The sequence below is a fragment of the Triturus cristatus genome, chromosome 4_1, assembly GCF_964204655.1.
Source record: "Triturus cristatus chromosome 4_1, aTriCri1.1, whole genome shotgun sequence".
NCBI classification, from domain to species: Eukaryota; Metazoa; Chordata; class Amphibia; order Caudata; family Salamandridae; genus Triturus; species Triturus cristatus.
Window position 1 is genome coordinate 26,301,230 of NC_140585.1, and position 72,089 is coordinate 26,373,318.

Consider the following 72,089-nt stretch of genomic DNA (forward strand, 5'->3'; position numbering starts at 1 on the left):
ACCCGACCTGGGAAGTCACCTCTCCTGCCTCAACGTCCTTTGTTGTTCTTTTCCCTTGTTTCCCCGTTTCCCCTGGGGGCCCCCTCGCACAGTAGGGTACTTTCTCTCTGTGGGGGTGGGCGCTTACGGGAGGTGGGGTTCACGCAACCACCATCGTTCCTGCTGAGTCCCAGCGACGAAGGTTAGTGACTGTACTAGCATTGGTGTCACTAATCCCGTCCTTGACACCAGCTCACCACCTCCCTCAGCCAGAACCCTCCCACCAGCGCAACGGACCCCAACGAAGCAGCCCTCAACTTCACACAGTGCCTCACCAACTGTGCCGACGACCTCGCACCTCTGAAGAACCCACGCAGCAGACCCGGCAGCAAGAAAGCCTCGTGGTTCACCAACGAACTCAAAACATCCAAGAAAAACTGCCGCACCCTCGAAAAAGCCTGGCGTCATGACCAGACTACAGAAAACATGACAGCCATCAAGAACACCACCCGCATACACCACCAGCTGATCCGCACCACCAAAAGAACAACATTCAAAGAACGACTGAACAACAACACCCACAACAGCAAGGAACTCTTCAGCATCGTCAAAGAGCTCTCCAACCCCAGCGCCGAAAACAACGGCATCACACCCTCGCAAGACCTCTGCGACTCACTCGCCTCATTCTTCCATCGCAAGATCGCCGACATACACAACAGCTTTGGCGCACAGACCACGCACCCAACCACCGAACCAACGCCTCCCACCACCACCCTCTGCAACTGGACCCCGGTCAGCACCAAAGACACCACCCGCACGATGAACACCATCCACTCCGGATCCCCAACCGACCCCTGCCCCCACCACGTCTTCAACAAGGCCAACTCCATCATCGCACCCCAACTCCGGGACATCATCAACATCTCCTTCACCACCGCCACCTTCCCGGAGAGCTGGAAGCATGCTGAGCTCAGTGCCCTCCTGAAGAAACCGACAGCGGTCCCCACCGACCTCAAGAACTTCCGCCCCATCTCGCTCCTCCCTTTTCCTGCCAAAGTCATTGAGAAGACCGTCAACAAACAGCTCGCCGCCTTCCTCGAGACGAACGGATCCCTCGACCCCTCACAGTCCGGTTTCCAAGCCAACCTCAGCACCGAGACCACCCTCATCGCAGCCACCGACGACATCAGATCCCTGCTCGACAACGGGGAAACAGCTGCCCTCATCCTCATGGACCTCTCTGCAGCGTTCGACACAGTTTGCCACCGCACACTAATACAGCGCCTCAGCAACACCGGAATCCAAGAGTAGGCACTGGAGTGGATCATCTCGTTCCTCGCCGGAAGAACCCAGAGAGTCCGCCTCCCCCCGTTCAGTTCCACGGCCACCGAAGTCAGCTGCGGCGTACCTCAAGGATCCTCGCTCAGCCCCACCCTCTTCAACGTCTACATGAGCCCCCTCGCAGCCGTCGCACGCCAACACAACCTTAACATCATTTCCAACGCCGACGACACCCAGCTGATCCTCTCCCTCACCAACGACCCCGCCACCGCCAGATCCAGCCTACACGAAGGAATGAAAGACGTCGCTGAGTGGATGAAGAACAGCCGCCTGAAACTGAACTCAGACAAGACGGAAGTCCTCATCCTGAGATCATCCCTCTCAAGCCAACGGACCACGCACGAAACCTTGACTCCTCCCTCTCGATGACCAAATAAGTCAACGCCGTCTCGTCCTCCTGTTTCAACACCCTGCGCATGCTCCGAAAGATCTTTCGATGGATCCCCACCGAAACCAGGAAGACGGTCACCCAGGCACTTGTCACCAGCCGACTGGACTACGGGAACACCCTCTACGCGGGAACCACAGCCAAACTACAGAAAAGACTCCAGCGCATACAGAATGCCTCCGCACGACTCGTCCTGGACATCCCCCGCCACAACCACATCTCCGCCCACCTGAGAGACCTGCACTGGCTCCCCGTCAGCAAGAGGATCACGTTCAGACTCCTCACCCACGCACACAAGGCTCTCCATGACCTGGGCCCCAAGTACCTCAACAACCGCCTCACTTTCTACACGCCCACCCGCCAGCTGCGATCGACCAGCCTCGCCCTCGCCACCGTACCACGCATTCGTAGAGCCACCGCCGGAGGAAGATCCTTCTCCTACCTGGCGGCCAAGACATGGAACTCCCTCCCCATCCACCTACGGCTGACCCAGGACCATCTCTCCTTCAGGAAGCAACTCAAGACCAGGCTTTTGGAGCAGTAACGGACCCCTCCCCCCCAGCGCCTTGAGACCCTAGCGGGTGAGTAGCGCACTATATAAATTGATTGATTGATTGAGTATATGCACTTGCAAATGTACACGGCGCATAGGGGTTCGGGTATTGTAACCCCCACGAGGGATTCTGACCTCAAGCTTGGTGAGAGGGCAGCTCAGGTCTCGAGGCATGTAGAAACCCACCTTCTGTGTTGCTGAAGCCTGAAGTCCGTAGGAGCTCAGGATCAGCAGACCGGACAGCAGTGTTGCAGTGCCTGCTATTGCAGGGGAGTGACTCCTTCGCTCCATGGGAGATATATTCGGTTGTCCTTGATGCTCCACAGGTCCTGCACGGATCCTGTATGTTGCACGGAAACAGACGATGCTTCAGACTGAGAAGGAGATGAAGTTGGGCTCAAATGAAGTCCAGCTAAGTCCAGAGTGTCCAGACTGTCGAAGTTTTGTGGTTTCAGAATCTTGTCCATGTCAAATCTAAGGTCCTACAGCCAGGTAAACCCTTAAGTACCCGAGGATGAGGGTTAGCAAAATTCAGGGAACGCTCCCAGGGGAGAGTCTGGACAGTGGGGAGGTTACTCCCATGTCCTTTATCCAGTTTTGCGCCACTGCAGGAGCCAACGGATCCCAGGACTCGTTTGAACTGGACTATGCACGAGGACACCAAATGTGCCCCTCATGCAGACTTTCAGTCGCTGACAAGCGCACCCACCCAGCCCCAATATACTAAATCCTGTCTGGGAGGTGGTCACATCTCCCTGTGACAGGATGCCTATTGTTCTGCCTTCCCCTGCTCGAGCTTGGCTCAGCAGCAGGAGGCCAGAAATGGGTCTCTGGTCGGCAGCAACCATTTTGTGCTGTGTAGGACTAGAAGGCTGATACCAGGAACACCAGGGATCCCACAAGGCTCGCTTCTGAGTGGTGGAATCATACCTCCCACACCAGTTACCATTGTGGGGGTATGATTCAAACACGACAGGGCTTGTTTCAGCCATTTTAGAATTGGTCATCACCATAGTAAACCTATATCTTGCCTAAGTGGTGCAGGCACCAACTTACACAGGCGCTGTGGCAGACCTGTAGTTCCATTTTGCATGGCCTCTCATGGGTGGCATAATACATGCTTCAGCCCATGGGAATCCTCTGGGGTACCTATGCCCTGGGTACACGGGTACCATACACTAGGGACTGACAAGGGTACCCCAGTATCCAATCTAGAGTGTACCCAAGTACATAGCATAACAGTTTAAGGAGAAAGCAGATAGACTGGGGTCCTGATTAGCAGGATCCCAGTCAGATGTGTCAAAAACACTATCACATTTAGCAAAAAGTGGGGGTAACCATGAAAGCAGATCCTACTTTCCTACACACATGCACTTGCAAAAGTGCGCAGTGCACAGGGGTTTGGGTATTGCAGCCCCCACAAGGGATTCTGACCTCAAACTCGGTGAGAGGGCAACTCGGACCTCGAGGGAACTAGAAACGCACGTCCTGTGTTGCTGAGCCTTTCGGAGTCCGTAGGAGCTCAGGATTGGGAGACCGGTCAGCAGTGTTGAGGTACCTGCGCATGCAGGGGAGTGACTCCTTTACTCCAAGGGAGATTATCTTCAGGTGTTTCATACCCCACACCATAAACGGTGTGCGCAGTATGATTCCAACCACTGGAAGAGCCCGCCGTTAGGCTCTCAGTGTTCCCGGTATCAGCCTTCTTGACCCAGACAGCACAAAATGGTTGCTGCCGGCCAGAGACACGATTCTTTCCTCCGGCTGCTGAGCCAAGCTCGAGCAGGGGAAGCCAGAACAGTAAGTGTCCTGTCACAGGGAGGTGTGACCACCTCCCAGACAGGATTTAGTGTATTGGAATGGGGTGGGTGTGCATGCCAGCGCCACTCAGTCTGCATGAGGGGCACATGTGATGTCCCTCTGCATAGTCCAGTTCAAACCAGTCCTGGGAACCGTTGGCTCCTGCTCTGGTGTGAAACTGGACAAAGGTCATTGGAGTATCGCCCCCCCCGTCCCCCTGAATCTATTATGTCATTCTCATACGGAGTCTATCAGGGACCAGTAGGGTCTCGCTATTCATATCCATGAGACACTACATTGGTTGGTGTGTTAGTGGGAGGGAGAGAAAGAAGTGAGAGGGGAGAGAAGAAGGGAGCATGAAGAGGGCGGTCAGTGTGTCAGAGGGAGGGAGAAAAGTGAGAGGGGTAGTAGAAGCGGGCGGTCAGTGTGTCAGAGGGAGGGAGAGAAGTGAGAGGGGAGAGAAGAAGGGAGCAAGAAGAGGGCGGTCAGTGTGTGGGAGGGAGCGAGAGAAGTGAGAGGGGGAGTAGAAGCGGGCGGTCAGTGTGTCAGAGGGAGGGAGAGAAGTGAGAGGGGGAGTAGAAGCGGGCGGTCAGTGTGTCAGAGGGAGCAAGGGAGAGAAGTGAGAGGAGAGAGAAGATGGGAGCAAGAAGCAGGCAGTCAGTGTGTTAAGGGAGAGAAGTGAGAGGGGGGGAGTAGAAGCAGATGGTCAGTGTGTCAGAGGGAGGGAGAGAGAGAGATAAATGGGAGGGGGAGTAGAAGCGGGTGGTCAGTGTGTAGGAGGGAGGTAGGGAGAGAGATAAATGGAAGGGGCGGGGATAAAAGCGGGTGGTCAGTGTACCAGAGGGATGTAGGGATAGAAGTGAGAGGGGAAAGTACAAGTGGGCAGTCAGTGTGTTAAGGGAGGGAGGGAGAGAAGTGAGGGCGAAACAGGAGAAGCGGGCGGTCAGTGTGTGTGTGTCAAGGGAGGGAGGGAGAGAAGTGAGAAGGGAGAGTAAAAGCGGGCATTCCGATTGTCAGATGGAGGTAGGGAGAGAACTGAGAGGTGAGAGAAGAAGTGGAACAGTCAGTGAGTCAGATGGAGGGAGGGAGATAAGGGAGGGGAAGAACGAGTGGAGGAAAAAAAGGACAGAGAGGAGGGATAGAAGAAGAGGTGAGGGGGGAGGAGGAGCGATAAACTGAGGGAGGAAAGCCAGAAGGGGAGGAACAGAGGTGAGGAAAGAAAGTGTCAGAAGCAAGAAGAGAGATAGAGGATTGGGAAAGAGAGAGCAAGGCAAAGATTAGTCTAGCTGGAGTAGTGTGAGGGGGAAGTGAGAGCTGCAAGTAGACATGGAGAGAAGTTGGGGGGGCGCGAGAGGCCGTGTGTCTGAAGCCAATAAGTATGTAGGTGGATAAAATGAACCCCACTCGTGTGCATCCCTCCTCTCCACCTCGGCCAGCATCTTCCCCAGCTGGGCCGTAGAGCTCTTAAAGGGACCGTGACCGGTAAATGTTCTGAAAGCAGAGCGCCTAGAAGCGGCCTCAGTCAGCGCTGCTGCTGTACCTGATCTCCAATGGTCAGCAGTGTGTATTCTGTGCACTGCCTGCGGCTGCTGCTTCATAAACCTTTGACCTTTAGCAGGCACTTCCCTACCTGCCTCGGACCCTCCCTCCTGGTCACGCCCTCTGGTCACTCCCTCTCTGGCTGCGAGCCCGTGCTCTCTGTCCTCCATCTTCTCACCGTGACTCAGCAGCACAGATCAGATAAAAGGAGGAGCGAAGGGGGGGGATCAGTGTGCACCCGGAAACCAGCAGCAGAGGGAGGCAGACACCATCCGTGGGCGGCAGACACCAGCAGAGGGAGCCAGACACCAGCAGAGGACGCAGCCAGCAGCGCCGAGGCTCATCGACAGGAGCAAGCACTCAGTGAGTTTGTCTTCAGTTCACACAGTTGCTGCAGGACTGGCAGGGTTGACCTGTGCACTCCCGGGAGCAGGGTTGACCTGTGCACTCCCGGGAGCAGGGTTGACCTGTGCACTCCCGGGAGCAGGGTTGACCTGTGCACGCCCGGGAGCAGGGTTGACCTGTGCACGCCCGGGAGCAGGGTTGACCTGTGCACGCCCGGGAGCAGGGTTGACCTGTGCACGCCCGGGAGCAGGGTTAACACAAGGTAAGGAGCAGAGTTAACCTGTGCACACCTCCAGTAGGGTATCCTTTTACTAAACCAATAGTGGGGGCCCAAACCTAGATAGGCAATATTCAAGTGACCACATGGCGTGTGACATCACAGCGCATGACATCACGGCACGTGGCATCGCTTGTGGTGGCATGGCAAGAACTGTCATCCCAACTCGTGACCTCACAGGAAGTGACATCACAAGGAGACCTCAGATCTTAGGAGCTCAGACATATGTTTAGGGGGACTATCGTGAGCACATTTGAGCGTATTACAATATTTAGCAAAGGGGGGTTTTGGGTGGGAGGTGTGCCAAAACTGACGCAAAATCGGGGCCTCAATGTTTATATTTATTTTTTAAAGCATGCCACAAAGAAATTGGTAAAAGGATAAACGTGGCAGTGAGTCTGTTCTGCGTAATCGGTTGCAAAGTCTGCATTTCAAAGTATCTGATGGGGTTAAGGCACCTGCTGGAGAGATTTGTGTGCCAGTGAATCTCGGGGAATCCTGCTGTCTGATGGGAAGCTAACTCTGCTGGTGAACTTGTTTGCTGGGGAGAGCTGTGCTTTGTCTAGTCCCAGTTTTGAATCAAAGTAGCAGAGAAGGTTAATGGTTTTTCCTGCAGAGCACATTATGTAGTATGCAAGTGCAGATTTGTATTTCATTTAAGTGGGTTACTGCCTTTAAGACCCCCTTTGTTTCTTGAGGGTCATAAATTGTAATGCTTCTAATATTGCAGAGTGAACTATGAAGGACACGTGACTCCTACACCCTGTATCCCTCACTGTCTTATGCAACACAATAGAGGCGCAACTAGAGCCAAATTTCGGGGGGGGGGGGGGCTGAGCAAAAATTTCGGGGGGGGGTTGAACTTTAAGCAATAGGCAGAGTGGAGCTGCAGGGGCTCTTAAAGGGGTGAAACAACAGCGAGGCCTCATTAACATGCAAATGGTCTTTTAAAGACCTGTTAAATGCTCGGGTGCGGCTGCTTTTTTGCCCGGGAAGGTGTCTCATCCCGGGCTGCCACACACGACGGGGGGGGGGGGCTTAAGCATTTTGAGTCCAATGGGTGTTGCGCGCCTGTACACATCCTGTACATTGATTTACACACATTTGATGTACTCTCAATACATAACGTGTACGTGGGATGTAAAGCGCTGTGAGGCCCTGCCCTGCGACAAGCAGCGCAATAAAAGAGCGGTTTTTAAATTATTTGCGTAAATACTGGAACAAACCAACACCTCTGATATCTTTACAGGGCGCGCAGATCTCTCATATAGAGGAACTGAACAATGTCAAAGCCCTACGTCTCTTAAGTACCTGCGAAGTAATAACCAGCCGCGAGCCTTCATTTTCCCTCACTGCATTGGCATCGAGGTGTGAGGCTTCCGACGGCTCACAGCCAGGATATTCCAACACAAGGTGGCCTGGTAGTCCCTTCAATTCGGCCTTTGTTTTGGGCCCACCTGGAATGTAAAATAACGAAGCCCCCTCACCTGAACCCTGCTGCTGGGAACAACGTGCAGGCGCTGCTGAATGTGTCCCGGTGTCTGAGAATGAGGCCGGGACTAGTTTATCATATTTCTGTGGGACACAACTTCTTGGCTGGGTAGACGGTGTCCATGAAAAGAGGGGGTAGACTCGACTTGTGCCCTGCCCTCACTCATTTATAGCAAGGCTTCCCTGTGCACACCAACAGCAGGGCTATATAAAGAATCCTTATTTTTAATATAAATACCTGTGTGGTGTCCATTTGTAGTGTTGTCACTTGGTTACTGTATGTGTTCACAAATTCTTAACCTATAACGCTCTGAGATAAGCCTTGTCTGCTCGCGCCAAGCTACCTAGAGGGTGAGCAGGGGTTGTTTAGTAGTGTAACCCCCTTACATGTTAATGTGCACACCCACAGGATGGGTAACCAGTGCGAACTCGCAGCAGGACGTCCCTGTGCACACCCATAGCAGAACTTCGTGCACACACGCAGAAGGGTTTCCCAGTGGAAAATCGCAGCAGGACGTCCCTGTGCACACGCGCAGCAGGACGTCCCTGTGCACACGCGCAGCAGGACGTCCCTGTGCACACGCGCAGCAGGACGTCCCTGTGCACACGCGCAGCAGGACGTCCCTGTGCACACGCGCAGCAGGACGTCCCTGTGCACACGCGCAGCAGGACGTCCCTGTGCACACGCGCAGCAGGACGTCCCTGTGCACACGCGCAGCAGGACGTCCCTGTGCACACGCGCAGCAGGATGTCCCTGTGCACACCCGCAGCAGGACTTCCCCGTGCACACTGGCAGCAGGGTTTCACAGTGTAAACTCACAACAGGACTTCCCTGTGCACACTGACAGCAAAGCTTCCCTGTGCACAACTGCAGCACGGCTAACCTGTGCACATCTACAAAAGGACTTAACTGTGCACACTGACAGCAATGTGTGCCAAGTATGTGGGTGCACACCTATGTACATTTGCTGTTTGCCCTCAAGGCTACCTAGACAAGCCAACTGATTGGTACACCTGCTACTTGGTACTCCGGGGCTTGCTTGATCCCATCTGTAGCTGGGCACTCACGGCTAGCTTGAGCATGCTAACTGCTTTTCATTCTAGGGCTCACTTGGACACACCTGCACAATGGGTGCTGCTTGGCACTACTGTGCTCACTTGAACACACCTGTGCAGCTTGGCACTCCCGGGTTCACCTTGACACACTTGTGCTGCTAGGCAATTGCAGGATTACCTGGACAGGTGTGCATCTTAGCAGTCAGTGTCACGTGCACACATCTGTGCTGCTTGGCACCCCAGGGCTCACCTGGACAGATCCATGGTCCTTGACTCTCCTGGTCTCGCCTGGACACCTGTGCTGCTTGGTACTCCAGGACTCACCTGACAGGTGTGGCTCATGGTAGTCCCAGGCTCACCTTGACACCTGAGCTGCTTGGCACTCCAGGGATCACCTAGGCACATCTGAGCTGCTTGGCACTCCAGGGCTCACCTGGATACACCTGTGCTTGCTCACCTGGACACATCTGTGCAGCTTGGCACTCCCAGGCTTACCTGGACACGTCTATGCTGCTTGGCACTCCCAGGCTTACCTGGACACGTCTATGCTGCTTGGCACTCCAGGGCTGATCTGGACACATCTATGCAGCTTGGCACTCCAGGGCTGATCTGGACACACCTGTGTTTCTTGGCACTCCCAGGCTTACCTGGACACATCTGTGCTGCTTGGCACTCCCAGGCTTACCTGGACACATCTGTGCTGCTTGGCACTCCAGGGCACACCTGAACACACCTCTGCTGCTTGGCACTCCCGGCCTCACCCGGATACCTGGGCTGCTTAGCACTCCATGGCTGGCTTCTCTGGACACACCTGTGCTACCTGCACGTTCCAGGGCTCGCCTGAACCCCTGTGCTTCTTGGCACTCCAGGGCTCTTCTGGACACATGTACTGCTTGGCATTTTCGGGCTCTTCTGGACACATGGTCTTCTTGGCACTCCAGGGCTCATCTGGATACCTATTTTTCTTGCCACTCGAGGGATCATCTGGACACACCTATGCTGCTTGGCACTCCAAGGAGCCCTGTTAGAAATGGGATGTTAGAATCCGGGTTCTCTGGTCGGGGTAAGGGGTTACACTACTAAAACAACCCCTGCTCACCCTCTAGGTAGCTTGGCGCGAGCAGACCAGGCTTATCTCAGAGCGTTCTAGGTTAAGCATTTGTGAACACATACAGTAACCAAGTGACAACACTACAAATGGACACCACACAGGTATTTATATTAAAAATAAGGATTCTTTATATAGGATTATCACGACCATTAAACGATTAAAAATACACAATACGGTTGCTTAGTTGGTAAAAGATTGCTTAGTTTCTCTTAAGTTCTTAAATGCGACACTTTAAGTCAATGTACCTTAGATGCGACACGCAGGGCAACGAAAGTGTTGCAGCGATGCAGATGCGTTGAAGTTCTTGGTGCTAAAAAAATAAAGGCGGGATCTTCCAGATGCGGTGCGCTTCTCCGATGTTGCAAGAAGACTCGACTCGATGCGTCAGCTACAGCGGCGTCACCCATGATGAGATGCGACGACAGCGGCCTTAGCAGCGGCACTCCTCTCCGACGTTGTGAGACGCTTCCGCTCGATGCGATGCTACAGCGGCGACACCCCTTCTGCGAGATGCAGCGGCTCCGGCGGCACGCTTCTCCGTGGATGCGAGGCACTTTTCTGGTTGCGGTGCAATGCGACAACTACGATGGCTGCGATGGCGACACGCTTCTTCCTCGCTGCGAGACTCTTCTCTCGATGCGGTCCAATGCGACAGCCACGATGGCGACACGCTTCTTCGGCGTTGCAAGACACTTCTGGAATGATGCGAGCCTCTTCCGCTCGATGCGATGCTGCAGCGGCGACACCCTTTGCGAGATGCTCGACAGCGGCACGCTTCTCTTCCTTGCATCGCGCTTCCAGCTCCTTGACACGCAGTCCCTCAGAAGGCCCAACAACAGCAGCAGTCACTTCCAAAAGACTCTGGGGAGCGGGGGGTGAAGTCCACTGGTCCTGGCACTTCGTTCAGGGGGAAAGCTCAGTTCAAGCCCTTGTAGCTCCTTTTTAAAGCACAAGTTGAAGCAAAGTCTTTAGTAGTCTTTCTCCTCTCCTTCAGCAGCAAGGCAACCACTGCAGGCCAATCCCCCAGGTCAGGGATCCTCCTACAGCTTTCCCAGTTCCTTCTCTTCTGGCAGAGGTTCTTCTTGTTTCAGCAGGATCTAATTTCTTGGGAGCAGGGTCCCAATACTTATACCCCTAATTCCTTTGTTCCTCTGGGGTAGAGGGGCCTTTGCCCAGTCCAAACCAGTTCTTGAGCACTCTGTTGACATGACTCTGCCTTTCTATTCAGGCTGCAGGGCAGAGACATCAGCCGCTCCACAGGAGGTAGAGCCAGCATTGTGGTGGCAGAGCACAGCCCTATTCAGAGCCCAGGTGTACTCCTCCCTCCCATCTGACTGCCAATCTTCCTATTCACCACCAGGCTACCTAGCCCTGCCCCTCTGGGTTTCCCCAGCCCTGTCACTCACACAACCAGACAGGCAGATACACATCATAGCAGAGGCGGGCTGAAATGGTCAAGCAAGCAAATACCAACTTTCTAAAAGTGGTATTTGCAAACACAGAATATTAAAATAAACTTTACTAAAAGATGTATTTTATTATTCTGAGTTCAGTCATACTAAACTCGAATATCTACCATGTTCCCTGGGTCTGTTAAGATCATATAATGTAACAATTCTAACAGCCCATTCTGGCCTATGGAGAGCAGGTAGCCTTACAATAGTGAAAAACGAAAATGGCTGTAATTCACTATTCGGACATGCCACACACATCAGGGCTTGTCCTACCTTATGCTTGCAATGCACCCTGCCCTTGGGCCTACCATAGGGGTGACTAATATGAAGTTAAGGGAAGGTTTAGGGACTGGTAAGTGTGTGCACCTATCCAGTCAGCATGACAGTACCAGACTGCACGCAGGTTCTGCAATGGCAGACCGTAGACACATTTTACTAGGCCGCTTCTGTGGGTGGCACAACCAGTGCTGCAAGTCCACCAGCAGCATTGGCATTCACAAGCCCTGGCACTCCTGGTGCACTTTACTTGGGTCTGACAGTAAACCAAATAAGCCAATCGTGGAATCCAACCAGCATATACATTTTACCTAGGGAGCACTTGCACTGTGGCACTGGCTGGCAGTGGCACAGTGCTCTGAGCGGCCAACACCATAAAAACACATGAGGCACAGCGACAAAGTGGAAGGGAGACTCACGCCAAGGTGCCAGGTCTAACATGGGATTTCTGGTTGGCTAAGGCTTGTGCCAAAGCCAGGCGGATACCACCACTCTAGTCAGGGTAAGGGAGTTACACGCCAAAGATAACCCCTGCTCACCCCCTTGGTAGCTTGGCACGAGCAGTCAGGCTTATCCCGGAGGCCATGTGTAAAGCATTTGCGCAACATACTAGGCACACCACAAAAGGAACTCCACACAAGGTTATATCAAAAATAGCCTTTGTATCATCATAAAACACATTAGATGGTAATCGCACAATATACACTGTGCCAACTGGCACTGGGCAATATTTACATGGGATTATATACACCTAACAGGGCCACATGGACCTCTGTCAGAATCATCACTTTGTAAGAATAGTAAAAGTAAGGACATATGGAATAAACGTAGAACAACCAGTAATTACTGGCAAACACTGTACTCCGCATCATCCTGTAACATAGACCATATTATGCACAGTATCACATTCAGGCGTGAAATACATTCTGCGCCAACCTCACCAGCATAAACACATTATGCAATCTTCTCCGAAGTCTAAACGTATTAGACCATAACCTCCTAAGCATAACTCACGTTAGGGAGTAATCTCACTAGCATAGACCACAGTAGGGAATAAATCAATGGGCATCGCTAACATACTACCTTGTCCAGTCATCAACTAAGCCAATGGGCCTCGCAAGTAAGAAACACATTTGGCCATCCTAAGTCATATTAAACAGTCATCATTACACTAGGCGTAAAATACATAAACCTAGACACATTATGCAATAATCCCCATACATAAACCACCTTGGAGAATAAAGCAGGGTGCATGAATCGTACTACATGCATCACATTTCCTATCACCACATTAGGGCCTGGCGCCCTGTAAACCTCCTAACTGTCCCCCCCCCCCCCCCCCCCACTCCCTGGCCAACCGGCCTTCTCAAATGCCCTCTGTCAAATGTCAGGGCGGCTGCCCAGGCAGCAGAATCCATGGGCGCAATTGCGTAGACCTAACGTTGCAGCTGCCCACTACTTGCTGGGTAGCTGTGAATATCAAATGAGGCCGGGGCTCTTCAGGTGCCCTCTGAATCAATGTGCAAAAATGTTGCCGCTGCCTGCGCTTGTGCGATGCAGCTGAGGATCCGGGGAAGGGGCCCTGGCACGACTATGCCCTCGGAGCCCCACTGGGGCTCTCTCGGCAAACATGACCCCAAAGACGTGGCAGCTGCTCTCTAGCAAGCGGGGCAGCTGTAACCATATCCCTAAAAGGGGCCCGGCATCACGGTGCCCTCTGGATCCCCCTTCCCACCCCCACCACGGGGCTTGCAAACAAACTTTGCAGGTAACGTTGGAGTGGCCTGCGACGGCAGGTCTGCTCATGGAAACGAAAAGATACTGGCCATGTATCCAGCCCAGCCCTCACTCACCGGGGCTTGGATCGGGACGTCTATTTCGGCGCCGGGGCTCCCAACTGCTCACGGGAGCCCGGCTTCTCTCTGCGCCTCTTCTCTTCACCCGGGCCGCCATTGCAGAACCTGTGTGCAGTCCAGTACTGTCATGCTGACTGCGCAAGTGCACCTACTTGCCAGTCCCTAAACCTTCCCTTAACTACATATTAGTCACCCCTATGGTAGGCCCAAGGGCAGGGTGCATTGTAGGCATAAGGTAGGATCTGCCCTGATGTGTGTGGCATGTCCTGATAGTGAATTACAGCCATTTTCGTTTTTCACTATTGAAAGGCTACCTGCTCTCCATAGGCCAGAATGGGCTGCTGGAATTATTACACTCTATAATCCCAGCGGACTCAGAGCATGGTAGAAAGTCAAGTTTAGTATGCCTGAACTCAGAATAATGAAATACTTCTTTTAGTAAAGTTTATTTTAATATCCTGTGTTTGTAAATACTACTTTTAGAAAGTTAGTATTTACTTGCCTAACCATTTCAGTCCGCCTCTGCTGTGTGTGTGCTGCCTAGTTTCAGTGGGGGCCAGGGCTGGGGAATTCCAGGAGACAGGCTGGCTGCCAGGTGGTGGGTAGAGAGATTACACCAGGATGGGTGGGAGGAGAACACCTTGACTCTGAATAGGGCTGTGCTCTGCCACCACAATGCTGGCTCCGCCCCCTGTGGAGCGGCTGGTGTCTCTGCCCTGCTGCTGAAAGGAAAGCGCAGAGTCCCCACAACAAAGTGCTCCAAAACCGGACTGAGCCAGGCACAGGCCCCCTGGTCACAAAGAACCTGTGTATAAAAGAAGGTGCCCTGCTCCTAAGAAATCAGATCCTGTTTATGCCAAGAAGAACCTCTGCCCGAAGAGAAGGACCTGGAAAAGCTGCATGGAGGAGTACTGTCTCTAAGCCTGAGAGACTGGCCTGTGGTGGGTGCCTTGCTGCTGGAAGGAGAGGAAAAGACTGAGAGACTTTATTTTCAACTTGTGTTTATGAACAATCTCCAAGGGCTTGCTTGTGAACTTTCCCCCTGAACTGCGCCCCAGGAACAGTGGGCGCTACCCCTCCCTGGAAGAAAGGAAGCTGCTGCTGGTGAATGCCCCCTTCAGCGCTGACTCCAGAGACCTGAGTGTGACTAGGAACCTGTCCTGCACTCGGAGAACCTGTGCGCCCTCATCCCGCCGAGCAACGTGACCCCTGGACGACTGTGCAGCAGTGAGCACCGTAACGGCCTGCCCCGCCTGGCCGGAGCATCACAAACTGCTGCCCCCTCAAGCCGGAGCTCGCACCGCAAGAAAGGACCGTCCGGTCCAAGCATCGAGTCTCTGTGGCCCCTGAGCCGTAGAGCCCACCGCAAAGATCGCCCGCACCTGAGTTCGACTCTCCTGGACGATACCCTGTCGGCAGCACCTCGCCGCTGAATTCACCCCAAGCCGCCGCCCCGCCTTCCTCAGCATCGCGACGGACGCTGGAGTCAAGAGGCGCCCCACCACGCATCGCTGCACTCTATGAAGCGGGACCGCGACGTGGGACGCCCCCTCTACGACTACTGAAGTCGCCTCGAATCCCCAACAAGAAATAAGGTACTGTGCGCTGTTGAAAGCCCCAGCGTACGGCTGGAGCGTAATCTAACTTGTGCGCGTCTGAACTCCAAGCGTACTTGAAGCGCACGGCTGCAGAGCAGGGAACTGTGCGCTATTGGACCTCCAACGTATGGGTGCCTCACAAAGAACTGTACACATCCGCATAGGCAACCCGTACGGCCCGTACTGCCTAGAGATCCCGGCCCCGTACGCTTGCTCACGCGGGAAGCGTGAGATGTAGTAGGGATCGTCCCGAAGAGCGGTACGACACGTACGAAGAGCGCTGCGACGCGCACAGACCCCAAAGAGGTGCAGACAGCACCCAACTTGAACTAAGAAGAACTGTGGTATCTGAAGTTATAACAAGTAACTGGAACCGTGTTTAAAGTCTGAAGTCTGTATTTAAAAGCCTGCTTGAAGAATTTTATATAAAGAGCTTTATTTTTACAAATACAGTCTGGCTCCTCTGTGTGGTCGGTTGGTGACTATTGTGGGACATTGCAAGAGCTTAACCATATGTGCTCTAGAGAGGAGCCTGACTGCTTGCGCCACACTACCTAGAGGGTGAGCAGGGGTTGTCTGCTGAGAGCAATCCTTTGCCCTGACTTAGAGGAGAGGGTCCCTGCTTGTCGAGTGCATACCTGCACCAACCAGAGACTCCGAATCTAACAAGACCTCTCCATTCAACCCAGGTCTGGCTCAGCCTGCCCTGACCTTCCAATACCAGACAGCCAATACACATCAGGCAGGCAGGCACATAGCACACAGAAATGCCAACTTCTAAAAGTGGTATTTCTCATATAGTCATGACGGATCTGCGCACACCATTGCACAGCATTCATTCTCACAATTTCATACATACTAGACTTGACCACACTGCTCCTCCCCTAACAGGAATTACCACTGACACACACTTAGCAGGGAATCCACAATGCATCCCTCTGGGAGGGCAGGCCAATCTCACCAAATGTAACACAGAGCGCACACACTTCATACTGAACAGCAGTGTAAAAGCGCCTAGAGGCCTAAAACCACTAACGCTGCACCAAGAAAAGGCTGGGAGAAATGCAAAAAGTTTAGGGGTGAACCTGCAAAAAGGGCCAGGTCCAACAATCCCCTAGACAAACCTGTGCTTCTGAGAACTGCAACAATCACCTGACACGTGCTGCTTGGCACTACTTGGCTTACTGCACACGTGTGCTGCTTGGCACTTCAGGGCTCATCTGAATACCTATGTTTCTTGGCATTCCAACCCTCCGAGCACAGGTGCTGCTTGGCACTCCATAGCTCACATGGACACCTGTGCTGCTTGGCACTTCCGGGCTCACCTAGACGGGTCTTATGCTTGGCACTTCAGGGCTCACATGGACACACCTGTGCCACTGGGCACTTTTGGGCTCACCTGGACATGTGTGCTGCTTAGCATTCCAGAGCTCACTAGGACACATTGGCTGCTTGACACTCCATGGCCCACCTGTGCTGCTTGGCACTCCCGGGTTCACCTGGACACACTTGTGCTGCTAGGCACTCCCGGGCTCACCTGGACACATCCATGCTCCTTGGCACTCCATGTCTCAACTGTACACAACTGTGCTGCTTTGCACTCCATGGCTTACCTGAACACACCTGTGCTCCTTGGCACGGCAGGTCTCACCTGGACACACCTGTGCTGCATGACACTCCTGGGCTCACCGGGGTACACCTGTGGTGCTTGGCACTCCCGGGCTCACCTGGACACAACTGTGCTGCTTGACACTTCAGGGTTCACCTAGAAACACCTTTGGCACTCCCGGGGCCACCTGGACAACACCTATGCAGCTTGGCACTTCCAATCTCTCCTGGCACACATGCTCCTTGGCACTACAGGGCTCAATTGGACACACCTGTGCTGCTTGGGACTTCTGGGCTCACCTGGGCAGGTGTGATGCTTAGCACTCTAGGGCTCACCTGGATACACCTGTGCTGCTTAGCACTCCAGGTCTCACTTGGATACACCTGTGCTTTTTGACACTCCAAGGCTCACCTGGAAACACCTGTGTTGCTTGCACTCCAGGGCTCACACGCACAAGGGTGCTGCTTGGCCTCCAGGGCTCACCTGGACACACTGTGCTGCTTGGCCTCCAGGGCTCACCTGGACACACTGTGCAGCTTGGCACTTCTAGGCTCTCCTGGACACACCTGTGCTCTTTGGCACTCCAGGGTTCACCTGGACACACCTGGGCTGCTTGCACTCCAGGGCTCACCTGCACACACTTGTGCGGCTTGGCTTTCCCGGGCTCACCTGCACACACTTGTGCGGCTTGGCTTTCCAGGGCTCACCTGGACACACTTGTGCGGCTTGGCTTTCCAGGACACACCTGGACACTTGTGCGGCTTGGCTTTCCAGGGCTCACCTGGACACACTTGTGCGGCTTGGCACTCCAGGGCTCATCTGAACATGTGTGCTGGTTGGCACTTCTGGGCTTACCTGAACAGGTATAATGCTTGGTACTCCAGGGCTCACCTAGGCACCTGTCATGTTTGTAACTCTAGGGTCCACCTGGACACACCTGTGCTGCTTGGTTCTCCAGGGCTCACCTGGACACACCTGTGCTGCTTGGTTCTCCAGGGCTCACCTGGACACTCCTGTGCTGCTTGGTTCTCCAGGGCTCACCTGGACACTCCTGTACTGCTTAACACTTCCGGGCTCACCTGGACCGGTGTAATGGTTGCATCTCCAGGCCTCAGCCATTGCTAGAGCTGTCCTGATGGCTGCATTAATCAAGAGCCCACTTTAATATATTGACTGGTGTTCCCGGACGCTTCCACTGGTGATAGTGAGCTGTAGTGAAACGGGCCTTAGTGACACCGTGGTATAAACTGGTGTAGTGTTCGTACTTGAGAATATTTTAGTGTCTTCAGTGAAACCTGCCACTCTTGCAATCTCAAACTTGCCCCACGTTTCCAAAGATACACTTATAGATGATATATGAAGATTTTAGGGCAGAAAACAGCACAATCCACGTTCTGCCCAAAAAACAAGTAGCTGAGTGATATCTACCACATCTGATCAATTCTGTCTCAGTGGAGTCCGATTTTAGCAGGTGTTTAATTATCACATCAATTATGGTCTCAAATATTCGTCCCAGCTTAGCTCGAGGGCAGCAGCATAGCAACCTTGGAAACCGAAGGCCTCATGTATGGGGTTCTGGAGTAGGGCAGCGCTGTCCTACACCAAAGTGAAAGGGCAGGAAAGCTCCTTATTTATGCAATACCGTGCATTCCTGTCATTTCTCCCTGCGCTGGCACTGTTCAGAAGCCTAGCACCAACGTAGGTACCCTTGCACTATGGTGCAAGGGTGCCTGTTGTGTCAGCAGGATTGCTTTTGTGCATGAAGGGGCACCTTCCTGCACAAACAATCCTGGGAGGTGTTTTTCCTTTTTCAATGTGTGCTGAAAAATACAGCACACATGGGAAGAGGAAACTATGTGATATATATTTCTTCCCGTTACGCCTCGCCTCGGGAGGCGTAACGTTTGGCACGTCCCCAGGTTTACATCCCTCCTTTGTAAATCTGGGGCAGCATCAAAAACCATTGAGCTCAGTGGGAAAACCCACAGCAATGCCCATGAAACGCCTCTGGTGCCGAGCAAGGGGCGCAGCACTTTGAGCTGCGTTTCCTTACTCGTGATTTATGAGGCCACAAAGCAACCTTGGAAGGCTTTACGCATGAACCACTTTGCATGGTGCAAAAGTGACGCTGCACTTTCAGAAATAGGCCCCCAAATATTCAGCAGAGAATTAATTTCACAACCTCTCGCATTGGGTAATACACCTGCTTATATGGCTAGAACAAATGTGTATTTCAGCCAAAGCCAGACCTCGACACGGCTTCTGTTTTTGGTCCTGGCATTTGGTGAGGGGCAGACACTTGCCCTCTAGTGGGAAACCATGTTATTGCCACATACACCTCCTCTAGCAAGGCTCTCAGCCACACATTGCAGCACTCTTTACACACAGGGAAAGGAGTAACAAGCATTTGCAATGCAATAGGTCTCGCATTTACCAGAGTTTAAGCTATTGGTATTGTAAATGACTGCCTTTTATTTATGTTTTAAAAACAAAATTAAAAGGCATTGTCCTATTGCAATGTCAATAGCTCAAACTCACGTGAATGCGAGACCTCTTGTACATGGGGCGTCGGTGGCAGGTATTAGACGTAAGTGGTCAGGGGAAAGTCAGAGAGCGTAAGACGCATCAGTTTTCCCATTTTACTTTCTCCTCTTCTGGAGATACTGGGATTGCATCGGCTCCCTCAACACTGAAAGAGATGCCCCTTTGGATGCACTGAAGGATAAGTGAGACCGTTGTGGGGACATCTATTGCAGATGATGCCTGGGGGAAAATACTGGATAGGACACTGAAGGTCTCGGAGTGAGAGGTTTAAACTGATTAACTTTCATTTCTTACATACAGAGTACATTACACCTGGCAAAAATCGATACATTCTTCCCGCAAGTCTGTGCCCTAGGTGCAGGGCCCTTGGGGCAGATCAGTTACATATGGCTTGGGACATCCCACAGCTCACCTCCTGCTGGGGAAATATTTGTGCTCTGATCAATGCCATCACAGACCGCATCATCGTTGGGACTCTGGGGCAGTTGTGCTGGTTAGGTTCCGGCCTGGTAATCACAAACACATGGGTAAATTTATAGATCTAGCTTTTATCCTGGCTAAGCGACAGATCACTCTCAAATGGACATCTGCGGAGGTAGAAAATGCTTAAATGGCAAGTATTTGAAAACCTCATGTTCCTCAGAGAAGCAAAAAGGCATGGGATCCATAGATGTTGCGCGAGCGTGGGAGGGTCTGTTCGATGAACTGAGAGAAGATGATTCCCTGAAAGGCCAGGGAGCTGACACACTGGGATAGTGCCAGGCAGGGACTGCATGCAAGCACAGGGCTGTTGACTGTGGAGAGCCTCCTAGACACACATCTGGGCTTCCCTGTCGCGTCCTAGCGCCACACATGCACACATTTGCGAGACCTACTGCTCTCTGCTGACAGTACTGCTCTGGCTCGCTATCTCTTAAACCACTGCAGGACACCATACCGGTTAGATTGGTTGGGGGGGGTAAGGGGCAGGGGGGTTTGTAACTGAGGGGTGGGATGGTAGTTAGAATGTAATTAACAAAGTTACTTTCAAAGCATGGTGGAATGCTGTTTGTTTTCACCATACACTGGATACAAGCAATGTCACTCCCATATCCATTAAGAGATCTCTTTTGGCTCCCTCTATCCACGTATTTAACTGATATAGCCTTATCCTCCGCTAATCTTCCTGATGAAGTCAGAAAACCTCCATGAACTACTTGTCTTTTCACCTAGGTTGTTTCGATATAATATTAGTACTACTCCTTTGTTTTTATAATTTATGATTATAATGTTGTTAATGTCTTTGTATTTGAATAAGAGATTAAGATTTTAGATATTGCCTTTCTTCTTACTGTTATAAAGAATTATTGTAATAGGTATATTGATTTCTCCCTACCCCCCCCCCTCTATTTCCCTTTCCGATTATTAGAAATAAGCTTTTAATTGTTTTGATTTTATGCTTCTCTAAGATTGTTTTTCACTTATATAATGTTTTTTCTCATATGTTTTTGCTTCAACTTTTCCTTTAATAAACTTTAAACTTAAAAAGAATATAATATGGCATTGAAAACGGGATCAATTAAATCGGAGGGTTTAAATAGAACGAATTATCTTGCCCCAAGAATTTAACAGGGCTTTGTAACAGACTAATTTACACTTTTTTTCTTGAGTAAAGGGAGAGTAGCCCGATCTCACAGGGTGGTGAGCGAAAGCCTAATTGGAACCTGGCTCTCCGTGTTACATGGCCAGGAGCTGTAGCCACTGGGTCGCATCTCCTCCAGTGAAACCTTGGCTGGAGGTTAGAAGAGCACCTCGAGCTGAGCCCGGCATCTAACTCGAGCAGCCCCAGTGGCTCGCCCACAGCTGGAGTGGGACGAGAGCGGATGTAATGGTGGCTCGGAAATACCTCCCTCCTCCCGCTTCTGTCATCCCACCCCTCCAGAGGCTGCCTCGGCTCCTGGTCCGCAAGACTCTCACCGCTGCAGCCATCACGTGAACCTTAGCAGCCAGGCTCGGCCCGACTGTCAACATTACCTGAGGAACATCACTTCCGGCCTCACGCTAGGGAGGGAAAGGGACAGCGCCATGCGCGCGTTGTGCTGAAACACCCATCGCGTGCAGATCTCCTGTCCCCCTTCAAAAAAAAAATCGGCGACAATAGATCTCACCCAGCGAGCAGCGCATGCGCTGCGTCGCTAGGAGAGACCTAAAAAGGGCCTCATATAGAGGCCTACAGGGATTTTACACACCTTCCACAGACAGTGATCAGATTGCACCTTTAACGCTCAAGTCTGTACCAGCCAGGGTGTCTCCCGGTCACCAGGAAATATAGGTTCCTCGCTCCTGCTTTAAGCAGAGGAGCCCTTTTGGTACCTCCCCAACTCCTCCACCTCCCCCCTCCCCCCCCCCCCCCCCCTACCCCCAGTCTAGGGCTGTCATGGTGAGCACTAGTGTAGGACCCCTGGCGGCTTCTCAGAGCATGCAGTTGGACCAAGCATTGGCAAAGCCAATAGGTCTCGCCTAAGAGACCAATTTATTTCACCAATGTTTTTTAGCCATGCTGTATTGCATTGCACGCCTCTAAAAAATGACAGGGGCATATATTTTTCTTTTTATTTACCAAAAAAGAGAGCAGTAAGTTAAAAAAAAAAGTAGCACGAAAGCAGTTTTAAAAGAAGAAAAAAAAACAGAAACCGATAACTTGGTAGAGGAGCAGGTGGGGCTGAAGCAACATAGCAGGTGGCGAAAGAAGCAACACAAGGGAGGGTTCCTGGGGGCAAAGGGAGAAATACATGGGTGAAAGAAAGCAAAGAGGACCATGGCGGGGGAAGCACATAGATGAGAGAAAGCAACATGAGTGTGGGTGGTGGAAGAGAATCACATGGGCAAGGGAGAGCAATGTGTAAGGGGGAGAAAAGAACATGGGGGAGAGAGCCGGACAACAAATGCACTCTCATGGAGTGTAAAACAAATCTTTTTAAAAAATGCTGAAAGAGCATTGTAGCCAATGAGTCATAGGGATAGTAAAGAGGCTATGCTCCATGGGAGGGACAGACACCCGGTGAGCAGGTTGAAACCAGCAAAGTCATCCAATAGAAAGCAAGCAAATGCAATGGGCACTAATACAAGCCAATAGAAAGCAAGCAAATGTACTTGACGATAAAACAAGATAATAGAAAGCAATTGGTGGGTTTTATGGCCGGGAAAGGTCTGGGGAAACCACTTTATATATCTTTGCGGCTGCTATCCGGTAGGCTCCACCTAAGAATCGAACCAGGAAAGTTATGGGGCCACAGGTGAGAAAAGGTGCTGTTGTGGGAACCTGACGCAAGAGCAACCACTCCCCCTCCTTACAACAACTTTAGGGCACCCCCACTACTTGCACTTGGACTACATTCTCGCTCACACACAATCACTGTGGTTACTCGCACATACACTGTGTGCTCTTGTACACACACCCAGGCTTGAACCCTCGCATGAGTCCACCCTAACCTCTTCTTGCACGGCCACACTCTGCCAGCCTCCCTACTTACTCTACGGTGTGTAACTTGTTCTCTCTTTTCTTGCAGTGGCGCAGTACACCATCACCTACTTCCCCGTGCAAGGTAAGTGCCCCCTCTGACACCTTCTTCTTCATTGAGTTTGTAAACCCTTGTGTAAAGGAAGCAGTGGTAGAAGTGGGAATAAACGGCACAAGTGGTGCTGGAATGATTAGATTAGGTTAATTTATTTGCATAGTTAATTAAAACCGTTGCAAGACAACATTATCAACAACAAAAATATATACATCTGCAGCTCAGGCCTTCGCGATTCTTCTCTTTAAAACCTGTTAAAAGAAATAAGTCTGTAAATAAGCAGCAGGACCAACGAAGTGTCTAATCTCTGTCCAAGTACTATGATGAGCATTCCAGTGGGTCAAGAGACCGTTCGCCAAGCATTGGCATGCCCATTTGGCTTTGGCAGATCAACCCTTATAAGAATGCCAGCAGCTCCATGACTCTTGCCCTCGGGTGCTGTGCTACTCGACCACCTTGTGCTTCAGATACAAAGTTTTTTATTGAACTTTGGAAGTTTGCCCAAGGATTTGGTGGCTTGGCTCCTTATGTCAGTATTTCAGGCATTTTGCTTTCGCACAGTCTCCGATACTTCACCAGACTACAGTTCAGTTGCGGGTCATTGGGTGCGAAGCATGCCAGCAGAGCTTGTCTCCTGGTGGGGATCCCCCGCCGGTTGAAGTGCTGCTTCAGCAGTTGTTTCCGTTCCTTGGGTAGTGTTTTGCGGGAGCACAGTAAATGCGGCAGATCTTCAGCTGCTGAGCCACATAAGCGGCACGCCGAGCCCGCCTCCTCTCTTAGCCAGGGAGGAAGGTGCTCTACACAGGGGAGAGCCCCCGTCTGTACTTCATGAAAGCAATTTGTATGTTTTTGTCATAACCCAGGTTGAAGTAGGCTTGAGCGGCCAGCTCTGTCTGTCTTCAATGCCATCCAACCATGGGCTCTTTTTGTCAATGAGGCCTTGTCCTCCAGCAAGGAAAGGTGTTTCACTGTCTTCCAAGCTAGTTTTTTTTAAAAAGGTGCAAGTTGTTGTTGTTTCCCAAAGCTGCCATAGCCCCATCCTGTTTAAGCTGCTGTAAGATACATCGCAGCGGGCGTTGTGGTGTTGTTGTAGCTCCTTCCATAGTTCATTTAGTGTGCAATGCGGAGCTTTTCACACTTTGTCCCATGCGATAATGAAGGCCCCTTGTCTTGCAACTGTTTGTTTTTTGAACGCCAAATTCAAGTCTAATTTGCGAAGGGTGTTTGGGCAGCCCAAGAAGACCCTGTATGCTGTTGTTACTGTGGCATCAAGTATTTTTGCGTCTCTGCCTTTCTGGGCCTCGCTGCCATAGGTAATTGTTGGCAACAGCTTTGCCCAGACCACCTCGATCAAGGGAAGGATTGAGGGTCCCGTCCGTTCAGAGTTTAGCGATTCTAGAGTGGTAGCCAATACTAGGCCTTTAGGCTTGATGCTGTTCTTCTGTGCCAAAAAGCGTCCCCCTATAATCCAACTTCACACCCAGATATTTGTATTCCGCGGTATCCTAAATTTTAGTTGCTCCCCAGCACCAAGCTCCAGTTTGACACCATTTTTTCCTGATTATCATAGTTCTAGTTTTATCCAGATTGATCGTTAAATCGTTGCTTTAGAGAAGTCTCGCGTTGCATTTTAAAGATGTTGCAGCCCTACTTTTGTTTTGCTAATCGGGGCTATATCATCCGCGTACAGGAGGCAAGCTATCAAAATGTCTCCTTGTTTTGGGGCATGTAAGTTGCAGCTGATTAGAAGTGGTACTAAGTCAGCTATATATAGGTTGAAGAGAGTCTGCGCTAAAACACAACCCGGTATCAGCCTTTTTTCCATGGGCATACGCCTCGACAGGAAAGTTCCGTTGCCTAACTTCACCTGCAGCCATGTATCTGTATGCAAGTTTATTAACAAATTTAATAAGGGTTGTGGCAGCCCCCATCTGTGCAGTTTGGACCATAGTTTAGAGCGGTTGACGTGATCAAGTACGGCCTTATAGTCAATAAAGCATAAGTATAGAGGTGTCCGTGCAGCCTCTGTCTTGTCCATAAGCATTCCATGCTTGGTATGTTAGTTATTGGTGCTGGAATGAGGTTTCTTGTTTCTTCGGGGGGGCGGTGGCTGGGTTGGGGTCGTGTGGCACACACCGTGTATTACCACGCTAAGTCCCACAGGAGTCCTGTGGGGCCGGGGGAAGTGTTTCTCACATGTAATGTGCATTACAACATAAAGGCGCTCAGAGGACACAGAAGCGCTATTTGGGGTGCTCCACCAATGTCTCGCGCATTACCACATTAAGAGTTTCACAGGAAGTTTATCGAAGGGGGTGGAGCTGCACTGCTGTCCCGTTCATCCCCAGTGCATGCTGGGAGACATAGTAAAAGGAAGTCTTTATTCACAGAGAGCCATAGTAGCTTGAAAGGCCAGCTCAGTGCCAAGAAACCCAGCTTTGCTCACAGTTGTCACATGTCACCACTGAAGTCCCGGCCACGAGAGGGAGTTGCACATAAATCTTGTAAGTTAGCGGTGTTGCACGCAGGTCACATGTACTAACACAGTAAGGCCCAGTACTGTGGGATGTTGCACGCAGGTCACATGTACTAACACAGTAAGGCCCAGTACTGTGGGATGTTGCACGCAGGTCACATGTACTAACACAGTAAGGCCCAGTACTGTTGGATGTTGCACACAGGTCACATGTACTAACACACAAAGCCCCAGTACTGTGGGATGTTGCACGCAGGTCACATGTACTAACACAGTAAGGCCCAGTCCTGTGGGATGTTGCACGCAGGTCACATGTACTAACACAGTAAGGCCCAGTACTGTTGGATGTTGCACACAGGTCACATGTACTAACACACAAAGCCCCAGTACTGTGGGATGTTGCACGCAGGTCACATGTACTAACACAGTAAGGCCCAGTCCTGTGGGATGTTGCACGCAGGTCACATGTACTAACACATAAAGACCCTGTATTGTGGGATTTCGCACGCAGGTCACATGTACTAACACAGTAAGGCCCAGTCCTGTGGGATGTTGCACGCAGGTCACATGTACTAACACAGTAAGGCCTAGCACTGCAGGGTGAGGCACACAACTCTCATACACTCACACATAAAGGTCCAGTTCTGAAGGATGTTGCACGCTGGTCACACCTACTAACACATGAAGATGCAGCGCCTTGGGGTGTAGCACACAGGTCACATGTAGCATCATAAAAAGACCCAGGACCTAGATGTGTTTCACGGAGGTTACATGAACTAATACATAAACTCCCTGCACTGAAGGGATTTGTACACAGGTCACATGCACAGGCGTAGGACCTAGGGGTGTTGCACACTGATTCCTTGTAGTAACACAGAGGGTGATCTGAGGTGGTGCACACTGTCTAATATTTACACACAGGGTGATCTGAGGTGGTGCACACTGTCATAATATTTACACACAGAGGGTGATCTGAGGTGGTGCACACTGTCTAATATTTACACACAGAGGGTGATCTGAGGTGGTGCACACTGTCATAATATTTACACACAGAGGGTGATCTGAGGTGGTGCACACTGTCATAATATTTACACAGAGGGTGATCTGAGGTGGTGCACACTGTCATAATAGTTACACACAGAGGGTGATCTGAGGTGGTGCACACTGTCATAATATTTACACACAGAGGGTGATCTGAGGTGGTGCACACTGATTTATAATATTTACACACAGAGGGTGATCAGAGGTGGTGCACACTGATTTATAATATTTACACACAGAGGGTGATCTGAGGTGGTGCACACTGTCATAATATTTACACACAGAGGGTGATCAGAGGTGGTGCACACTGATTTATAATATTTACACACAGAGGGTGATCTGAGGTGGTGCACACTGATTTATAATATTTACACACAGAGGGTGATCAGAGGTGGTGCACACTGTCCTAATATTTACACACAGGGTGATTTGGGGTGGCGCACACGGAGTCCTTGTATTAGCACAGCAGGTGATTTGCAGTGGTGAACACAGATTCCTTGTATTAACACAGGGGGTATTCTGGGGTTGTGCACACCGGTCCCCTATCACCGTGCAATTCCTCACGGGTACTTTTTGGGGCGCTAGGCTGGCACCCCGACCACAGACAGCAGTGTTTGGAATGATCTGACAAGATTCAGAAGTTTTGGTTTTATAAAGTGGTGTCTGATTAGACCGGCTCGTCCAAGCCTGGGGTACAGCAGGCAAAGCTGTGAGGGGTGCAGCGGGTGAGTGGCACCGGGTAGTGCCCCGAGGGGCCTCCTTTCTGACTTATAGCCCTGAGGGGCAATGGCACCCCTGTCTCTTCATTGCATTAGGGAGCTGTCGCTGCCTGTTACGACGCTAGCCGCGGGCAGTGATAGGGCCAACTCCGAGCAGTGCAATTACTGAGACACACCCCATATAGCGAGTACAGGCGGAAGGACCATGAGTGATCCTCGCCCCTTTATTTACATTCTCTGGCTACGCCTGGCCAGAGGGTGATACAATGTTCGTATGCCCTTCCGTGCCAGGCCCCGGGTTCAGCTCTTGCGGGACTCTGGTCATGACATTCCTTCCCAAAACCGTATCCAAACTACATTCGCAAACAGTCTCTAAGTCTCTGAATAGGTGTTGGGTTCGGCCTCCAGTTGTAATGCCGTTGGTGGGATTAATGACTTGATTTATGGCTTTGCTGGTCAACTCCTCGGTCTCTTCAGTCGTGGTTGTTGATGGTTCAGGAGAGACTGTCAGGCTTAACTCTATCGAGCGAAGATGGGAAGTCTCTCCGTCCAAGGAATCTCTGACCGCCGTATCCTCGGGACTAACACTCCCTTTTTCTGACTGTTGAACTTTCCAGAACCAGGATACATTCCTGGTGACTACTTTGGTTCCACGCTCGGCAGCAATAGCAGTACAGTCCCGGTGCCTGCTTTCGTAGGCTGTCTTGAACTTCCATTCTGCACGGCGGTTCCAATTAGAACTGAGCTCCCCAGTGCAATGACTCTAGGCTTGGCCCCTCTCCATTGGCTGGCTCGCTCATTGTTCTGGGTTGGTTGAGTTTGGGTGTTGGCTGGCTCTTATGATGGCGGGACCCAGCCTTCAGCCATGGGGATGGTGTCTCGTCTGTGTCCAGTTAGCATTGAGGACCAGGGGGACCTTTGGGTCTTGCAATAAGGGGTGCTGTAGTATTCATGCAGGAGCTGTTGCAGCGTTGTCTCTGGGTCGGCTTGCTCTGCCACAGCGATGTGCAATATCTTATTCAGTGTACGCATGAAGAGTTTGGCTTCACCGTTGCCTTGTGGCCATTGGGGGGTGATCTATTGGCGGAGTAAGCCCATCAACTTGAGTAGGTCTTTGAACTCTCCTCCGTGGACTGGGGGAACCACTGTCTGTCTTGTGCTCATGTGGCAGGCCGAACACTGCAAATGTTTTCTCTAGAACTGGTAACGTGTGCGAATGACGTGGAGTCTAGTACTTCGACTAGTGGATATTAGGAATAACTGTTGAGGAGTACTGCGGTTACTCTCCCATCTGGGATGCTTCAGAAATCGAGACTTACTCAAGACCACAGCGCCGGGGCAGGTTTGTCCGTTATTACAGGTGCGGGTTGCTCTTGGGTGCTTGTGAGCTGACAGGGGCAACCGTTTTGTACCAGGCTATCTATGGCTGCTTCTAGCCTGGGGAACCACACCTTCTCCCTCATGCATAACTTCACCCGCACCGTTCCTAGGAAACGCTCGTGGGCGAGGGCTGTGTCTCTCTCCTGGAGACCAAGCTGGATCACAATTTGGGATCCTCCTAGCACTAGACCGTCAGCTGCTGAACTTAGTTTGTCCCACACCCTCCATAATTTCCCGAGACGTTCCTGGTCTTGGCTGCACCAGTTATTGGGGTTGCACAGGAAGCTCTCCCACAATCCTTTCTGCAGAAAGTCCATCACCTTGGCCAGAATAGGGTCGCCTTCGGTCACTTCCTTGTTATCCTTGGTGGTGAGGGCACGGGGGCATGACCATTGGGAGACCATGTTGACCTATTCTTCGGCCTTTGCTTCACTGTCGACGTCTGCTTCTTGTGGACCTGGCGGGTGTCGGGAGAGGAAATCCCCAGGATGTTTTGACCTCGGGCGATACACGTGCTCCAGATGGTAGTGTTGCAGTTGTATCCTCCACTGTTCAATCCTCAGCGGTGGGTGTGGGGCCGTGCCTCGGAACAGTGGTTGATGGTAAGTTGCTACTCGAAATGGGTACCCGCTGATGTAAAGATGAGTGGTTGAAATGAGTAAAAGTGAGTAATGGTGCAAAGCTCTAGAATGCAGCAATAAAGACAGAACATCACAAGAGATAAAACCATTAAGACCAAGGATGGTTAAAATACAGCATCCTACAATTGAGCAACAATATCCCCCATCCTCCCTCATAAAAAATTATTGAGACATTTAATTATTAAATCACCAACAATGTAAAAACTCAGAAGCCAAGCAAATCGCAACTTCGCCAGAGTAGAAAGACTGCGTACCTTTGGGAAGGAATAAAATAGTCAAGCAATAATAAATACCAAGCAATAATAAATAATATTGGAAGCAATAACCCCCCCCCCCCCCCAAACAAATTGGAAAATGATGTAGAGAAGGGTGGACACACCCCACGACTAACAACCAAGGCCAGAAACAGACAACAAGGGTGAACCAAAAACACACGTGTACCACAAAATGGACCACATACAGGGTACACACAGTGAGGCGCAGGGCGACTTACACACTACCACATCTGAAGTGCGGGCGACTTACACAGGACAACATGTGACGCACAGGGTGACTTGCACACAACACCTGAAGCGCAGGGTGACTTGCACAGGACAACACGTGATGCGCAGGGCAACTTACACACACATCTGAAGCGCGGTATGACTTACACAGAACAACATGAAAGCAAAAGTGCAGACCAAACGTGCAGCGCAAGACGACTTACACAGATTGATCACGACACAAAACCACATAAGTAATGTCACCAGAACACACAGAGGTGGGAAACAACCCACCAAGACGAGAACCACCCTCATGTAAGGGATAACCTGTGATGTCCACCCACCATGAGATTAGGATGTCCCAACCATAAACCGCGTAAAACTGCAGCATCACGAAATTTGAAACGGTTACAACGCTAATAACGCTAACGCAAACCTAGCAAGCACTGAAATGACCATAATGCAGCAAAAAGTCTGCTAAATCGGAAAAAACAGAGTCTACCGTGTGGTTAATTCTTCAATACCTCACCTTGAAGTGTGACCAAGGCATAGCACACATAAAAACCTTGTTGGGAACAACACCATATCGAATTAGTGTCAGATGTCAAAAGTGGGAGCATGCTGGTACGTACCCCAGTGCCAGCAACTGCAGCGATTCAACGACATAATGTACTCAACATAAAGCTTTGGTCACCTTCAAAACAGTGAAGCTGCTTGTAAAGAGTAGCTGGTGGCAGAAAAACTACTCTTAGCAGAGATCGTGGTTGTGACGTGTGGCAAGCATGCACACAACTGTGGGTACAATGAAAAATGTACAATACCTCCAACATACATGAAAAGGAGGAACTCCAAGAAAATTCCAAAATCGACAATTCTTCATCATGTACAGGTCGCGCAAGCACCACGTTGTACCCGGACTTCATGAGGTTTTGATCATCAACGCTCCCCTTGTTCAAACTTTATTGGAGCACAAAAAGACAAAAGCGTGGTTGGCAAAGTGTGTCCAGTCAACTACATGACTGCAATGCTTGTATGGGGAATAGACAGCAGCCACCAAACGCAAGATGGCTGCACGTAATCACATGTCCTGCCGGATGGCTCACGGCATGTCAAGGCTGGCAAGCGTCCATCGGTGGTGAACAAGCAGCAAACTGGACAAAACGTCACCGAAGTTCCACAGGAGCCTCGCGCAACGCCAAACGAAGGAAAGTAGCACGAGCAGGAACTTTGAAATCTAAGCATGAGGAGAGCAGTTGAACTAGCAAAAGTTGGGGGGCGGCGTTAACAAAATAAATGAATGTTAACTTACCCCCATACTTGAATATGTGAAAACAATGTCCGGGAAACGTCTCCTCATCAAACGGCTTCGACACAAGCTCTCATACGTTAAGAGCATAACTCTCAAAGATGAACACTGCTGACCTTGTGCTAGCCAATTCCCGAGCAAGACCCAGTGTGGGGATCTTTGCTACAGTGTAGATGGGAACCGTAGTGTAGACACCAAGGAGCACACACCGACAAACTGACACCTCTCCACTAGAACCGACATCCAGAGGTTGACAGACTTGAAGCAGGTCCCTTGTTTCTTTAAACAGGCTGTTGCACAGTGGCACGTAGTACCAAGAAGATTTAGTCACTTTGGTTGAAAATCCATGACCCTCACTTTGGTCATAAGTCCTTAATAGAGCTTTCCATGAGACATCAATGCACAAATCTTTGCGATACCACACCGTAGCTGTGTGGTGCTAGTAGGTACCGACGTTGGTTAAGAGTCCAACACGCTGCAAATTCTCTATCTGTGCAGCCACTGCACGCTGTTTGTTCTAAGATCTTCAAGACGAAGAATCCTAAATTGTGCCTTTTTCTTAAAGACACTGTAGAGCGATGTGGCTGGAACACCAACAACTGGCTGTAGTGAAGCTACCCATCCAACTCACCAAACCCCATTGTAGGTAAAACGTGGCTGGAACACCAGATGTGGCTGTAGTGCAACTACTCCTCCAACTCACTGTAGCTTTGTAAATCCATTTGAGTATTTCTAGGCTAAAGTGTCAGTTGGTGATGACACTGGTCGGTGGGGCTGTCCGTTGGTAAGGACACTAGTGGGTTTGGCGCTGGCTTGCCTGGAAATACTTTCTTTGTAGATGTAGTTACTTGTGGGATCTCTTGAAGTTTCTTTGTAGTCCCTTTGTTTCTGTGCTGTACCAAGAGTCTCTAGGGTCCAAGTCCGCTTGTCACCAAAATATGTTGTGTCCTGTAAAGGTAGACACCAAGAGCCGGGATGTATTTTCAAATCTTCTTTATTTAGTCTTCGGTCCAAGTTACATCAGTCTTAACTCCAGCCAGCACTGGTGTGGTACCCTCTCCTACACCAGCCCCACCAGGAGCAACCTGCCTAGCTGCACAGCCCTTCTCCAACTGTCATCCACACATCCACTCGGGTATTCCACGCATCAGTCACACCAGCATTCCGCCACCATCTGTCACTCTGGCTGAGCAGCTAGGAGCAGCAGGGCTGGAGTACATGCAAATACAACTTAGTAGGGGTATAACCAGAGGCATACCCATGATTGCCAGCGCTTACAGTTCGATTTGGGAGTAGCGTGCTTCGGTTGGTGTGAGCTTTGCTTGTGAATGCAAGGGGCGTCCATTTACCTGGTTCTACTTCTTGCGTGATGACTGCCCTGAGACCTACAGGGCTGGCGTCTGGAACAGCTCGGTGGCTCGGGTGGTGTCGAAGTATGCCATTGTGGTCTTCCCAAGCAGTGTCTTTGACTTTTCAAAACGCTTCATCCTCTTCTCGGCCCCATTCCCACGCAGCATCTTTCTTTGTGATGGTTTGAAGGAGTACGGCTATCGTGGCGAGGTTGGGTATAAATTGCCCGCAGTACGTGGCCATCCCGAGGGAGCTTCGTTCTTTTGATACTGTGGTTGGCTCTGGTGCTTGCTGTATGGCATGTGACTTTCGGGGCTCCACTTGTACTCCATCCTGACTGAAAACATACCCCAAGAATTTGAGGTCTGAAAGAATAAACACTTGTCTTCGTGTAGGGTTACACCTTTCTCTGATAATCGTCGCAGAGTCTCTCGAAGGTGGCGGTGGTGCTCCTCGATGGTTGACGAGTGAATTAAAAAATTGTCGCTGACATTCAATACTCCTTGGAGGCAGGACAGGATTTTCCAAATGGTGTTTTGGAAAGTTTTGGCGGCTGACGAAATCCCAAAGTTCAGCCGCTTGTTCCGGCGCAGTCCTATGTGGGTCGAGAAGGTTGTTATGTACCGGCTCTCCAATGCTAACCTCAATTGATGATACCCTGAGTTGAGATCTAACTTAGCGAACCAACGGGATCCATTCAAGTTGGCTATGATGTAATCTACGGTTGGTGTCCTCTTTTGATCACCTGGTTGGGCAGGCGCATGTCGATACAGTCTTATCTTCCTGGGTTGCTTTGGCTTCTCTGCTATTACCATAGGCGAGACCCAGGGTGTTGGGCTGGTAACCTTTTCAATTACTCCTTGGTGTTCTAGATCGTGGAGCTTTTGCACAACCAGCGGCCGTAGGTGAGACTGGATACTCCTGTGATTGGTTTTATTGCTTTGTCAATGTATAGCTTGACTGGTGGTCTTTTCATGCATCCCAGTCCAGTGAAGAGTTGTAGGAATAGTTCCAGTATCATCTGTTTGTAGGGCCTTGACCACATGGGCAAATGTCACTAGCATCTTGCCTTTCAAAGGCAGTGGTGTCTGGCTCCCGTATGTGAGTATCTTGACATGCGACGGGGTTAGCTGGGATCGTGGCTGTAGTTGCTTGTACTGTTGACTGCCCATGACATTTACAGAAGCCCCGGTGTCGATTAGTGCTGTGATACGTGATCGTACGATTTCTATGACGCACGTGGGTTAAGGGCACCTCCGGAATTTCACTGGCAAATGTGGGGATGTAACACTCGTTTTCATCCTCCGTAGATGACTCTTCTAGGCGATGTAGCTGTCGCAGTGGTGCCTTAATTGTCTTCAAGCTTTTCGGCGTCTTCAAGGGACAGTTCTCTTATGGACATTGACAGTGGTCCCTTCCCCGTGCACCTCTGTCCCCGGCCCACCTCTGCACGTGATGGCAAAGTGGTTTAGAGGGTTGTATGACGTTACAACACATGCTGTTAAAACAAGTCTTTACAACTACTTGCTGTCAGGGGTGCGCTGGAGTTTGGGGAATAGTATAATTTACTATTCCGACTCCAGGCTGTGCAACAGTAGGGAAGGTGTTGGAGTTAAATCCAACACCTTATACCCCCCCCTACAGCAAACCATTTCGATGTAATGGCATGCCGGGTAAAAGCATGCGTTGTAAAGCATGCATTGGAACAGTTGTTTCCCGGTTTAGGGTACCACATCGTATTCATGTCTGCCCTTGTGCTGGGCATTCTTCTGGGGAATGTTCTTCTTGCCCACAGTATCCACACCGCGACCCGGGTGTGGTCTTCTCCAGCAGACTTCCTCTGCCCCCTCTGCCTTGCGCACAAAGTGCATCTGCTCATTCTGTTTTTATAGTTGCGGGGTTTTCCGGTTGCTGGGTGACGGCAATGTCCATCTCTGTTGCTCTTGCGTCCCACAGGTCGTGGGACCTTGCCATGATGAGGGGGTGTTCCAGTGGGGTCCTGGGCTGGTGGAGGATGAGGGTCGGAAGGGTCTTGTTTTGGCATCCTTGTATGGCCTGCTCTCTCCCTTCCTTATTCTGATCATCAGCTGGTCACGTGCTGGCTAGTTCTCTAAGGCGTGCGTGGAATGCGTCCATTGATTCTCCTTCAATTTGGCACGCTTGTAAGAGCTTGAATCTCTCATAATCCAGATTTAACTGGGGGTTGAGGTGTGCATTCAGGGCCCTGACTGCGGCATCGTAGTCATTTGCAGCGCCGGTGTTTGGCAGGTATGCAAAGAGTTTATATATCTCATCTGCAAAGTGTAGTAACAGAGACCTTTTGATGGTGTTATCTGTCTCCCCCGTCGCAGTGAAATAGTTGTCTAAGCAGCCAATCCATATTTTCACCTAGGGGAGTGGTGGCAGGATCCACGAGTTTGTTAAATGGTAGCAGAGCGTTGATTTGGGTGTGTTGTGTGGCTGGTTGGATGTGTTGGTGACCAGCTTGTTTGGCGGCGTCTGTCATGATTGTGGATGTCTTTTCCCTCCACTTGCTTTTCCAGTTTTTTTTTTTTTTCTTCAACCCTGTTTAAATTAGCATTTGCTGTTTTTTCTTTTCCCTTTTGTTTTCCTGTTTCTCTCTCAAACTAGCAGCGTTGGGCTTGCGGTGGCCTTGGTTGTGGTATGCAGTCTGGCCAGTGGGATTGTACTGCGGCCGTAGTGGTTTGTGGCCTTCCCTCCTCGTAGAGTGCCCCGCGCCTGCATTCGACGTCATGTGTGGCGCAGCGGGAGTCTTCTAGCGATGTTGGAAGGAGCGTGGCCGTGTTGTATTGTGGGCGGGGCCACTGTACCCCTCTGATGCTCCTGCAAATAGCACTCTGGTTCACCGGTGCTTTCGGAGCACTGGAGGGCGCGGTCTGAGTACACCGCTTGCAGGAGCAGGTGCGGCTGCCAAGTTCTGCAGCATCGGTCAGTTCTTGCAGGCCTTCACGTCGGTGGGCAGGACCAGCCGGCTGACTGTCGCACCTGCTGCCTTCAGGGTGATCGGTGGTGCCAAACAGCGACCGCCCTCGTCGCCAGTGTTACGACACGAGCCGCGGGCAGTGATCTGCCCAACTCCGAGCATTGCAATTACTGAGACGCACACACACCATATAGTGAGTACGGGAGGAAGGACCACGCGTGATCCTCGCCCCTTTATTTATATTCTCTGGCCACGCCTGCCCAGAGGGTGATACAATGTTTGTATGCCCTTTCCGGGCCAGGTCCCGGGTTCCGCCGTTGCAGGACTCAGGCTATTACAGCTGCCACCCTGAGGCAGAGGGAGCTGAAAGTTCTCCCTGATAAATTTAGGGTTCCCCTGTACCCAGGTCTAGAACTTAGGGCCGTAAGTTCTTTATAAATCACGTAATGCTCATATAAAAACCTGCCTTAGAGTTCCTTATTACTCTAATCCCCTATCGAAAGAAGATGCCATATGTACTGTCCTGTAATATGTTATTACAGTTTAGTTGTGACACTACAATGCCTGCTGTCACAGCCTGCAGACCGTGTGAATGGCCTTTCGCCTTCGACACTAACAGCCAGCAGCAAAAGGAAGCCCTTTAGGGCAGCCTGTTGATTATTGACCCCCCCCCCCCCCCAGTTCCCAACACAGAAGAAGGGCTCTCTGCGTGTTACCACACGTCACGAGGTGACACATTACACCACTCATACATGGTTTTTACAACCAATTACTAGCTGTGTGGATGTGTGTGTGCATGGCAGCGACCGTGGTTTCAGTGGAGCAAAGGACGAGGAAGGCCAGGAGAGGAAATGTCGCCCTTCTGAGACATGAGCCACACCCCAGAGACACGTGAGCCTTGGAGAGCCCCACGTCTTCGCCGAACATCCGCCTTGTGGCTTGGCACACGGCACCCACGTCATTGTCCTTTTTGGCTTCAAGGCGCTATAACAAATGATAGATCCGTGTGCATTTCATCTTTGTATGCGGCGGTTTAAAGATTTTCCTCTCCTAAATTTCTGAAGTTTTCAACACAATTTCCAAACTTAATAACTTTACAATGGTTGCTAAATTACTCAGTAGTTTGGTCTACACAACTTTCTCCGCAAAATGTCTGTTAGAGGGCGAATTCTACAGTAAACAAAATGTTGCCTCACAGCTCCTCTGCGAGGGAAGCTGTGCAAAGTTTACAAATGTTTGCAGTTGATGAGTTTTTATTTGACCCCTTCCCCCCCACCCCCCCCCCCCCTCATTAACATGCATGTGTAACTTCAGCATCCTCTCAAGGACCGTCACGGCACCGCCCACGTCACTAACCTAGAGATCCGGGAAGGATGACGAGAAGAAGAGACCTTAGGGCTTAGTTACAGCGGCTCACCGGCGGCGCAATGGGCTTGTAAATAACCCTTTCCTTCCCTGGGAACAGTCTTCTATTTTCTGCTTAAAGAATGGAGCGAGACATACGAGTCCTAAGACAACATTTCATATTGTCTCTTGGAGTGCTCGCCATGCGCTAAAGGCCACTTTTCTAGCTCCTCTTTTGCAGTAACACGGCACCACCACTAGGTGGCGTTTGAAGACTGCTGCAATACCTTCCCTTATGGAAGTGTCAGCCCTGATCTGCTTTGAAGGAAGCTTATTGCATGAAGGATGGATGCAGCTGCTGGTGATGGTGGAAGGCAGCCTGGGAGTGGTGTCCCTTCCAGACTGAACTGCAGGATTCTTTTTCTCTCCCTCTCGCTCTCTCTTCAATCTCTTCTCTCTTGAGTGCTCCTGCGGACTGCCATGACGACGCCAGAGCAGTATCTCTTCCCTTGCCACTGGGGGTATCTTGAATGGGGTGTTTGAATGGGTGTGGATGAGGGAACGTTACGCCATGTTGAACCTGACCCTTTCCGCAGGATTACCCTAAACCTTTTGCCTTCCTCCGCCTATTTTTGTGATCTCCTTTTTGCTGGCTTAAGGACTCTAGGCACTTTACCACTGCTAATGAGGCCTAAAGTGCATGTGAGTTCTCATATAAACAAGGTATGATTTGTTTACTCCTGTTTGGCATATTTGATTTACTTGTAAGTACCTTGTAAAGTAGTATCTCATACACTCGGGGCCCGTAAATTAAATGCTACTAGTAGGCCTGCAGCACTGCTTGTACCATGTACAGACTTGGTCTTTTAAACCTGTCTCAATACCGTCACTGTACGGCCTGCATGCAAAGTTTACTGCCACTTCACCTTGGCATTTTAAACTGCTTGCCAAGCCTTAAACTCCCCTTTTATTATACAGAGGTCACCCCTAACGTAGGCCCTGTGGGCAAGGTGTTGTGCAAGTAACAGGGAGAACATGTGCCTTTATGTGTGCCATGTCCTGGTAGTAACAAACCGCCTAATTTGTTTGTCACTGCTGTGACGCCTACTCCTCTCATAGGCCAACATTGAGAATCCCCTTATATATGTTAAGTGGTAATTCCTAATCTGAAAGTAGTGGTTTTGCCATGTTTGGTATGTTTAGAATAGTAGTGTTAAATCCTACTTACTGGTGCAGTTGGATTTTACATTACTATTTTAGAAATGCCACTTTTAGAAAGTGGATCTCTATCTGTGCTTAAGACTCTTTGTGCTTTGCAGACTGACTCTAATACACGTCTAGGCTGGGTGACCGCTATACTTGATGCATACTTTCCAGACTGCCATAACACAGGCAGTACTGGGTGTGACACTGTGTGTGACAGGGGATACATCTGCATACTGATGGTCCTCCAGGCCGAGAGAGGGAAAGGTGGAGTACACTTACATCTGATAGGTTGTGTCCTACCCACGCACAAAGGGCTGAATTACCCCCCACTGATCATCTGGAGCCAGGGCTGGGTTGAAAGATTGTTGTGCACTTCTAAGAGTTCATTTGAAGTCACCCCATCATCAAAGACTTTTTTGATCAGCCTGCCTGCTCTGTGCCAAGCTATGAGAGGGTGAGCACAGATTTTCTTTGGTGTGTAATTTACTTGCTCTGGCTAGAGTGGTGGGTTCTGCCTGGTTAGGTCCATACCCTAGTCAACCATAAACCCAATTTCTAACACCCTGGCTCTTTAATTCTAAGGCCTGCGCTACTTCAGCAAGTTACTTATAGATGTTCTGGCGTCTTCATTAACAAAGAGGCAGTTTACATGTGTATACCCGTAGATGGCACCAGATACCATGTTTTCTCTTTCCCTGGAGTACATTTTTTTTATATCTAGGCAGAGGTGATTCTGACACCTGGCAAGAATGCAAGAAGATCCCAGAGGGCATGAGTTAGAAATGGGATTTCTGGTTGGCTAGGGCTTGCGCCTAAGCCAGGCAGTAACCACCACTCTAAGTCAGGACTGGGGAGTTGCATGCTGAAGATAACCTCTGCTCACTCCCTTGGTAGCTCGGCACGAGCAGTCCGGCTTATCCCAGAGGCAATGTGTAAAGCGTTTGCGCAACACACACAGCAGCAACACACTAGGCACACCACACAAGGTTATAAATAAAAATAGCCTTTTGTATTATCCAAAACACAATATAATAGTAATCGCACAATATACACTGTGCCAACTGGCACTAGGCCATATTTACAGGGGATTATATACACCTGACCGGGCCAATTGGGCCACTGCCAGAACCATCACAAGCACAAATAGGAAATGTAGAGCACAACCAGTAATTACTGGCAAAACACTGTACTCCACATTATGTCCTGCAATATAAATCATATTATGCAATCAGCATCACATTGGGCGTAAAACACATTATGCGCCAACATGACCAGCACAAACATAGTATGCAATAACCTCATAAGCATAAATCACAGATTAGAGAATAATATCCTCAGCCGGATAAACACATTGTGCAATAACCTCACAAGCATAAAAACAGTATGCAATAAACCTCATAAGCATAAATCACAGTAGAGAATAACCTCACAAGCATACACCTCAGATTAGGGAATAACCTCCTAAACCTAAACCACATTAGAGGCATAAATCGGGGTGCATAAATCACATTTCCTGGGCACCACATTAATCGCATTAGGGCCTGATGCTCGATCAACCTAAAACTGTCCCCCTGGCCAACTGGAATTCTCAGAGGGCTCAAATGCCCTTTGTCCATAATGTCACGGCTTGCTGCCAATTCAGCAGAATCCAAAAGTGCGCAATTGCTCTGGCCTAAGCGTTGCAGCTGCCACTAATTGCTGTGCAGCTTTGAAGGTCGCTGTGCAGAGAAATGTGGGCACTGGCACTCACTGTGCCCTGGGTCCCCACTGGGACTTTCTAAAAAACATGCCAAATCGTTGCAATTGCCCGCTATGGTGGCGCAACAGAGGAAAATGAATCCACAGTGGCACTCCTCAGAATGCTCTCTGGGCCCTCACTGGGGCTCTACCAACAAATATGCGACCCAATGTTGCAGCTGCCCACTGTCAGGCGGGGCAGCTGGGACAATATCTAACAAAAAGGCACGGGCACCCCTGGCCCTCTGGACCCCCACGGGGGCCCTGAAAACAATGTTGCTCATGTTGGAGCGGCCCGCTCTCCTGCGGGTCCGCTCAGAATAACCAAGCACCGGCAATGTGCTTCGAAAGGCACCGAAAGGACCATGGTGAAGCTCCACTCACCTGGGCTCTCAGGGCTGCTGGAGCACTCCACACGGCTCCCCTCTCAGCCCCACCTGCACCGGGACTCCTCTTGTGGTGCTGGTGGCAGGCATCAGGAGAGCCCCCACTCCTCTGGGACTCTCTTCTTAGGCGATGTGAGCGGGGCTTCCCCCAGCTCATGGGATCCCCTCCCACTCACAGGCTTTCCCTGGGCCGTTCCGGCGGCCATTTCCGGTTTTGGGCCCCACCCAGTCAGGCAAGGCCACCTGGCTTCCTGGTCGGGCCGGCTGCTCCCTTCTCTGCCGCAATGTGGGGTGGGCACCCGCTCGAAGTACAAAAGCAGGGTGGGCACCCGCTCAAAAGGCACTAAAATGCGCTACGTTAAATATTCATATATCGGGGTAGGCTCCCGCTCGGCACCTCAATGCGGGGTGGGCACCCACCTCCAATTTAAAGTATAAAGCTAGGTGGGCACCCGCTTGGCTGCGCAAACTGCAGGCTGGGCTTGCGCTCCATAAAGCAGCACCGGGGGGAACCCCTACGCCGGGGATTCCCTCTCCAGGATGCACAGCTAGGCTCTGCAGATGCAGGCAAATATGCTCCTCTCTCCTGGAAGCAAAAGAAAAGCGTTCACGAGGCGCTAGGAGCCACAGCTCCAGCAGCAAAAGTCCTTGGGGATTAAGGGGCATAGTGTGGCTCAAGGAGGCCATTACACAGGACCCTCCAGCAGGGAGGCAAGCCCTCGTGGCGGTTCCTCCTGGGCCCCCAGCAGCAGCAAGCCCCCACCAAGTCCAGGAACAGCACCACTTCATGGGGTCACAGCGCCTATATTTATATTAGACATTCCTTTGTCCGCCCTGGCACAGGGCTTGGGGGAACCACCAAAAACTGGTTCAGGGGGGAATTGGAGCACTCTGTTTACCAGGCTCCTCTTCTCCTTTGTCAGGTGGGGGCTCGTGATCAGACACACCACAGGGGGCGGAGCCAGCATTGTACAGGGCAGGCACAATCCTATTCAGGGTCAGGGGACTACTCCTCCCACTACTCCAAATGTAGATGTCCTGTTCAGCCTAGTGCTGACGCACCCTGCCCCTCCTGGAGCCACACACACCTCCCCGCCCCTGTCACTCAAAAGCCAGTCATGCAATTCACATCAGGCAGGCAGACACAGAGCACACAGAAATGCCAACTTCTAAAAGTGGCATTTTTAAAATAGTTATAATAAATCTGTTCACACCATTGTGCAGCATTTATTATTATTATTATTATCATTCCAAATATACTAAGTTTGACCACGCTGCTCCTCTCATATCAGGAATTACCACTGAAACACTCCTCAGGGATTCCCCAATGCATTCCTATGGGAGGGCAGCCTTACAGCAGTGAGAAACCAAAATGGCTGTTTTGTCCCTAACGGGACATGTCACACACTTAAGGTACATGTCCTATCTTTTACCTACAATGCACCCTGCCCATATGGTTAGTTGGGGCCTATGTTAGGGGTTGACTGACATATAGTGAAAGGGGGGTCACAGACATTGCACACACTTTGCGTGCCACGTCACAGCGGCACTGCGCGCACAGGCCCTGCAATGGCAGAGACCTGAGATAGGTTTTGAAAGGCTACTTTGGTGGGTGGCGCAATCAGCGCTGCAAGCCCACCAGTAGCATTTAATCTACCAGCCCTGGGTATGAGAACACTTTACAAGGTACTGACAGGTAAATTAAATAGGCCAAACCGGTGTAGACCAATCTTACCGTATGTAACACGGAGAGCACATGCACTTTACACTGGACAGCAGTGCTAAAGTGCCCAGAGGCCTAAAACCACCAACACCACGTAAGAAAGGCTGGAAGAAAGGCAAAAAGTTTAGGGATGACCCTGCATAAAGGGCCAAGTCCAGCAGCATGTATTAGTGTTTTGCCCCAGGCCTTGCAAACGCTTCTGGTAAGTCTGTACCATTTCAGGGCTAGGAGTTAACCACATCCTCAGTGGTGCTGTGCTATGGACTGCAATGGGTCAGTAAGCATCCAACACAGACTGAACTAAAAAATGTGGGCGGAGGATTTTAGGATCTCCTCTGCTAACCAGTGAACTGAAGGGTGGCTTCCAGTGCTAATGAAGTTGTTGCGCCCCCCACAGGACGGACAGAGCCCATGCGGCTGCTGCTCTCTGACCAGGGCGCCCAGTGGAAGGATGAAGTAGTGCCGATTGACGATTGGAAGAGTGGAAAATCAGTGCTGAAAAAGGAGGCGGTGAGTAGGATTTCTCTTCAGTCTTTTATGGTGCACTCTGGAGCGCCTGCTGTGCTTGGTGTCCATGCTGTGCTTGCAGTCATGGTGGGAAAAGTTTACTTCTGTGCTTTTCGTGCATATGCAGCAGGAAACTTGCTGTGCTTGGGGTACATGCTGTGCTTGGCATGTGTGCTGTATTTGGCATGTGTGCTGTATTTGGCATGTGTGCTGTGCTTGGCATGTGTGTTGTATTGTGCGTGGCATGTTTGCCATGTGTGCAGTGCTTGTGCTATGACCTATGTAACAAATCAGTCAGCTACAGCAGATAATAAGAGCTATAGAGCATGGAATAACATCTTGCAAGACAAGTTCTCTAAGGCCGTGTCATGGGGAGTGGCGACCCAGGACAGTGATATTAATGTTGCATTAAACCAGCGCAGAGCTGTGCGTGTTCTGCACCACAAAAGTGCGACCATGACTGTTCCAATTTCAGTAATCCAATGCAATCCGATCTGAATCATCAGGTTTTGGTACTGTAAAGATAGGATTATTCATCGGTGATGTACATGATTTAACCACTCTCTGATACTCCAACTGTGTTAGAATGTCACAAACGGAAGCCTTTGCTTCACGTCTGATTGGATATTGTGGTTGTGGCATACGCGTAAAAGTATTTCATGAGCCGGTGAATCAACATCCCAACCCACTTGATAATGATACACCGCCGGGGGGAGGGCCAAAGCCCACTCTGCTGCGATGGCCTGTGCATGCTCCTCAGGGACATAACGCGAAAAACTCAGAAGTATCACATCTTTCCCTCTAGAAGCAGTTAACACAAAGTGTGGAGATCAGTCTGCCTCCGCTAACAAAATGTCATACGAGGAGGTGAGATTCTCCCCAAAAAATGCCTTGATAGGATGAGGTATATCACCTTCAATTTGGAAAATAATTACATTGAGCCTTTCCGGGGGGGCAACCCGGGTGTCTGCAATCTCTACTGTAATGAATGTATCAGTTGCTGTCGCCTCCAGACTGGGACGCAGAGCCTCCCGCACTATGGTAACCTCCGCTGCTCTGTCAAGCAGAGTCACTGCCAATGTCCAGTCCAGGAGTCGCGTTCTCACCATCTGAGGCATATCTCACTGTTAAAGCAGCAACTTTTTTCTTCTGAAACTGGGTTCGAAAACGAGGTAGATCCTCTTGTTTTCCCTTGACTTCAAACTGTCGAGGCTGATCTTGTCTCTGTGGTGCAGGTTGACTTTTGCCACGATCTTGGCGTTCCCCTCTACCGACATGAGAGCCTGATGTTTCCTCTGAAGAACGAGGAGAACGCTGATCAGGGACCTTAAATCTATCAGGAAACTTAATTTTAGCATGGTCGCGCGACTCAGGACGCTCAGAAGACTCCGGTGTCGGTGAACCAACACCAACCTTGCTTCTGTTGTTGCTGCCCCTGTGGGAAGAACGGACGCCAATCTTTATCAGTCTGGGCTTTTTGTTGAGTTTGAGATGGAGTTTGCGTTTGAGTAAAAGACTGAACTCCCAGACTATTGCAGCCTATTGTCTTATAAGCTTTTGCAATAATCTTTGGTATTTCACGTGGTTTGTCCACATCAGGGACAGCCTCCAAGCGATTTGCCATTTGACAACTTATTGCATCGCCCTTGACATTGGCAAGGATCATATCCGCAACCACGTTGAACGCCCCCACCATTCTCATCCCCAGCTCTACAGCCGCTTCAGCTCAGCGTTCATCCTGTACCCGCTTAATCACGGAGGGGAGCACGGTCATGGAGGGAGTGCCGAAACACTTCTAATATACAAATGTGAACACCTTGCCCCAAGTGTTACAATAAGCTAACTCGGAAGTAAGTCTTTAGGCAAACTTAGTCAAAATCCTGTGTTCTTCCACAGAAGACGTATTTGGAAGAACAGCCTCTAGTTGTCCAAATTTTTCAGCAACCCAATAAGGTAACTCATCCTTATTTTGAGGGCGCTTGCCCATTACAGAATTAACCATAATGGGGTTGATAGTTACACCACCAGGTTGCGCAGCAACGCCAGGTGGTCCCACCTGGCTGTTGAGCATATTATATTGAATAACAGCCCTATGTATGCATATTAAAGACGTATGTAAGATGTGAAAGTCTCCAATTGTAAGGGTTAAATAACGTGGGTGTGAGATGTATCCAGCCAAAACGGGCCAAGTGGCCCGATCTATCGATAAAGGACCTAAATGATCCAGTGAGACTGGGTGAGGAAGGGTGCCATTAAACCAAATTGGGTGTTGCCAAGCTGTAAGCGGAACCTCAAGAGCCCTATGAGGCTGATAAGCGTGAGGAAAGGCTGTGGCAGTGTAATCCTGAAACAAATCGTCTATTCCATCCACCGCCGGAAAGGTGACCCAAGAATGAAACAGCTCGACGTGGTAAGCTGAATTCGCTTCCACTATAAATATAAGCTCCGCACCCGCATCAGGCACTCCATATTGAGCCAAATAAGCCTTGAGTGCAGCGCGGCTATGAGGCGGAACATCAACCGCCGTCACGTAAAACAAAGATTAACAACCCAGAGCGCGGCAGCACAATAACGGGTCAAGAATAAAGAGAAAAACCTTTTAAAACTTCAAGCTTTTTTTTTTTTTTTTTTTTTCTTTTACTGTCTCTCACAGCCAGGGTATGAGCAACAGTTAAAAAAAAAAAAAAGGCAGCCAACTCTCCACTCTAAACAGGATGAACAGTCAGATGGCTTACCTCCATCTGCTCCTACTTGGTCAGAGAAACTTTTACACTGACGAGTAAATGTTACTTCGTCAATGTAAAACTTGCAATCCGCTTGACTCAATCAGGTGGGCGGACCTTGAGTTTAGTTGACAGGACAGTCTGTTGCCATTGCGACAGACCTCTGTCCGCTCAATTCTAATTCCGCCACAGAGCTCCCGCTAAGGCTAATCAGTCCTGACTATTCCTCTTTGGAACATTCCATCCCAAACGTTGGTCATCTCACCCTGAGGCCCACTGCTTTATTAGTCGGGAGATTTTAAGATTCACATTCCCCAAATCTCACTTGACTAACCTACGCCACTGGACCACCTTCTGCAACCGCCGTGCATACTGTGCTTGGCGTGCATACTGTGCTTGCCGTGAATACTGTACTAGGCTGCATATTGTGCTTGCTGTTCATACGGTGCTTGACGTGCATACTGTGCTTGACGTGCATACAGTGCTTGGCGCGCATACGGTGCTTGGTGCACATGCTGGAACTGCCATACTTGTGCTTGGGGGTTATACACCCATCTATCTACCAGTAACTAGGTCTGCATGAGGGTCACAATCCCCGCTAGTGACCAGGCCTCTGCAAGGGCGCTTATCTCACACTAGTAACCTGACCTCTTCAATGGTCACTATCTCAGACTATTGAACAGACCTCTTCAAGGGCCCCCATCTGACACTAGTAACCACACCTCTTTGAGGGCCCCAATCTCACACTAGTGATGACCTCTTTGAGGGCCCCTATCTCACACTAATAACATGACCAATCCTGTTTGAGGGCCACTATCTCACTAGTGACCAGACCTCTTCAAGGGCGCTTATCTCACACTAGTGACGGACCTCGAGGGCCCCTATCTTGACACCAGTAACCAGACCTCTTCAAGGGCCCCTATCTTGACACCAGTAACCAGACCTCTTCAAGGGCCCCTATCTTGACACCAGTAACCAGACCTCTTCAAGGGCCCCTATCTTGACACCAGTAACCAGACCTCTTCAAGGGCCCCTATCTTGACACCAGTAACCAGACCTCTTCAAGGGCCCCTATCTGACACTAGTAACCACACCTCTTTGAGGGCCCCAATCTCACTAGTGATGACCTCTTTGAGGGCCCCTATCTGACACCAGTGACCAGACTTCTTTGAGGGCCCCTATCTCACACTAATAACCTGACCAATCCTGTTTGAGGGCCACTATCTCACTAGTGACCAGACCTCTTCAAGGGCTCCTATCTCACACTAGTGATGGACCTCCTTGAGGGCCCCTATCTGACATTAGTGACCAGACCTCTTCAAGGTCATATACTATTGAGCAGAATAGACACCAAGCCTCTCCGACGGCCCCCTTATGCTACTAAGCATGCTAAACCCCAGGCCTCTCCGAGGGCCCCCCTATATACTACTGAGCAGAATAGACACCAGGCCTCTCTGAGGGCCCTCGACTAGTAAGCAGGCCAGACACCTGGCCTCTTTCAGGGCCCTTAATATACTACTAAGCAGGCTGGAACCCAGGCCGCCCTAAGGACCCCCCTCTTGTACTACCAAGTACGAAAGACCCCAGGCCTCTCGGATGACCACTTCATAAACTACTAAGCAGACTAGACCCCAGGCCTCTCTAAGGGCCCCTTCATATACTACTTATCAGACAAATAAATCCGGCTTCTCTGAGGCCCCACCCTTGTACTACTAAGCAGGCTAGACCCCAGCCCTCTCTGAGGATCCCTTCACACAACACTAATCCGAGTAGACATCCGGTCTCTCTGAGGGCCCCCCCCTCTTACTAAGCAGGCTAGACCTCAACCATCTCTAAGGGCACTCTCTTATACTACTTGGCAGGATAGACACTATGCCTCTAAGGGCCCCTTCATATACTACTAATCAGGCAAGATACCAGGCTGGGCCCCACCCTTATTCTAGTAAGCTGAATAGACATCAGGCCTTTCTAAGGGCCCTCTACTACTAAGCAGGCTAAACACCGGGGCTTTCTGAGGGCCAATTCATCTACTACTAAGCAGGCTAAACCCCAGACCGCTCTAAGGCTCCCCTCATATACTACTAAGCAGGTTAGACCCCAGACCTCTCTAAGGCTCCCTTCTTATACTACTACCCAGGCTCGACTAAGCAGGCTAGACACCAGGTCTTTCTAAGGGCCCTCTACTAGTAAGTAGGCTGCCTTGAGGGTTGAAACTCTCCTCTATAGAACAGGCCTCTCAGGTGGGCCCTCGCTGTACTGTACACACTCCTGGCAGTCACCAGGCCCCTCTGGGGCCCCACCAGTCTGACATGTGTTAATTTCTCTCTCCTTCAGATGTTTGGACAGATGCCTAAGTTTCAAGATGGAGACTTTGTCATGTACCAGTCCAACGCCATCCTGCGGCACCTGGGGCGTAAATATGGTGAGAATGTGGGTGTCTTGTGGGGACCAGTGGGTAGAGGGGTGACTGGCCCGTGGAGATATCCGTCAGACAAGTGCCCACTGCATGGCCAGTGCCCTGGGGCAGACACTGTCCTCATCCTTCCCTGAGGCAGAGACTGTCTGGAGGGTGCAGCTCAGTGAGTCCTGCTTCCTGAAGGATGCTGCCCAGAAGATGGCACTGTCCTAGGACAGGATCAATATAGAGACGATGGGATAAACCTCGGGGAGGGCCCCCGATCAGCTGATGGAAGTTGAGGGCCTCTGATGGGCAGATGCCAGTTTTTGAACAAGGGTGCCCGGGTCGGTGGGTATGTGTTTCGGATGTAGGTGCCCTACATTTGTGTTTTACACCAGTCGCTTTGACAGACAACTGTGGTATCAGAGGATGATGGGTCCTCACATAACGATAGGCCCCAGGAAAGGAAACCTATTGCTGTTACTGCCTTGTCTGTGGTATTTGACCCCAGGACCAGGTGGGAGTAATTTAACAAATGAATGACTCCCTCTCACACCTGACCCTCATACTAGCCACTGAGCCCCAATGCACATGCCCTATCCTTCACAGCCGGAGCCTCCTGTACCGCCCTACACCTGGCATGAGCCTTCTGGCCCTCCATAATGGCCAAAATAAAATTAATAAGGTTTCTCAATGCACTCAGTAATCCAAAGTTACAATAACCTTCAACTGAATTTAATGTTGTGCTGCTCCATCCCTTGCACTGTCCGGCAGCGCCTCATACGAATAAATGAATGTCGGGTCTGGCGAACCGGTCCCCGATTGGATGTTTGCACTATTCACATTGAAACTACCATCGGGGAACGGTTCGCCAGACCGGACCACTCCATAACAGCCATCACATCCATGCACTGGCCATTGACCAGAGCCTCACGCTAGCCCCACAGACACCCACCACAACCCTCATCCACTCACACAGACCCCTCCAGCCCCCCCACACTGTCCATTGCAAACCATGCATGGGCCACTGCAACCAGATAATCTCACTAGCTCCAGAGTCACCCATCACATACCCTTTGAGCCCCACACACAGTCCAATGCAACCCATGCACTGGCCATCTCAACCCACGCCCACCCACATGAATGTATGACGTTACAACGCATGCCTTTACAACGCAGTTTTTACATCGCAACATCCTTTACAACGCAGGCATTTACATTGCATACCATTACAACAAATTTTTTTAAACTACATTTACAACGCATTCCATTACATTGCATTCTACCTACCTTTACAATGCATATCATCACAACGTATACTATTACATTGCATTTAAGGTAAGTGTTGGATAGTGTAGGGGTAAAAATGACTATTCTAACTCCAGGGGGTGCACCAGTAGGGTAAGTGTTGGATAGTGTAGGGGTACTATGCGTTGTAATGGTATGTGTTGTAATGACATGCGATGTAATGCCAGCGTTGTGTCATGAGTTGTAGTGACAGGCAATGTAATGGCTGCGTTGTAGTGACATGCGTTGTAAAGGATATTGCGATGTAATGACTGCGTTGTAAATGTAGTGTGATGAAATGACTGTGTTGTAAAGGTTGTTTCCCACCCACATAGATTCCTCAAGCCCCCCACACTGTCCATGCAGCCCGTGCATGGGCCATCACAAACCACATCCACCCACACAGACCCCTCTAGTCTCACACTGTCCCTTGCAACTCATGCACTGGCCAGATCAACCCAATCCACCCACACAGGTTCCTCAAGCACCCCACACTCTCCATGCAACCTATGCATGGGCCATCACAACCCACATCCAACCACACAGACCCCTCGAGTCATGCACTAGCCATCACAATCCAGATCCTCAAGCTAGCCCCACAGAAACCCATCACAATCCGCGTAGATGCCTGTGTGACATTTTCATAATTTTAGTGTACTTATGAATGACATACAACGACTGTGAGTGACACTTACTGGAGAGCTAAAATCATGCAATGTAGACGAGGGAAACATATAAATATCTCATTGAATCAGTTTGAGCAACGACAAACTCTAAGAAGATCTTAAAACTGCTGCAAAGTACCAGAAATGGACGAGCACCAACGGGAGCCTGTCGAGGCTCTCCACGTGGGACTCGACTGTACCCAAACAAACAGCATCCTGCGAGAGGTCCCAGCGTGGACCTCTGCTCCCTCAACCTGCTAACACATTATGATAATTAAACCAGTTACAAAAGCTGACGGACTTGTGAACTCCGAGCGTGGCTGCAGCACCGGGCAAGACATGATTATTAATTTGGCAAATATCACTGTGCTTACGCCTGTGCTGATATTTCGACATGTGACAGGTGCAACATGATTAGTTTCAGATTGTTAACTAGGCCCTGTAGGAGTCTAGGATCTGCTTCACATGGGTACCCCCACTTTTTGCATGTTTCACTGTTTTTCGACCTTAGTCTGGCTATGGCCCTGCTAATCAGGACCTCAGCCTACCTGCTTCCTCTCTAAAATGGTTTCCATGTACATTAGGTACATATCGAATTGGATTCTGGAGTGCCTTATAAGCCCCTAGTATATGGTATCTGAGGTACCTAGGGCATAGGTACCTCAGAGGCCTACCGGGGGCTGCAGCATATATTATGCCACCCCTGGGAAGCACTCCAAAATGGCACCACAGGTCTGCTATTGCAGCCTGGGTAAGGTGTGCTTGCTACCTATATCACTCCCCTATACAGACGCATATAAACCTATAAGCCACTCCTATGGCAGGCCTTGACAATCCTGAAGGCAGAGTGCTTGGTTTTATGTGAGAGGGTGCCCAAGCATGAGCTGAGCCCCTCTGCAGCTTTCGGAAATACTTTCTTATGGTTGTTCTGTGATACAGCCATACCGTATACTCTAAAGTGCATTATAACCTCGTGGTAAATGCCAACTTTGGACTGGCTACATCAAAACATGTGGTGTTTGATGTCAAATGCTTTGGAATACTACCCCCCCCCCCCGCCAGTTCTGGTGGCGGGGGTAGCATTCCACCCTTCTAGAGGGAGAGACATGTTCACACTGGCTAAACCCGGTAAGACTTTCCTGAGCCCTGGCATCACAAAATGGATGCCTCTGCCACAGACACAGGTCTGGCCTCCTGCTGCTGACCGAAACTCCGGCAGGGGAGGCCTGGACAATAGGTTTCCTGTCGAGGGGAGGTGTGACCACACTGTCATCACAACCCATGCTCCTGCCAGCTCAACCCTCATCCACCCACACAGACCCCCTCAAGCCCCGCCACACTGGCCATCACAACCCAGATACTCGCATAGCTCCACAGACACCCATCCATTACTGATCCACCCACACAGACCTCTCCAACCCCAACACGGTTCGTTTCTACCTTACACTGGCCAATTGGCCATCACAACCTACATGCACCCACACACGCACTGCACACTGTCCATCACAACCCATGCACTAGCAACCAGATCCTCGCTCTAGCCCCACAGACAACCATCACAACCCATAGCCACCCACACAGACTCCTCGAGCCCCCCCCACTATCGATTGCACCGGCTATGAACCAGATCCTCGCTCTAGCCCCACAGACACCCATCACAACCCATAGCCACCCACACAGACTCCTCGAGCCCCCCACACTATCGATTGCACCGACTATGAACCAGATCCTCGCTCTAGCCCCACAGACACCCATCACAACCCATAGCCACCCACACAGACTCCTCGAGCCCCCCACACTATCGATTGCACCGACTATGAACCAGATCCTCGCTCTAGCCCCACAGACACCCATCACAACCCATAGCCACCCACACAGACTCCTCGAGCCCCCCACACGATCGATTGCACCGGCTATGAACCAGATCCTCATGCTAGCCCCACAGACATCTATCACAACCCATATCCACCCCTCTCTAGCCCCCCACACTGTTGTATTGCAATGCATGCACAGGCCATCCCTACCCACATCCATTCCATCACCACCCACATCCACCCATACAGACTCCTCGAGCCCCACACACTGTACAGAGCAACCCATGCACTGGCCATCACAACCCACATCCACCCACAGGAGCCCCAAACACTGTCCATCGCGACACATGCAACCCATTGCAACACATGCACGGGCCACTGCAACCAGAGCTTCACACTAGCCCCACAGACACTGTGCTAGCCATCACCTTGTCCATTGCAACCCATGCACTGGCTATCGCAACCCAGATCCTCTTTCTAGCCCAGTTTCTGGATGTTTATTCTATCCCTCGCCTCCGTCTCTTATAAATGTTGTGCTTCACCTCAGGTCTCTACGGCAAGAACGACAAGGAAGCCGCACTTATCGACATGGTGAACGACGGAGTGGAAGACTTTCGCCAGAAATTTGGACGCCTCATTTTCATGGAATACGTACGTTCTAGACACTTCTCACGATCTAGGGGTTGTACGTGTTGCTGAGTGGAAGCTTGTTGGTGTGAGGAAGTGGATTATTAGTTGGGGGGGGGGTGGTGAGACCTCATTCTGTGGTAATGTCACTATCCTATATCCGGTCCAGTTAGGTTTCTTTTAATCAATCCGTATTTCAGTTCCGGGTCGCTGTAGCACAGAGCAATCGGGCTGAACTCCAAGGAAAACAAGTGGAAAGTAGTTATCAGCACCAAAACAGGCAATAGGTAAAAAACAAGACGCAGTAAAAATCCCGATCCAATTCACATAAAATGTGCATTTTTTAATCTTTAAATATGCACCAAGACAAAAAAAATCTGATGAAGAGCAACGGAGATGTGATTTTTAGATGTTTTAAAGCTTTCTAGCGCCAAAAATAGCAGAGTGCCAGCCTGCGGGTATCTGGTCGTGCTAGATCAGGTCGAATCGAGAGTTAAGGCCGAGCGCAGACTATATACAGCGGCCAGGTCCGTTCTGGTGAAAGGTTCACCTTCAGATTTGGGGCCTACTTTCCATGAAGGTGAAAGGGTTATTCCTTCCCTACGGCGAAGGGGTACCGTTCCTGCCAGAAGTATGGTCCGCCCATCCAATTTAAATACAAGCGGACCATAGTTTGACGCTGGAGACTGCTCATTCTCCGCTGTGCCCACACGTCTTCGACATCCCACTGGAGTGAGGGCCATAGGAGGATAAACTATATGTCCGCCTGCCCAGTTTAGATGGACGGACATATAGCCGTTTATTACTGCTGTTACCGCTAGGGAAACCCTTTGGGTTAGGGGCAGCAAAACCTTCAAACTGCCACTCCTGCCATAAGAACTCCCGGGGGGTGGGCGGGGGGGGTGGGTTGTGGTTTTTAATTTTCAAAAGAAAAGTCCCCATTTGGTGTGTTTTTTCTTTTTTTAAATTCTAACTTTGCCATATGACTCTGTCAGGAAGCGCCTTGATGGTTCCTGGCAATGCTAGAAATGTCTGTCGGGCCTATGGATAGTTCTAAATATGGCTGTCAGGACGACCAAGTAAAATACTCCATCGCCCTGGTGCAGGACGGCCCGATTGGCCAGAGCTGGCCGCCAGCTGGATCGATTTGTGGGCTCAACGACGGCCAGGTGCTGCTCGGCGCTGGACCTGGTGAAATCCTCCATGTTGGCATTTAGAAACCTTTCTGTTACTCGAGCTGCTTCAGTGGGAGACCAGCAAGTGGAATTAAATCGGCGAGGCAATGTCAGCGGCTGCAGTTCGACGGCGGTCCAGTTGATGCCAAAGAAACTTATTCTAAACTTTTTCATAAAAGTACCAAACGATCTACCTTTGCATTCTTTAGGTGGAGCGAGTATATTCTAACGCCAGCCCGGGGGGCAGGACCTTTTGGGTACCAGTAAGTGAGTTAAGATTCAATGTCCCAGAAGCTGCCAGCAGAGTTTCGGGCAAATTCATTCTTTGTAGCCGGCTACTTGCAGTATTTGTGTTCCTGGAGCCTCCCAGGAGGCGCGCCTACTAGCCCGTGGTGCCCACTCTTCTGTCCTGGGTTCAAGTGGGAGCAGGTCCAGCCCTTGGGGATTCTCTCCCCAGGTGAAACAGCAGGTCCAGTCCCTCTTCTGGTTCAGCAGGTCCGGTCCCTCTTCTGGTCCAGCAGGTCCGGTCCCTCTTCTGGTCCAGCAGGTCCGGTCCCTCTTCTGGTCCAGCAGGTCCGGTCCCTCTTCTGGTTCAGCAGGTCCGGTCCCTCTTCTGGTTCAGCAGGTCTGGTCCAGCAGGTCCGGTCGCTCTTCTGGTCCAGCAGGCCCGGTCGCTCTTCTGGTCCAGCAGGCCCGGTCGCTCTTCTGGTTCAGCAGGCCCGGTCCCTCTTCTGGTTCAGCAGGCCCAGTCTCTTCTGGTCCATCCTTTCCTGGCACCAGTCCACGCCTCCCAGCTGGTGCCCGGTAAAAGTTGGGGATTAACTTTGAAACGCTTCTGGACGATTAAGGCCGAAAAATCCGTGGTGCAAACATGGAAACTGCGCCCCATCTGTAATACGGGCCCAGCTGAGCAGAGCCGGGGTCCCTCCAGCATCCCCATTCAGGAGGGTAACAGGGGGGTTAGAGCTCCATTTGTATTCTGTCTACAAAGACGTTTTAAGGCCTGGGTAAAGTGGGCGATTGCCCAGGGCCCCCAGCTTCCAAGGGGCCCCTGGTAAAGTGAGTGGGACAGCAGGAATTCCTGCCATAATAACGCGGCCCATAACAACAAGCTAAGTATAATTAACAGAATCTTGGGGCCGGATTCCTAGGCATGTGCACCTGGACAAGGTTACAGTGACCAAAGCAGCGCAGACTCTTGTAATGCATTTACTGTCCATCGTGCAGGGATTTCGCCTGGAAAGGAGCCCATTTCTCAGCGCCAACACCACTCTGTGCCGTTTGCCGTCAGGAGGCTTTACTCAGACTAGTGCAAGCACCCAATCAATCAAACATTTGTAAAGCGCGCTTCTCACCCGTGAGGGTCTCAAGGCGCTAGAGGGGGTGGGGGATGGCACAGCTACTGCTCGAACAGCCAGGTCTTGAGAAGTCTCCTGAAGGTCAGCAGGTCCTGGGTCTGCCGCAGGTGGGTGGGGTGGGTGATCCATGTCTTGGCGGCGAAGCTTTTGATGCAAAACCTGAGGCTAGTGTAGCCAGCCTGGGCTCTGCACCAAAAAAATAACACGTCCTTGAAAGAAGGCACCAACATGGAAAACATTTCACACGTTGCATGTGTGCTGCACTGTACAGAACATATACGGTGTTTAGGAATTTGCAGAGTCAATTGTATTTTGTGCTGGAAGGGTCGCACCCTGGTGCAGAGATTGTGCACGGCGCTAGGCAGCCTGTTTGTGCACCAGTGCAGCGGTAGTGAGCAGAGCGGGTATCTGTGCTGCTTGGTCCTCCTTGTACAGCTCAGAGCAGCAGCTTTGGTTGACCCTTAGTGTGCGGGCGTGGTCGCCCAGCCCTATCCCTGCCACTCTTAGGCATCGTGATAATGCTGTGCGAAGCTAGATGTGTAAACAAAGTAATTTCAGAAAAAAACGAATCCAACATTGTTGCGCATGCGAATATGTGCAAAAGGTCACAGCTGAAATGTTGTGAAAAATGGGAGAAATGAGCCGCTTTGATATATGGGCCTAACCCGGGCGGATAACCGGGGGAGACTGTTTGCACTGTTCAGCATTCTGTCCATCATTTGTTCTGTTTCCTTTCCACTAGATAGCAAGGGTAAAGGACACAGAGTTCCACAGCTAGGAAAAATAGGGTCCAGAAAAAATAAATCCAGGGTGACCCTGCAGAAAGGGCAGCTTTTCAATAGTCGGCCTTCACAGACCAGTGCCACTTGGAACCTGCAAGTGTGACATCAATGGCCTCCTACCCCTCCCTGCAGTCTCTGCTTGATGACGCACGTCATTATTGCACAGCAGCCCCCTGACATGGTTTAGTGACCCAGGGGGCTCAACGCTGTCATCACCACTCACTGAGTAAATGCCTCTTTTTGTGGGGTCACCACTAGGCCTGGGCGGTAAATTCCATTCCGCTGGCTGACTTTGGGTAATTTCGCGTTCTGCGGAGAACGCGGATTTGCCCAAAATTCTGCATTACGCAGCTTCACAGATTTTTGCTTGTTCGCATTCTCAAAATGCGTGTTCACAAGATATTCCCCCCCCCCCCCCCCCCCCTCTGAGCATGCAAACAGTGTTCGCTAACAGGAAAAAAGCATCCCGAACAAGCCATTCCGCGTGTTCGCTGAATTTCTGCGTGCTCGCGGAGATTTTTTTACCATTTCGCAGAGTTTTGCGTAGCATGACTACGCTAATTCCGTCCACCCCTAGTCACCACCATCCTTTTTTTGCTTAACTTTATTGTTGGTTTTTAGACTCTCCACCCTGGGGCACTGTTGTCCAGTGGCCAGTGTATGTGCACTGACCCCTAAAACCTGTAGGAACGGGCTAATCCCTGATTGGCATATTTAACTCTCCCACAAGACTAGTAAATGGTGTAGAAATGCACCCATGGCATGAAAGGTTGAATGTCACCTATGGACTGCAGCACTTATTGTGCCATCTGCTAGAGTGACAAGGAAACAAGGCTTCAGGCCTACAAGTGTAGCCTGACCAGAGCACATTACGCCTTCAATGTGCCTGCTACAAGAACCCTTTTTGACGGATAAACACCAAGGCCTGATTCACAAACTGCACTGTGTAGTGAGTCTTGTGTTACTACAAAATATACCACAAAGTACTATTCACAAACTGCACATTTGCAGTAACTTACACTTTTGAGCAAGTTTATACCTCGGTATTCACAAACTACACATTTGTAGCAACTTCTCATTTTGTTGTATCTTACACTTTTGTAGGAAGTGTCTACTTCCATTATTTTATACGGGAATGTGTTGCAGTATCAGCAGTTGGCCATATTATGTGCTGGTCTTACTACGAAAGTGTAGGTCACTACAAAAGGGCCGTTTCTGAATGCCAAAAATGTAAAACTGACAAGTATAAACATTCTCATAAGTGATAGTTACATTTGCGAATCAGGTGCCTCCCTGTTAAACGTTAATGAGTCAACCCTATGTTGGCCTTGAGCCCACAAGATAGGTTGCATGATATTTAAAAGTAGGACATGTAGATAATTTATGTTAGTATGTCCCTGCAGTGACGAGGCCCAAAAAGCTAGTTTGACTGTGGCAGGCCTAGCTGTCCTATGTAGAAATCCACAGTGCATATTAAAATACTAATACTGCTGACTCGGAAAAAGGACAAGTTAGGAACATAAAAAAGCTGAAGAGGATATTCCTTTAAAATATCCCAGCTGGCAAGTGGAAGCTGGGCCTAGACTGAATGTTGCTGTTGCCACTGCCTGGCACCCAGAGAGTCTCTAAGTGCCTGTCTTAATCCCCATAGGAGTGTAGTCCTATGTAGTCCATATTACATATTTAGGCACATGAATATTTAAGTTATCGGCCCAAAATCACACAATGGTAAGTTGAGCTGGCGATGCTGGGATTTGGACCTGGGTCTCAAGGTTCCAAAGGCAGCGAGTTGAGCCATCAGGCCATATATCTTCCTGTTGTGTAGTTTTTTTTTGGCAACACAAGCGGTTTGGGCATTTTTTCAAAGCCTTTGCTCCAGTGCTTCAAAGGGACTGACTGATAGAAGTATCCAACCAGCAGTTCCACAGCGTCAGGCCGAATGTCAGGTTTGCCTCATGCAGAGAAGACGTTTCCTTCAGAAAAAGGACAGCGTCCACTTTCAGACTGGAACTTGGAAACTTTTTCGAACTTCTCTACTTGCAGGCCCTAGTAGGACCAATCTTCTGGGTGTGTCCGACCCATGCTCCTTCGTGGTCGGCCTCGAATCGTGCCTATGTCTGCTCCACCACGACCATTGACAGCCTTTCACTTAAATCTTTTAAACTAACATCTTTAAAAATTCATCTGCAGTTTCCCCTATTGGATTTTTGTCATTTTGGTGTCATTGTGTTTATTAACATTTATTCTATTTTTTTAAATTTGGAGTTGGATTTCAATTCTGTTTTGTTGGGTTTTCCACTTTGTAACTGTTTTGGTACTTCTAAATTCGTTACTTATTGTCTCTAAGATAGGTCTGTCTGCTCTGTGCCACAGCTACCAGGGGCTGAGCTCAGGGTAAAGACTGGAATCTTTGCCTGGACCTAACATGATCGTGACTTTATCACTTGTGGTGGACACCCAATCACCCCAAATAATAAACTCACAACCACCAACTGGATCCATGCCCCCTGGTAGCATATGCCAGTGCCCCAGAGGCCAGACCACAAAAGCAGAGAGGGTTGTTCCACATCAGTGGGGTTTATCGGGGTCCTATTTAATCCCCCTGAACACAGACCATGAAGGGCCCCTTAAGTCCATTTCCACAGCCTCAAGTGCATTAGGTATTTAACTCAAGCAGCAATGACAACAAATGTTTCATATGGTGTGCCTCGTGCATCGTTCGCCCTATGGGAGGCAACGTGTTCTGATATTATTGGTCTCTCACTGCAGGAAACCGGAAAAGACAAGTATATCGCAGACCTGCCCAATCAGCTGCGCCCGTTCGAGCGCATCCTCTCTGAACATCCAGGGGGCTTTGTCGCAGGAAGCCAGGTAAGAGCAGTGGCATAACAGGGGTGAGGGGCAGCTGGGATTATCAATGCCTCAAAGACATGCACTGAGCTTAGGGTGCTTCGGGCTCCCTGGAGGGTGGAGCCCCCATGCGCTGAAAGGGCTACAGGGGGCTGGGTTATGCCCAAGTATGATGGTCAGAAGAGGAAATGGCACCATCCAAATTGCACCTGAGCCCCCTCTAGTGACAAAGTGGGAACTGCATCTGAGAGGCCTGGCGTTTTTCTGACTGGCCAGCAGGGGCGCCTCTATCCAGTTACTTGTCTGCTGGTGAGGGGGGCGCTGACAAAAGAAAATAAACATCTGTATATTTATTAAGTGGGGCAGAGTCTCCACTCGAGGAGGGTGGATGAGAGATTTGTTGACCATAGTGCCTGTCACACTCAGTGCATGGAGGCGACAGACCCAGTGACAAACACAAGGTGAGCTTTGTAGCCTGTCACACCCACTGCATAGAGGAGACCGACCCAGTCACCCACACAAGATGAGCTTTGGTGCCTGTCACACCCACTGCATGGAGGCTACATACCCAGTGACACACACAAGATGGGACTTCGAGCCTGCCACTTCCACTACCTTATTGCCTAGAGAAAAAAAGAGATGGTGTGTTCTTCTAGTCCATGGAGTCTATCCCTTCTGTGGCACTAGTATCACGGTCTACATAGCAACAGAGACACTGTGGTCTCCTGTTCCTTGTGTGTCCCTCTTATCGCACTGAGCTCACTGCCTGGAGATTGAAATACAGTACATTTTCCCTCTCCACGGAGTCTGTCCCACACGTCGGTGAAGTCCTTGACTAAATGATGCTAGTCTGGAAGCGGCCGAGGGAATCTTGACGTCAATGGAATAAGCTTCACCCCTGTATTGAGGAGGAGATTTCTGCAAGCGTAAGATACAGAAGGAGCCCACAGTCCATTCACTTTGTTGTTCTGCTCAAAGCATGTAGGTGGCTGGCTGGTTGGACATATGGTCATGGAGTCTCTTGCAGGTTTGTTAATGCCTTTATTTTCTTCCCACAGATCTCATATGCAGACTACAACCTCCTGCACGTCCTCCATATGCACCTGAAGCTTGCCCCAGGGTGCCTCAGTGAGTTTCCGCTCCTCAAAGACTTCGTAGCAAAGATGGATTCCCGCCCAAAACTCAAGGCTTACCTGGAGAGCGATGCCTGCAAGAAACGCCCTGCTCACCCCAAGGACAAGCAGTGAACGCCTCAATGGCAGAACATCTTTGGATCCGAGGACCACATGACTGCACCACAGAGGACACTCTGAACTTTTGTATGCCTTCAAAAAAATAAAAAATACAAACATTTATTAGATTGAGGCGTCTGCATATCCACTAACAACAAAGCCCTCACCTGATTAGATACATCCAACCATTCAGGAGTCGGGAGTGGAAGGAGTGTAAAAAGTGGTGGCGACTGGTGCGCTTGGAAAGTGATAGGGTGTAAGCTGCTGCTTGACTCGTAGCACAAGAGCCAACTTCCCACAGAGGGCTTAAGGTTATTTAATGCTCTGTTAAGCAATCGTGATAGATCGCACGGTCACCAAAAGCTTCTTGGCGGTGAGTGAAAAATTGAATGAGGCAGTTATAGGAGTTGGTGGAAAAGCATATTAATAATGGTAGATTGTGTGAATAACTATTTTCAGGTTTCTTCTGAATGACCTGAATTTGGTTTCTAGGTGTAGATGGACAGGAGAGAATTCCACAGAGAGCCAGCTTGCACTGAACAGCATCCGCCCATAGCTGCTTTGTGTGATCAATGTCTTGTAGCCGAGGTGTAGTTTAAGATTTATTTAGAATCAGTTGCAGGTTGGGAAGTCCATGTCCAGCAGCCCCACCAGGAGCAGCGTGCCTGCTGCTCAGTCAACGCTCCAAATGTCCCTCTCACCTCAGGCACCCAAGCATTCCATTCAGCATCACCGCACCATCATTCCACGCAGAACATTCACACCGGCCGAGCAGGTAGAGGCCAAAGCAGCAGGGGAGAAGCATAAATACACATACAAGATACTACATGTTTTCTTTTTATGACTGGACATGGGCAGAATGTTGGGGAAGGATGTCAGGAGAACGTGTGATGGAATTTAGAGTTTGATCCTCCAGGCTAAAAAGTGAGGAGAACAGCTCTCAAGGCCTTAGAAATGAGGCAACACGTTTAAAATTGAATTCTTTGTTTCACTGGCAGCCAGTCGGGTTGCTTCAATAGAGGGTAACATGGGCATTTCTGGGGAGTTTATGGATTAAATCAGCAGCCTCGTTTGAACCCCTAGTAGTCTGCAGATGGTGATATCAGGGAACCCAGCAAGGGGACAGCTGAACTGCTTGATCTATTTTCTAGGAAAGACTTCCCCCCCCCCCCCCTCCGCCCCCCCCCCCAATTCTGCGAGGGACCATGGAGTCCAGCAGCTTCCACACGATCAACCATTATACCATGGTCGACCGCGTCGAAAGCAGCGGACCGATCCAATCAAATCTTGAAGTCTGTCCTCTCTCACAATCCCAACGCAGATCAACGATCACTGGAAGAATCCTAGACTCTGTTCCATGTGCCGGAGAGAAACCTGGTTGAAGGAGGTCCAGGTAATCTGAGCTCTGTAGGTCACCACACGTTCGCTGAGCCACACTGGCTGCTAGAATGTATGCAGAAAGGGAAGCTGTGAAATTGGCCTGTATTTGTTTTATTACTGTAAGATCTTCTGCTTGTTTCCACCGCGTTCTTAGGAGATTGGGGGACAGAGCCCTTTGATAGGGATGTATCCAATTTATCAATCAGCGGAGTCTGTGCTGCAGATAGCATTGATTTCAAAATTGACAAGGACTATGATCTAACGGGGAGCCAGATTTAAATTTGTTCATCAAATCTTTAAGCCGCTCCTCATCAATTAGGTGAAATTGAATAAACTGATAAGATTTTTGTTTGATTTTGGAATCTTCCCTTTGACTTAATATACATAATCATTTTTTGATTACTTTTATCATATTTATAAAGAAATCATTTAGTTTTATCCCAGAATTCTTGCATGGGGGTTATGCTTTGAGTGACTATTTCTGTAGGCGAGAGCACAGTTGTAGCAAGGTGGCAAGATTATATGGCACGGCTGGGAGAGCTTACCATTTCATATTGACACGATACTCAAACGTGGTTTGATTTCACACTAGTAAGCCTTCTCGAAGTCCTAGTACAGTGACAAAGAGCAGACAGGCTTCCTTAGAGGAACATGTATTGAGCATTTTCCAGCATGGACATTGATGAGTAATTGTCACAACTCAAAAGAAATCTGACACCAATTTATAAAAAGAGCCTATTTTTATATCATTTTAGACACCAGAATTAATTATGTACAGTTTGCATAACTGGAGTTATGAATTTACAGAGATAATAAAATAAATACTTTGCAGAGCTGTCAAACTTTATCAATGCGGTCAATGGGAGAAATCTCAGGTGACACTCACTCACTTGTGGGGTGAGTTCAGCTGTGCCCATTCTTCTGCCTTCCTCCCCAGCTCTCTGGGAGAGGACAGGTCCTAGCTGACTTCTGTAGTAATCAGGTCCACACTGGTAGGTATGATTCAAGATGATTTATTCAGGTTAGTTACAGGATCAGTAGTACAGCCGGTGTAAAGCCAGAGTTAAGCCAGTGAAGAGCCAGTAAAGAGCCCTTAAAGAGCCCCACCAGGAGCAGCCAGCCCGGCGCTCAGCCCATCTCCAACTGTGTGTTTCACAGATCAACATTCCACATGACCTCATCACCCAGTGTTCCACTGATGGAGAAGTAAATAGGAAGAAACACACTGTACCAAGATATAACAACTTCATACTGTTGCAATAGCTCTGTGGTACAATTAGTCAGGACGTGCTCTTTCATCAATAGATTATACAGCCCATCAAAAGTGTCCGCCTTAAAACCTTATCCCCAGCCCTTGACTGAGGAGTCAACCAGTCTACCGAAGTTTGGTTTTGACTTTTTTGGGTCTCTCTAAACTTGAGTCTGAACTCCTCTGTGGTGATTCCAAACCCTTCTATGAGGGTCTCCTTCATGTGCTGATAGGACTCCGCTACATCCTCATTAAGGGTCAGATGTCTATCTCTGCCCTTCACTGAGAATAACTCCCAAAGTAGAGATCCCCAATATTGGTGACCTAGTCTCCTCATTTTGCAAGCCCTTTTAAAAGCTGCAAACCATTTATCAATGGCGTCTCCATCACTGACTTGGACAATCCCTTAGGGGGATCTTGGGGTCAAAAGTCTCCTTTTTCCCTATATACATTGCTGCCACCATCTTTGGGAACTATCCCAACTTAGCCCTTTTTACCTCAAGAGCTAGTCTCTTCTCCTCCATTTCAAGCTTTCTCTCCCCCAGGGAGATGTGTTCAAGCATGTCCCAGGGTCTCCTACCTCCCTACCAGTAGGGGGGATACTAGAGTGACCTCTGTCACTTCCCACTGGTGAGGTGGGGTCTGGGGAAGGGTGCAGCATTTTGGTCTTCACTTCCTTCTCCATTGTCCATTTGGGCTAGGAGCTCGTCCTCTTCTATCTTGACCTCAGAGGTCGGACTCTCCTTATCCTAATCTTCCTCGTAGGCACTGAGTGCCTTCTTGAGGTCATCTCTCTTGGCAGTAGCTCTAAAGCAAATACCTCTAACTGCACAGTGCTCTTGGATCCTTTATCTTGAGAGTGGAGAAGATGGGCATATCCACGTTCCTTCCATCCTCTATTGTGCTTACTTTACCTAGAAGTGGAGATCTTATTCAAAATTACTAGGACTTTTTTAAAAAAAAATGTATTAATCTTTTTATTAAGTATCAACACAACACATCATAAATTAACTTACTGAGGGGTCCGTACCGTTCAATCAACTTGGACTTCGTATTACATAGAAGCAATTCAGTGTATGTTGTGGGACAACTACGGGGGTGTGGGACTATAGTCTGCAGTCCTGTGTGTTGGTGAGGTACATAGATCACCACGGTATTAGTTCCACGACCCTGCTCCATTTCCTAGGGCACCCCCTGGCAATGTAAATTAACTTTTCTATGAGCATGCGCCAGTCTAGGTCTTCTTTCCAAGTTTCTACCCCGGGTGGTTGAAGGGCTCCCCAATGTCGTGCGATGTTCCTCTTAGCAATCCTTACCGCCAGAGCAGCCCAGAGCTTCGTGTAGAACGTGAGATCCGTTGGTTCCCATATGTTCAGGCTGCACCTGTGTGCCTCCAGTAGCAACTCCAAGGCGAGCACCTCGCTGAGGATGTGGTGGATGGCGCGCCAGTAAGATTGTATGTGATCACATTCCCATAGTATGTGTATGAAGGTGCCTTCCCCTCTGCACTTGCGCCTACATTCCCCACTTTCTGCTCTACCCATACGCACCAGGCACTGCCCCGTTATGTAGATTCTGTGGAGAATCTTGAGCTGCACCAAGCACAATCTGGCCTGAACTGCCACCTCCCTCGGAAGAAACTGCCTCCCGCCAATCCTCCTCGTCCAGTTCAATTCCATCTCTCACCCACTTCTCTTTAAGGGACTGAAGTGGGTCTTCCATATTGTTGATTAGCTTTTTATAAATTAGGGAGATAGCCTTTTTGGGTAGGTGGCCGTCCAGTATCCTGTCCTCCAGGGGAGAGGCGTCTGGGAGGGAGGTACCCTCAGTTAGATTGGTCCGGAGGGCATGACGGATCTGATAATATCTAAAGCGTTCTGTGTCGGACAATCTAGACTGTCGTTGGAGGGAGACAAATGATACCACTGCATCCTTGACCCAGCTGGTCCTTGATCTGGGAGATCCCAATGAGGTCCCATTTATCAAACCCCCGGGTCTGCCACTGATTCCCGAGTTTCTCAGGGTCCCACAAGGAGGTTGCCAGTGTGTCTGCGGTTCCAACCCAAATGTTTGTTGGCTATATGCCATATATGGACCGAGTAAGAGGTCGGACCCGTCAAGGGATATTTATGGGACCGAGAATAGAGCGCTCTATTGTAGTTCCCTCCCGGCAGGAGCCATCTATCCATAGCGTATCCCGGGTCATCGACACGACCGTAGGACCCCTGGCTTATGGCCGCAAGATGGGAAGCCCAGTAGGTAGTACTTTTTGATATCTGGGAGACTAATGCCACCATCGTACCAATTGAGGGTGAGCTTGGCCAGGACAATCCTGGGTTTTCCGTCCCATAGTAGGTTTCTCTGAAGGCTCTCAAGTTCTTGGAAATATGATTTGGGAACAGGGTCTAAAGAGTTTTGGAGGACATATAGGAAGCGGGGCAACGCCATCATTATAAAAATGGCGGCCTTGCCCAGCAGGGAGAGCGGCAAAGATTTCCAGCTCCCCATGTCTTGCTTCAATCTATGCATAGGGGGCAGGAGGTTCCGGGTGAAACGGAGCGTGGGATTTAGTGAGATGAAGATACCAGGATATTTGAAGCCCTCTGTCATTATCTGTATTGGGCAGTTCCTCAGTAGAACTGGTAGTTCCCCTCTAAGGACATAGATGATGGATTTGGTCCACTTTATTATAAACCCTGAATACCTGCCAAACACCGCCAGAATATCGAGCGTGTATATCAAAGAGGCCCTCGGGGAGGCCAGGTATAATAAAATATCAGTGTATAGAGATACTCTGTCTTCCCAGTCCGGGTCTTTGCGAATCCACACCGCCAGGGGCTCCAGGGCGAGGGCAAACGAGAGTGGGGACAGAGGGCATCCCTGGCACTTACCGCGGCTCAGTTGGAACTCTTCCGATTTTCTATTGTTTACCACGACTTGCGCCAAAGGTGCCGGGTATAAAAGTCTGACCCAGCCCATAAAATTGTGCCCAAAACCCATTTTGTCGAACTATAACAAGGTATGGCGATTCCACCATGTCGAACACCATAGTGGCGTCCAAGGAAACCAATATCGTGGGTTCCTGGATTGTGGCGGCTCTTCCCAAAACCTGTGTAGTCTGCGTAGATTTAAGGCTGTGTTCCGATGAGGCATAAAGCCCGACAGATCAGGATGCACTAAGCTGTCGATCACTTTCACTAACCGGATCGCCAGTTATTTTGCGAGGATCTTGGGTTCCGCGTTGAGGAGGGATAGCGGCCTATACGAGGCACAGTTGGTTTTGGGCTTTCCCTGCTTGTGGATTACTACGATATTCACCACTCTTTGATCAGTTGGGAGCCTCCACTGTTCCTTGCTGTCTATAAACATCAAATGGAGGTGTGTGGCTATCTTGTCGGGTCTGAGCTTGTAGAGCTCAATGGGAATGCCCTTGGGACCCGAGGCCTTCCCTGACTGCACGACCATAAAGCATAAGCTTTCTCATAGTCCAATAAGTCCGCTTCGAGAGAGGCGCGTTTTTCTTCTGTGAGGGTGGGAAGTGTGATGTCATGGATTAAAGCTCGGGAGTCTTCTTCGGTGTATTGTCCATTTGTGCGGTACACTGACTGAAAGTGAGCGGCAAATTGATTTGCAATGTCCTGCGGGTCGGTGATTGGATCCCCATTCTCTCCCTTCAGCTCCGGCACTAGACGGCTGGCCCATTCCTTCCTGTCCAACCATGCTATCAGTTTCCCCGCCTTATCTCCATGTTCATAGATTCACCTTTGCGTTTCTCTCCCCTGTGCCCTAGCCCTGTCTGTCACTATTGCTTTGTACTCCTCTTGTTTTAGATGTAGCAAGTGCAAGTTCTCGGGAGTCACTGCCCCGACAAATTCGCTCTCCAATCTTTGAACCTCGTCCTCCGCCTGTACTATATATTTTTGCCGATCTTTCTTCATACCGGCTGTTCAGGACCAGGCCTGCCCACGGATCACTGATTTGTAGGCTTCCCATTATGTTTGGGCAGAGTCCACTGTTCCCACTTTCTCCTGAAAGTAGTGATCCGTGGTCTGGATAAGCTCCTTCTTGATATCTGGGTCTCGGAGATACCACTGATTGATGGGAGCTACTCTCTCAATTCTCATCTGGCCTATAACCACATGTACCCAAATCGGAGAGTGATCTGATATTTCCCTAGCTAGGTGGTGGATTTCACGAATATTGAGAGCCTAGGATGCCGGGACCAAGACATAGTCAATGCGGGAGAGGCTGTGATGGGTCCCTGACAAGAAGATGTACTGGATCCTATCTGGGTTGAGAGTTTTCCACCAGTCCCATAGCCCCAAGAAAGTTAGGTAGCCACCTATGTGCAAGTCTAATGTCACGTGGTGGGTGCCGATCTAGAGTTCCCAATACCACTGCATTAATGTTCCCCCCCCCCCAACCATAAGCAGGCCCTCGGGGGGCGATAATAAAATAGCGCACAGATCCCTGAGACCCGGGGGCACGTAGATCGACATAAAAGTAGTCGCTTTAACCTCCCACATTCCTGAGATTCCAATGTATCTGCTCCGATCATCTGACCATGTGGACTGAATAGCGAAGGGGAAAGAATTCCTGACCATAATACCCACCCCACGTGAACCTGTCGTGAAGCCCACGTGAGCTAACAGTTTGTACCCCTTCCCCCCTTGTTTATTGCTTTGCAAGTGTTCCCCACTAGGTGTGTTTCCTGCAGTAGGATCACATCCGGGGCTTGTCTCTTTATGTCTTGGTGTACAATGCTGCATGAAACTTTGTCGCCCAGCCCATTGACGTTCCAGCTGAGGACCTTAATCCCCATGTCCCACTGTGTACCCATGGGAGTCTATGCTTGTGGACTGCTCCTGCATCGTGTTGCCTTCTGGTACTATGGATGAGACGTGTGTTTCTTTAAACAGAACATGAAACAATAACAATACCCCTTCCGAACCGCCCCCCTCCCTGCGTCCCTGCACTCTGGGCTTCAGACTGCCCATGAATCGACTTGCAGAGTGCCTGTCGTCCAGAAAAATGTAACTAAATGTAGTAAAGCGAGGATGCGTGCCCCTTTATCCCCCTGCAGGCGTAACTGTAAATGAGTCCCTTATACGAATGTCAGTACTTGCTCGAATCTTTGCATGTAAGAGATCCTTACGAAGTCTTACGATGCTCTCTAGTATCTGCCCCATGGTCCATCCATAGTCAAGCTTACTTACATGCCGGTCGGGTCCATCACCTTCAATTGTTGGCCATCCCCCACCCCCCCAAAGCCAGTCCACTGCTGACTCCGGGTGGTCGAAGAACCAGGCTCTACCATCGGCTTCCACCCGGAGTCTAGCCGGGAACAACATGGCATACTTGTATCCCTTGTCTCTCAGTGTTTTTTGATACCCAGGAAGGATCGACATTGCTTCTGGACCATTTGGGTGAAATCCGGGAAAAAGGTTATGTCAGCATTTTCGTAGCGGAGCGGTGGTCCACTCCTGGCGTGTTGTTGTATGACGTCCCGGTCTCGGAAGTTGAGGACTGGCTAAGATCGGGGGAGGAGGGGCCCTAGGATTTGGGTGACCTCTGGGGACTCTGTGGGCCATTTCTATGGTGAACTTCCCCAGCACATTGAGTTGCAGGTGATTCAAAAAGAGGTCAGTCGCCTGGCCCTCCGATTTTTCTGGGACCCCCAGTATGCGCACGTTGTTGCGCCAAAGACGCCCTTCGTAATCGTCCAGTATGCGCACGTTGTTGCGCCAAAGACGCCCTTCGTAATCGTCCAGCTTTGCTTCAGCAAATTTCCGGAAAGCTTGCAGGTCTTTCACATCTGTTTGAAGCTGGGACGTGGCCTCCACAAGACTTGTGGTCATGATTTCCACCTGCTTAACTCGCTCCCTAGTCTTAGTAAGGTCCGCTCGCAGTAGGTTGACTTCAACCGTGATAGTGTCCATCTTTTGTTCCAGCAAGGTCTTGATTCCTGCAATGGCCTCCATGACTTCTTTGACGGTAGACTCAGGGTCTGCCGTTTCCTTTGTCTCTGAGCTTTTCCCAAGTAATGTGGGATCAGGTAGGGACGTTTTGGGGAGGGTATACCAGTCAAGCCTGTTTTGTTGGGTCGGTTTCTTGCCTCTCGTGGAGGACATTGCGCCTCGCCTCAGTTATTCCGGTCCCGGCAGTAGTGTAGAGGGTGGCGCAGGGTCAGATCCCCGCAACTTCCCTGATGGTTCCCCAGACTAGGCCACAGTCGCCACCACGGGGTTCAATACTTCTCAGGAGAGACCCCCAGGGGTCCCCAGCGACTCTGCGATCGCAGCTGAGGCATCTGTACCCGGGCACCGTGTCTCATATGTCGCCCCAGTCTGAGGCTAGCCGGTGTGGAGATTCGGCCTGCAGTGGCAGCAAGTCGATGCACCGGGGAGACCAACCACTGCACCCCAGGTACGGTCTGTGCACGAGTAGTCCCAGCCTTCTCAGGCCCTTCTCAATTTCCGCCCATCTACCTTAAATTACTGGCGGGGGATGCAGCTCTAACGTGTGGATTCAGCCGCCGGGGTCCCGCACTGCCACCAATGGCGTCTGTCCTGTTGTGGGCCTGATGCAGCAGCACACTGCTCTGTTGCTTCCCTCAACATCTCCCAATGAAAGACGGAGTGGCCGGCCCCCCTGTTCCCCCCAACGGTATCTCCGGCTCGCGTGTCTCTGGGGCAGGGCATTGTGGAAGTTCCGGGGACCGCAGCCCGGTTCGCCCAATTGTGTGAGCACGCACGCCGCCTCAGCTTTTATAAGAGGTCCGGTGCAAGCACCCTCTGCAGGCCGCACTCTTCCGTTAGGTTTATCCGGGCCCCCAGGCGGTCAATGAGGTCCACTGTTTCAGGAGCGGGCACCGGACATCTTCCTGCAGCTGAATCTCCGGTTCAGGGTTTCGGATGAATGTACGGCTATGCGGGTGAGAGATGGGCTTCATGGAGCTCTGCTAAGCTGGGCCATTTCTCTTTGCCGCTCAGCCATGCCCCCTACTAGGACCTTTTAAACACACTTTCATCTTAACTTTCTAGAATACAGGAGCTTGAACTTTTGCTATTGGAATGGGGGTCTACACAGGAACCTAACGATGCCAATTAAGCTAGTTTTTCGAAAAATCTAACAAAACTTACTAAAGACACTTTTGAGGATTTATTTGTGGACAAATAAAATACTTACAGTCAAGTGGTACTGTGAAACACAAGTTGTAGATCCCAACCACTGAAACACCAATGTGGCAAGGGGGAAATATTATGTGGTATGGCTGAGAGGCCTCACCATATAATATTAACATGATACCCAGAAGTGGACCTCAGATTCGCATTAGTGATCCTTCTCTCAGTCGTGGTAGAGGGGCAAAGAGCAGACAGGCTCTGTGCCACTTTGGGATAAATAGAGCTTATTTTTTATATATGTTTAGACACCAGAATGAAGAATGTACAGTTTGCATAACTGGAGGTATAGAATTTACAGTGATAATGAAATCAATACTTTGTAGAATTGTCATACTTTTACCATTCAAGTCAATGGGAGAAATCTCAGGTGACACTCGGTCACCTCGGGTGAGTTCAACGGAACCCACTTGGGGTTAAGGACTTGCGGGTCCACAGACCAAGCCTCGATAGTCGAAACAATTTTATCTTGCACAGGAAGTCTGGGTGCAGAGGTGACTTGGCTATCCTTGGTGCTGAATGGAAGCCGCAGGAGCTGTTCAAAATTACACTAGATAAAACAATACTTGGAGGGTCAGTTCACAGGAGCCCTTTGGAGGTGAAGCTTGGAGGGGCCCCAGGACCAGGAATCACCAGGCAGAACAGCTCTCCCTAGCTCGGGTGTCTCAGATTGTCTTGCTTCACCCTAAGTCAGATGACGCAGAATACCACACTGTGGCTCATACATGACGAAGTAATAGACACAACACCACACCCCCTGGAGAGGGATTTCACTTTATGAAATGAAACACATCAAAGACTCTCTTTTCAGAGTAAGGCTTGGGGTTTTATTTATGCAATGCTCTCTAACAGAAAGGCTTTCTCAGATGTCAAATGAACAACATTCAAATGTGTGTGTATATATTTATTTATATAGATATATAGGGATACATATACATATATGTATGCAAGCAATAATAATACACTTGTCAAATGCAACTGTTAAGTGCATGAATACTAATAAACACAAGCAGCAAATAATACTGGACACCCTGCAAGAAATCAGAAAGATATATACACTAAATATATGAAATGATTACTTGGGATGTGTTCCCAGACTCACTCAAACATCACAAAGTCAATACTCAAAGAAAAAACCTCAGATGATTATAGCCACTGGAAACTCAAGGTGCACACTGACATTCACGCATCACAATGACTGTTGCAGTGACTGGAAACTGAATATGCCCACAAACAGCCATGCATCACAATGGCAACAATCAAAAATCAAACACTTCAACTGGTGCAATCTTCATCCTGGCCCACTCCAGAGTGGGGGACTCACAGCCGAAGTCAGGAGACTCCGCAACCAGATGCCTGCACTGACGGTGCATCCACCGTACAGTCTCAAACAATCCTGGTTTCTAAGTCAAGAAACCACAGCTTAATAGTCTCAAAAGACACTAGAAGGTTCCGAGAGACCTTCCCTCTGCGCCAAGGAAAGTTACTGGGATTGGCCACCTTCAATGCAAGCATTCTAGGATAAAAGGAGTTCACACGCTCCTTCTGCAATCTCACATGTTCCAGCCTTTATCTTAATGAAGCTTAAAAAAGCCTCTGGCTGTACATTCAACAATCTTCTCTCCAAAAACAAAGCAACCTTGAACGTGAATAACCCAAACAACTTGAGCAGTCTGGGGGCTTGCCTGTGTGCACCAAAAGCTCAAGCAAGACAGAGTCAGAATTCAAGAAATGAGGGCCTGTCAAAGCCAATAGCAAGAACTTCAAAATACTTCCCAATGTACAACACAATGCACATTTGAGCACCAATGCTCATAACACTGCATTTCAAGACTAAAAAGTACATTCCACACCTCTCTCTCATATGCTTTCAAATGCACATCCCACACGTTCTGTTCTTGGCAAGCTGTTCTACTCTGTGACAGCTCCCACTGTAAAACTACGAGATTACACATGAGAAATCTTCAAGGGAAACCAGGCATATGCAGGACGTACATTCATGCTAGGGTAATGTAAAGCACCAAAAGCCTATCAAAATGATGGTAGTCAAAGATCATTGCGTGGTTTCAAACTGGGGCTACCAGGCGGGCTAACAAAGGTATCTTTGGGTTGCAAGAACTCGACAACTACATCACAGAAGAGGAGGGGTGATGATGAAAAAGGTTCTCTCTACGTGGTGCTCAAGTGAAACAGTTAGTTGTCAACAAGACCACCAAAAGCCTTAGTCCTAGCAAAATTCACGGCTGGGCCAATCTTCTTCCAAAGATCCTGGGAACATTGTAGAGCGCTTAGACTTGCTGAGCTTCAGGACTATGCTTCCCAGAAGGCACCTGGCTGGTTACTTTTGGGCTGGTCCATGACAGAGCCCGGCAGACAGTCCTTCTTTGGATCTTATAAGTGCGGTTTGTGCCTGCCGACTACAGGGCCCTAGGGAGTCCTGATGAAGCCTTTGGGTCGCAGAGGGGCTTCCCTTCCTTTTGGAACTGATCTCTGGTCCTGGACGAGTCCTGGTCCAGCGGGAGAATGCCACAGGTGCAGTACTTTCAATCAATCAATCAATCAATCATAACATTTGTAAAGCGCACTACTCACCCGTGAGGGTCTCAAGGTGCTGGGGGTTGGGGAGTGCTGCTACTGTTCAAAAAGCCAGGTCTTGAGGAGTTTTCTGAAGGTCAGCAGGTCTTTGGTCTACCGTGGGTGGGGAGGGTGTTCCAGGTCTTGGCGGCGAGGTGGGAGAACCAACTGCTGCCGGAGGTTGCTCTTCGGATGCGGGGGACTGTGGCGAGGGCGAGGTCAGAGGAGCAGAGCTGGCGGGTGGGAGTGTTGAAGCTCAGTCATCTGTTGAGGTAAGCTGGTCCGGTGTTGTGTAGTGCCTTGTGTGCGTGGGTGAGGAGTTTGTAGGTTATCATCTTGTTGACGGGGAGCCAATGCAAGTTTCTCAGGTGGGTTGTGTGATGTGGCTGCGGTGAGGGATGTTGAGGATCAGGCGTGCAGAGGCGTTCTAGATGCGTTGCAGCCGTCTCAGGAGTTTGGCCGAGACTCCTGCGTGGAGGACATTTCCGTAGTCCAGTCTGCTGCTGACGAGGGCCTGGGTGACCATTCTTCTCGTTTCAGTGCGGATCCACTTGTATATCCTGCGAAGCATGCGGAGGGTGTTGAAGCAGGAGGATGAGACGGTGTTGATCTGTTTAGTCATGGAGAGGGTGGAGTCGAGGATGGCCCCTAGGTTGCGTGCGTGGTCGGTGGGTGTTTGGGCTGCTCCCAGTGCGGTCGGCCACCAGGAGCCGTCCCAAGCCGAGGGGGTGGAACCGAGTATGAGGGCCTCCGTCTTGTCCGAGTTCAGCTTCAGTCGGCT

The 72,089-nt window shown here is 50.1% G+C and overlaps 1 protein-coding gene across 4 annotated transcripts; it reads left to right on the top strand.

Moving 5' to 3' along the window:
• Positions 1–5,015: 5,015 nt before the first annotated feature.
• Positions 5,016–59,045, top strand: LOC146839359 (glutathione S-transferase P 1-like). 4 transcript variants are annotated; one of them, XM_085651356.1, is made up of 7 exons: positions 5,016–5,963; positions 22,766–22,801; positions 41,904–42,016; positions 47,071–47,158; positions 51,448–51,551; positions 57,612–57,713; positions 58,751–59,045. In XM_085651356.1, exons 1-7 carry the CDS (start codon positions 5,612–5,614, stop codon positions 58,937–58,939), a joined length of 984 nt encoding a protein of 327 aa, XP_085507482.1. In that variant the 5' UTR covers positions 5,016–5,611; the 3' UTR covers positions 58,940–59,045. The 4 variants fall into 4 exon arrangements, with proteins under 4 accessions (XP_085507482.1, XP_085507483.1, XP_085507485.1 ...); XM_085651359.1 differs by having other exon boundaries at positions 5,806–6,207; XM_085651357.1 differs by lacking the exon at positions 22,766–22,801 and having other exon boundaries at positions 5,772–5,963.
• Positions 59,046–72,089: the final 13,044 nt, after the last annotated feature.

Bases quoted from the DNA above. Each gene is read 5' to 3' on its own strand.
- LOC146839359 (XM_085651356.1), top strand. From the start codon at position 5,612: ATGGTCAGCAGTGTGTATTCTGTGCACTGCCTGCGGCTGCTGCTTCAT. The intron at 5,964-22,765 runs GTGAGTTTGTCT...CTTTTCTTGCAG, and splicing joins TCGACAGGAGCAAGCACTCA to TGGCGCAGTACACCATCACC. The intron at 22,802-41,903 runs GTAAGTGCCCCC...CGCCCCCCACAG, and splicing joins CACCTACTTCCCCGTGCAAG to GACGGACAGAGCCCATGCGG.